The 64,257-nt window shown below is 45.0% G+C and overlaps 1 protein-coding gene across 1 annotated transcript; it reads left to right on the top strand.

Moving 5' to 3' along the window:
- Positions 1-18,683: 18,683 nt before the first annotated feature.
- Positions 18,684-55,729, top strand: LOC144278295 (complement receptor type 2-like). The gene is made up of 10 exons (XM_077839564.1): positions 18,684-18,762; positions 21,207-21,392; positions 26,883-26,976; positions 30,695-30,780; positions 31,643-31,837; positions 40,904-40,933; positions 50,648-51,036; positions 52,780-52,786; positions 55,141-55,237; positions 55,648-55,729. Exons 1-10 carry the CDS (start codon positions 18,687-18,689, stop codon positions 55,727-55,729), a joined length of 1,242 nt encoding a protein of 413 aa, XP_077695690.1. The 5' UTR covers positions 18,684-18,686.
- The last annotated feature ends 8,528 nt before the right edge of the window (positions 55,730-64,257 follow it).

Raw genomic sequence — 64,257 nt, 5'->3', positions numbered from 1 at the left:
CCACCTGAAGAATAATGTGGCACTCACTGATCGGTGCGGTCTCTGCCAAGTAACGGGCTTTTGTTGGTCAGTCCTAGTGTCTTGAAGCAGTGCTGGGATTGTGAGGCAGAATATTGCCCATAAAAGGCAGGACCAGGTAGAAGCAGACTTCTTCGGACTCGTGAATAATTATCAGGGTAGTGTCAAGTTCAGTTGTTGCTTTTGTCCATATGGGTTATGTGGCTACCCTTGGGAAATCATAAATGGGTTGTGACCTCATTCCAATAAGCGGGTGTTTTCTGGGTGTTGAGATAACTGAATAGATTGCATTGGATGGGGACCAAAAACACAACCAACCAAGTGCAGGTGTTTTTTCACTGTGTCAAAACTTTAGCGGGCTTGACCTGTCAGCAGGGGTTAAGTCTTCTGGGAAGAAGAGTCAGATGTCTCTGGGTGGAAGCTGACCCCCAGTCTGAGGGAGGAGATATGGTGCGGGGGGCGGGAGGTGTAACTCCCTGCTGGTGGCTGGCTCGCCAACCCCCCTGCAAGTTAAATGCTTTTTTGTGTGGATTGGTTGTCAGCCTGGTTTCTGGGTGAAGTGGGTTGATCCACAGTTGAGGGATTTGTGGAGGTAGGGTTTCTTTGCACTAACCTACATGGACTGATGGCCTTGGATTTGTGCAGGCCCATGAGTTCCCTGGGTTTAGGATTAGGTTAGATCTTCGACAGTTAAGATGCTCAGATTTTGAATATGGAAGGGAGATGGGGTCAGGTGGGTGACAGCTCAGGGCAGCTGACTTCCCATCGCTTCTGTCAGGATGGGTTGTCTTTAGGTATGATTTTTATTTTACAAAACGTTGCTGGGGACGAAAGGTAAGGTGAGCTGCTTAAGCCGAGTCATTGACAACTGGGGTAACACAACTGGGCATTCAGAGAAGAGGTATCTAGTACTGCTGCAGATAAATCATAGTAATTCTAAGGTGTAAAATGGTGGCAGCTCGCATTTCAAACACTCTTCTACGTCTTAGAAACATAAGAGGAGGCACAGCCTCCTATCCAGCAAGTCCAAACCCTTTTTCCATGTGACAGCACCGTGAGCAGACCAGTGTCTAAAATAACATGGTTTCCTGGGCATTTATTAAGTTCTATAGTAGGGGTGATTAGAGCCCTCTTCCACCTGTTAGAGATATTTGCACTCCTTACTACTTGTATCTCCAATTTAGAAGAAGGATCACTTGTTCCCCTTTGCAGAGAATTAACCAGCATTCCCAAGCATCTGACTAGTGTAGACAAGAAGTGAGAGCACTCTCTTGCTAAGAGTTTATAGCTCTAGATTGACTTTACTTACTCTAGTGTTCCTTGGTCCTGTGGTGTTAGACCTATCCTGTTTTATAGCAGAGATGACCCTGATCAATCCTTTGTCTCCACTTATTGGCATAAAGAAACCATGTTCCATCTTTCTGATCTGTAACCCAGTTCTTTGATTACTTCAGAAACAAACTTTCTTTCTTTCTTTAGTTGCAGATTAATTGGACCGACTTGTGCCCCATGTGCGCTTGTGGGAGATGGAGTTAATTGGGATAAGGAGATTGCACAATTCAATGGTTTTAAGAACAGTTCATGTCTGGAGATGATGCAGCATAGCTGCTGCTACAGAGGAGTCTGTTCTTACATCTTTTAATCCAAATAAGAGTAAAACTTGAGGATGTATGTTTGGTTGGGGAGAAAATGAAATCCTACTGTGGTTCACCATGGTGTTTGGATGACTCCTATAGAATCAAAGCTTAAAAACAAAGTCCCTTCTAGATTGTTCACCTGGCGCTGTTTAATATTCATAATCCAACAGGCCTCATGGCACCTCTTCGCTGGTGTATCGGTGTAATCCCTGCTGTTTGCGAAGTAAAAGGCATGATGATGACTTCAAGAAGTCTTGACCCTTCCCAAACCTGACTACCCACTTAAAATCTGAGGCTCTTTGGGAATGAATCACAATTAATTTGCTTGTACCTTACTTTGATCTCTTGGCTGCTTTCTGGGCTTGGTCTGTCAATATTCCTCCTGTGTCATCACTGACTAACCAAAGAGCCTTTTATTGCCCTGATAGAAAACTTTGAGGATGTTGGTGCTTAGTCATCATATTCATGTCAGTTTCTCATTCTTTGTTTCAATCTGCACTTATTGCCCAATCTCAGATGTGAAACCTAAGGGCTCAGTTTTTGCCCCTAGAGTAGGGTGACCAGACAGCAAATGTGAAAAATCGGGACGGGGGGGTGGGGTAATAAGAACCTATATAAGAAGAAGACCCCAACGTTGGGACTGTCCCTATAAAATCAGGATATCTGGTCACCCTACCCTAGAGCCGGAGCCACAAAGCGATGAAGTACCTGAGTGAGGGTGGCTGGAATCATGCAGCAGGGCCCAATTCATCTCTCTGCTTCTCAGCCAAACAGTCCATGGATCTGACAGCTCTGATGCATCCCTGCAGGGATTTCCAGTACAGTGTGTCTTTGGGGCATTTCCAGGGGCATGGACATGTGGCTGGACCTGTGCTGCACTACGCTTATTCCCAGCTTCTTGGTCACAAACACAGCCCTGCACAAGGTAGGGTAGCTAGCTTGCAGGCCTTTGGCAGAGACATGGAAAATGAAAGCCTTACACACTGTTCCCATCACAACCTTTTCTTGTTTGCGTCAGTGCTAAGGGTGGCTCTTTAAGTCATCTCCACGCAATGAGCTATGTACGTAACTAGTTTTGCATAGTTTAGAGTACAAGGTTACTATTTGCACAAATGAATCCTAGGGAGTGTTTGAATCTCTGCCTCCCCTTCATGTTTCACAATAGTTAAGACAATAGCCATCCCTCAAGCAAGGTTCCTGGAAATGAGTTGTTATACTGAGATTTCCCCCCCCCCCCCCCACCTTCAAAACGGTCATTTTTCAGATTGGACCATGACAAACCCCACTGCCTGAAATAAAGCATTCTTCCATGGTAACAGATGCTTTGCAGATCACAACTGTCAAGGCTGAATCCCCATTCTGGCACCTCGAGTGCAGGAGGTGGGGGCCTGCAAGGTTTTTAAAAACTACTACTTGCCCGTCCAGGCTTGTATTAAACTCCAACTTTTCTCTGACCTTGGCTTGGTAAATGCTGCCACCAGCCCAAAAAAACCCCTTTGGACCCATCCCCCTCCCGAGCTAGCAATTGTGTCCGCAGGTGCAGTCTGCGGTGATCTTCTCAGCTTTTCTTAGCTCATAGTAGGAAGGTGATATGGAAGGGGGGGGTTCAGCTGTTGTGACCTGCACTGGATGTGCCATGTTTGTCTTTCTTCCACAGGACAGAAGTGACTTTGTCTGTACAAAGTGCAAGCTGGTCTCCATATTGGAAGAGAAGATTGAAGGTCTGGAGCAGCAGATAACAACCCTGCGTTGCATACAAGAAACTGAGGATTTTCTGGACAAAACTCAGGATATGCTTCTAGGGGCACAAAGCTCTAAAGATATAGAGCAGGTTGCACAGAGGAGCCAAGAGGCCAGTGAAGAAGCTTGGCAACATGTGACCTCCAGAAGAGGTAAGCGGAATGTCCGGGTTCCAGTAACACAGACACAGGTAACTAACCGCTTTCATGTTCTCTCCACAGGTACCGTTGCGGAGAGTGGACCAGATGATATGTCTGGGGCGAGAAAGCAGAAGGAGACTCCGCTGGTTGGAAGGCATGAGATGCGATGTCCTGAGGTTGGGGGTTCCACGACCACCACTCCCAAGAGGAGAAGGCGGGTGGTGGTGGTCGGGGACTCTCTCCTCCGGGGGACTGAGTCATCTATCTGCTGCCCTGACCGGGAAAACCGAGAAGTCTGCTGCTTGCCAGGGGCTAGGATTCGCGACGTGACGGAGAGACTGCCGAGACTCATCAAGCCCTCGGATCGCTACCCCTTCCTGCTTCTCCACGTGGGCACCAATGATACTGCCAAGAATGACCTTGAGCGGATCACTGCGGACTACGTGGCTCTGGGAAGAAGGATAAAGGAGTTGGAGGCGCAAGAGAACACCACTTCCCGTGGAAGGAAAAGGCCTGGGTAGGGACCGTCGAATCATCGAAGTCAACGAATGGCTACGCAGGTGGTGTCGGAGAGAAGGCTTTGGATTCTTTGAGCATGGGATGGTGTTCCATGAAGGAGGAGTGCTGGGCAGAGACGGGCTCCATCTTACGAAGAGAGGGAAGAGCATCTTTGCCAGCAGGCTGGCTAACCTAGTGAGGAGGGCTTTAAACTAGGTTCACCGGGGGAAGGAGACCAAAGCCCTGAGGTAAGTGGGAAAGCGGGATACCGGGAGGAAGCACAGGCAGGAATGTCTGTGAGGGGAGGGCTCCTGCCTCATACTGGGAATGAGGGGCGATCAACAGGTTATCTCGAGTGCTTATATACGAATGCACAAAGCCTTGGAAACAAGCAGGGAGAACTGGAGGTCCTGGTGATGTCAAGGAACTATGACGTGATTGGAATAACAGAGACTTGGTGGGATAACTCACATGACTGGAATACTGTCATGGATGGTTATAAACTGTTCAGGAAGGACAGGCAGGGCAGAAAAGGTGGGGGAGTAGCACTGTATGTAAGGGAGCAGTATGACTGCTCAGAGCTCCGGTACGAAACTGTAGAAAAACCTGAGTGTCTCTGGATTAAGTTTAGAGGTGTGTGCAACAAGAGTGATGTAGTGGTGGGAGTCTGCTATAGACCACCGGACCAGGGGGATGAGGTAGATGAGGCTTTCTTCCGGCAGCTCACGGAAGCTACTAGATCGCATGCCCTGATTCTCATGGGTGACTTTAATTTTCCTGATATCTGCTGGGAGAGCAATACAGCGGTGCATAGACAATCCAGGAAGTTTTTGGAAAGCGTAGGGGACAATTTCCTGGTGCAAGTGCTAGAGGAGCCAACTGGGGGGGGCGCTTTTCTTGACCTGCTGCTCACAAACCGGGTAGAATTAGTGGGGGAAGCAAAAGTGGATGGGAATCTGGGAGGCAGTGACCATGAGTTGGTTGAGTTCAGGATCCTGACGCAGGGAAGAAGGTAAGCAGCAGGATACGGACCCTGGACTTCAGGAAAGCAGACTTCGACTCCCTCAGGGAACGGATGGCCAGGATCCCCTGGGGGACTAACATGAAGGGGAAAGGAGTCCAGGAGAGCTGGCTGTATTTCAAGGAATCCCTGTTGAGGTTACAGGGACAAACCATCCCGATGTGTCAAAAGAAGAGTAAATATGGCAGGCGACCAGCTTGGCTTAACGGTGAAATCCTAGCGGATCTTAAGCATAAAAAAGAAGCTTACAAGAAGTGGAAGGTTGGACATATGACCAGGGAAGAGTATAAAAATATTGCTCGGGCATGTAGGAATGATATCAGGAGGGCCAAATCGCACCTGGAGCTGCAGCTAGCAAGAGATGTCAAGAGTAACAAGAAGGGTTTCTTCAGGTATGTTGGCAACAAGAAGAAAGCCAAGGAAAGTGTGGGCCCCTTACTGAATGAGGGAGGCAACCTAGTGACAGAGGATGTGGAAAAAGCTAATGTACTCAATGCTTTTTTTGCCTCTGTCTTCACTAACAAGGTCAGCTCCCAGACTGCTGCACTGGGCATCACAAAATGGGGAAGAGATGGCCAGCCTTCTGTGGAGATAGAGGTGGTTAGGGACTATTTAGAAAAGCTGGACGTGCACAAGTCCATGGGGCTGGACGAGTTGCATCCGAGAGTGCTGAAGGAATTGGCGGCTGTGATTGCAGAGCCATTGGCCATTATCTTTGAAAACTCGTGGCGAACGGGGAAAGTCCCGGATGACTGGAAAAAGGCTAATGTAGTGCCAGTCTTTAAAAAAGGGAAGAAGGAGGATCCTGGGAACTACAGGCCAGTCAGCCTCACCTCAGTCCCTGGAAAAATCATGGAGCAGGTCCTCAAAGAATCAATCCTGAAGCACTTGCATGAGAGGAAAGTGATCAGGAACAGCCAGCATGGATTCACCAAGGGAAGGTCATGCCTGACTAATCTAATCGCCTTTTATGATGAGATTACTGGTTCTGTGGATGAAGGGAAAGCAGTGGATGTATTGTTTCTTGACTTTAGCAAAGCTTTTGACACGGTCTCCCACAGTATTCTTGTCAGCAAGTTAAGGAAGTATGGGCTGGATGAATGCACTATAAGGTGGGTAGAAAGCTGGCTACATTGTCGGGCTCAACGGGTAGCGATCAATGGCTCCATGTCTAGTTGGCAGCCGGTGTCAAGTGGAGTGCCCCAGGGGTCGGTCCTGGGGCCGGTTTTGTTCAATATCTTCATAAATGATCTGGAGGATGGTGTAGATTGCACTCTCAGCAAATTTGCGGATGATACTAAACTGGGAGGAGTGGTAGATACGCTGGAGGGGAGGGATAGGATACAGAAGGACCTAGACAAATTGGAGGATTGGGCCAAAAGAAATCTGATGAGGTTCAATCCGGATAAGTGCAGGGTCCTGCAGTTAGGACGGAAGAATCCAATGCACCGCTACAGACTAGGGACCGAATGGCTAGGCAGCAGTTCTGCGGAAAAGGACCTAGGGGTGACAGTGGATGAGAAGCTGGATATGAGTCAGCAGTGTGCCCTTGTTGCCAAGAAGGCCAATGGCATTTTGGGATGTATAAGTAGGGGTATAGCGAGCAGATCGAGGGACGTGATCGTTCCCCTCTATTCGACATTGGTGAGGCCTCATCTGGAGTACTGTGTCCAGTTTTGGGCCCCACACCACAAGAAGGATGTGGATAAATTGGAGAGAGTCCAGCGAAGGGCAACAAAAATGATTAGGGGTCTAGAACACATGACTTATGAGGAGAGGCTGAGGGAGCTGGGATTGTTTAGCCTGCAGAAGAGAAGAATGAGGGGGGATTTGATAGCTGCTTTCAACTACCTGAAAGGGGGTTCCAAAGAGGATGGATCTAGACTGTTTTCAGTGGTAGCTGATGACAGAACAAGGAGTAATGGTCTCAAGTTGCAGTGGGGGAGGTTTAGATTGGATATTAGGAAAAACTTTTTCACTATGAGGGTGGTGAAACACTGGAATGCGTTACCTAGGGAGGTGGTAGAATCTCCTTCCTTAGAGGTTTTTAAGGTCAGGCTTGACAAAGCCCTGGCTGGGATGATTTAACTGGGAATTGGTCCTGCTTCGAGCAGGGGGTTGGACTAGATGACCTTCTGGGGTCCCTTCCAACCCTGATATTCTATGATTCTTCCAGTTGGCACTTTTGCCAAATCAAACACTGTGTAGGAGGGCGGCTATTTGTCCATCACTGTCCCTTGCTAAATTAAATCATTCCGTTTCTGAGCATACAGAAAGATGAGGCAAGGCTTTCATTTTCCATGTCTCTGCCAAAGGTCTGCACGCTGCATAGCTAAAAGCTTTATCAAGAAGAGCTACTCTGAAAATTCATCACCACCCTTTAAAAGTCAGCCAGCCAGACTTTAAAATCTCAGCCCCTGCACTTGATTTTTTCAAAAGGATTTGGCTCCTGTTTAGGCACCAAAGCCAAGGGTCAAGTTTCCAAAAGAGCTCAGCATCTCATATATACCACTCCCATGCTGCACTCTTTTGGAAAATGCAGCCTGAAGATATTTGGTTTTGATATTTCAGTTCCTTTGCTGATGAGGGTGGGGCGAGGCCTCCTGCGTGGTGCATTGGTACCTACCCACATGCCTTGTGGCCCACTGAAAATCTATGTAGCCCCACCCAATGGCTGGCAGCGATGGCTTATCTGAGGCCCTGCTTCCATTCTGTGTATGCGACCTTATTTGGGTCAGGTGCAGTGGCTCCTGTCTGAGCTTGTCTTGACGGATCCCTTGTGAACCTTGACTGTGGTGGGCCCATGGGCGTTGCCTGTGTTGGGGGCTGGTGCAGGAGTAACGCCAATGGGAGAGAGCCCGGGGCAGGAGAGGCCAGAATTAACAGTGACCAAGTACCCAGGGGACGAAAACGTGCAAATCAGTGCTGCTGTGTTTTAAATGCACAACGGAGGAGCCGCGAAGAGCCAGCTCACGGTGCAACGTTAGCATGGCCAAGCCCTCAGGCAGTGGGGCTGGGGCAGTTGAACAGAATGTAAGGCAGCCTAGATGACTGGTGCTGGCGGAGAAGGCCTGCCATCCGAAGAGAACACAGCCAAGCACGGGAGGTGTCAGGGACCCTTTCTGAGAGGAGCTACCATAAAGCACATGCTGTTGGCTGCTGTGATCAAAGTGGGCTTTACCCACTTATAGTAGGGTAGGCTGCCTGTTGTTGGCTATGTGTGTGTTGTGCTATCCCAGCTCTGTGCAGCTAGGGGACACAGCAGACCTCGATCGAATTGCCCAATTAAACCACAGCCCCGTTTCAGTAGCAAAGGCACCTAGCCAGGTTTATTGTTGACAAAGCATGGTCCTAGCTCCCCAAATCAATGTCTACAGTTACGCTAGCACATGTATGCCTGTAACAATGGACCGGCTCAGTGAATGGCAGGACTTTAATAGGCAGCAGATTTAAAACAAACAAACGGAAGCATTTTTTTCACACAATGCACAGTCAACCTGTGGAACTCATTGCCAGAATATGTTGATTCAAAATAACTAGATAAGTTCATGGAGGATAGGTCTATCAATGGCTATGAAACAGGATGGATAGGGATGATGTCCCTAGCCTCTGTTTGCCAGAAGTTGGGAATGGGAGACAGGGTATAGATCACTCGATGATTACCCGTTGTGTTCATTCCCTCTGGGGCACCTGGCATTGGCCATTGTTGGAAGACTGGATAGTGGCCTAGATGGATCTTTGGTCTGACCCCTTACGGCCGTTCTTATGTTCTTACGACTTTCCGTTCCCTCCTCGGCCAGACAAAGACACTCCCTCTGAGACCCTTCTTTATACACCGATACAAACACATTACGTATTGCCCCTCTGACATGGTTAGTTACTACCCTTTACCTTGTACATGTTGGTTCAGTCAAACACCTCTTTCCACCAGTGTGATCCTGTCCTTATCTCTAGGAGGGGTCAACATGTTCCTTTTATCTTTGGGGAGTGCATTTGTAACTTACTTAATATGGGGGGTTCTGGTACCACCACCCTTCTGGAATGTGTTTCTGTGAGTGTCCTGTGCCTAGCACTTCTTAGGAATGTGTGTGGTTTTGCAATACCAGCCCTGTTCTTTCGGGTTCTGTGAACTTGCAAGCAGGCATGTTTTATAACAGGGCCAGATCACTTTTGCTAACTTTGCTTTATATCAGCAGGGCCTGACTACTACTTTAGTCCAGGGCTCTGATACCAGGCCTCATGTTTCAGGCTCTCCCTTTCTACTACACCTGTGATGGCCTGTCTTCCTATGCTGGGAATACAGGGCCAGATTCTCAGCTGGTGTAAATAGGCACAGCTCTAACTTCACTAGGGCAAGGCCAGTTTATATCGGCCGTGAATTTAGGCAACACTCTTTGCACTGTAGTTTCTGTCTCCTCCCAAATTCAGACTTCGGCATCTTCTTTGCACTTCCCCTCCCATTTTTCATCTTGCGTAAAAATCACAATTCTTTTGGCACTTCTCTGGACAAGTTTCACCCATCCCCATCTAAATTAAGCCATTCCATTTCTCGTCTCAGTCCAGAGACAAACGTGTAACGAACGTATGCATCTCTGCCAAATACCTGCATGCTCCAAAGCAAAAACCTTTTATCAGGAAGCAGTCAGCAAAGGAACAAAATCCAAAGTGCTGTATGGTTTTGGTATGTCAGTTCTTTTGTTGCTTTTCTGTTTTGCTGGAGGTGAGAGAGACTGTGGGTATGTCTTCACTCTACGTTAAAGCGCTGTCAGGCAGATCGGGAAGCTAAGGGCAGCTGAGCTTCTTTAGGCTGAAATCCCTGCAAAAGACTCTCTGGCCATGGCTGCTTTAAGAAAACTGCTCACCGCTGACAATGACCATGGTCTCTGAAATGGTACCAAAACCACAATTTGCCTAATTTATACTTAGTTAACTATGCTTAACACTGGTTCAGCTGCAACTACTGCTACCCCTATTGTCAGCAATGGATACACTAGGCCTCAAAGAGGGGAGAGAGAGAGAGAAGGTGGCTGTGCTGACCAGAACCAGGGCAGGGAGCTCAAGGGAATCATTTGAGCTACCAGGCTACGTGGTTTGTACATCTGGTTTGGTGGTTTTGCGTTAACTGCATAGCAGAAATGTGCCTCTATAGACCTTTGTCAGATCAGTGTCAGTTCAGATCAAACCCAACCTCGAGAGGGTGATTTCTATGTTCATACGTGCGTCTTGGGTGCACTTTCCCTAGCTGGCCCTGCAATAAATACTACCCAGTAAAACTGACTGTATTCCCTGGAAAGCAGATAAAGGTGCTGACGCACTATTAGTTTATAACCTGCAGTGGGGTTGGGCTCATTGCCGATGGCATTGAAACACAACACAAACATTAATAGACTTATCCCTGCACCTCCCCGGAAGGGAGGTACGTTGGTCTTATATCCAGGTTAGAGATTAGGAACCTGAGGCACAGAAAGATTCAGACTTACTCAAGTCCACATGGCGAGTCTGTTGGAGAACTGACAGCAGAGTGGAAAGAAACACTAATCTCCTGTCTCCCAGTCCGCTGCCTGAACCATAAAGCCATCCTTCTCCCCACGGCACTCCTGGGGTCTAGCTTGTGTCATCCTTCTCTTTGGGGAATCTGCATGTCTGTCTCCTAGGAGATAATTTGAAACATGTAACTAATTATTTAAATACCTCAAACAGTGCTTTAAATGAAGGGAAAACATTACTCCAGAGAAGAGGCTCTGAATTAGATAGGAGAGGGTACTGCTGGTAAGAATCCCATTCTTTGCCTAAAACAGGGAGTGGAAGGAGGGTTTAACTGTTAAATAGAAGGGCATGTTGTAGATAGAACTAAGGAGCACTGGCACAGCCCTGCGGGAGCTTCTGCCAGGGACAGCAGGGGATTGACGGTGCTGACAAAGCTGTGTGGGGGAAGATTGCACTGTGCCTACCTGTACTTGCCTCTGGTCAGTGCTATTCTTCCCTCCCTGTAACCAGCACTAAATTAACTAGCCAACGAAAAGTAAAAAGCCAGATGTTGCTTAAGCAGCAGGAGTGAAATTCTATCAAGCCTCTCCTGCTCTGAGTGGAAACAGCCTTTTGCCATGTTTTGCGCCAGTTGAAGCACATTTTCAAACTCTTGGTAAAAAGATACTGAAGACTTGAGTTACTTAGTACTTCTAAACTAGAGGTGCTATTTGGGTTGCCTGAAATACTCAGGAGTTGCTAAGCCTGATGTCACTTGTGGGCAACTCACTGAATGTGCAAAGACAGTTTTATATCTGAGCCTGAGCCACTAGTCTTGCAAGGTGGTTTACCTTGCGGAGAAGAAACTGATAGGAGCTGGATATATCCTTTAGTGAAGTCCTGTTTACAAAGAATGTATACCAAGTCTCTTTCCCTGAACACAGTACAAACAGAAGGATGTTTCTCATTATTGCCAAGTCTACCTCTCCAGGGAGTCCTCTGCCCAAGATGCTCTGTGTCTCAGCTCCTTCTCACCGCCCTTTCTGCTTCTAACACATACAGCTTACTAAACACAATCCCCTTCCCCTGCATTTGCAACCATTCCCAGGGGAACGCCTTAATTTTTTGAGGTTACATTTTGTTATATTTGATCTGGCCTTGCAATGTGGCCCATTGCCTTGGGTGGTAGTTTCTGTTGTTTCCAGCTACTTCACTACACAAAAGGAGCATTTAATTGTTCCTTCCATTTAGCCTGAGAAAAAGCTTTTAGTGCACGCGCACACGGTCTTTAACCAGATCTGTGATTATCTATAAATCAAAGACCCACTTGAGCACCAACACCACCTTCCAGCATGACAGCATCACCACACTGGTGAACATGCAGATCATCTCCTCCAGCAGAGTAAGTGCACCTGCTGACAAAGTGAACCCCATAGTTCTAAAAGCACCTCTTTGAAGCTGAATTTGTCTGTTATGAGGAACAAAGGTGGAGACTTGGGCCTTGTCTATACTGCCGCTTCACAGTGCTGAAACTTTCTCGCTCGGTGCTGGGAGTGGAGGACACTAAGCAGCTCCCATACGGTGCCCAGCGTCTTGCAGGACTGCGCCCTACGTCCCCCACTAAAAGACATGTCATCAAGATAGACAGACTTAAAAGGTTGTTAGTTGAGTTAACATTTCAGGAGTTCTGACCGGGTCCTGAAAAATCTCTGAAACAAAATCCCAGCTCCCTCGCTAGATGGAGTACTCACAAGGAGCATAGAAAGGCAGGTGTGCATGCTGTCACAGGTTTATCTCTGAGTGAGATGCTGCATGATTCCTTGCGCTGGCTCAGAAAGCAGAAATTACTGTTTCATAAATTCTTTCCTCTCGTCTCCATTCAAATTCCACTTTAAGTTGCTGAACTGCCCTGAAAGATCCCACCAGCCATTTAAAAGCTACCTCTCTATGCCTCCATTTCTCCATCTGTAAAATGGGGATAATGGTTCCTACCTCCTTTTTAAAGTGCTTAGCGATCTGATGTAAAATGCTATATAAAAGCTGGATATTGTGGAATTTGGAATATGTAAAGAGGGTATTTGATTAGTTACAAAGGGGCTGTTAATCTAGTCAGTTTTCTACAGTTTAAATGTTTCGACGCTTTGTAATCATTTATCTCAGTAGTAGGAAAAATAACATTTCTGGCATGTGTAACTTTGGAGTGGTATGAACTGTTAGTGTTTTCTGAGTGGTTGGGAGTAAGCCTGCAGTGAGACGCTTATAGCCTATATCGTTTAAACCACTGCAGTCCCCTATAAGTGCATCTTGGAGAGATTCAAACATGCTCCTTGTCTTCCTTTTAGAATTTGGGTCCTGCGGTCACACCCAGTGGTGTTGGAACAATTTTTATAGTGGGGGTGTTGAAAGCCATTGAACAAAACTGCAAACCCTGTATATGATGGAAACAACTTCAAGCCAGGGGGGTGCTGCCACACGCCTAGTTCCGGTGCCCCTGGTCCCACCATATCTATTTGCTGTGGTCTCATCAGATCCCACATGCTAGATAGGGTCAGGCCAATATAAATATGTGGACTGAAGACACAGGAGAAAACACTGAAGCTGCAGGAAATGTATGCTTTTAAATCATTATATGGCTTCTTTCCCTTCGCATCTGTAATGATGCAATCTCCCAATACAGCTGCAGATCTGAGTACCTGAATTCTCCTGTAGTTTTGGTTAGATACAGTATTCTTGTTGTCCTATCCTATACTGCTATGTAAGGTAGTTCACAACAGCCGCTGCCTTCCACTCTAGCGGTGTCAACGTGGTTAGAATCCTAAATGTGTTATATGGTAATGGTGTGTACATTTAATAAAATTTCTAAAGCATGTTAAGATCCTCGTGAAGAAAGGTGCTACATGTGACGAGTTTGTCTTTCTGCTATGAAGAAGAGAATGTTTGACTCTGAATTATCTTCATACCACCTTCCTTTCAAATTAAATCCTGTAATAGGATTTAACTCTACATGCTATTAGTTGATTGATTCCTTGAAGCCTTTACAATAGCAGCGGAATTCTTCCATTTGCCTAGAAATTACTGCACTGAAATTATAGCTAAAATTGTATCAGGGGATGCATTTATTCTCCATTTCCTTTTTGTTTTGTACCTGGAAGCCTTGCAGAAATACACGCATACAACTATATAGAATTTTCAGATTACCCAAACAATTATTTTTTGAATATCTTATGGTGCTGCAATTTTGTTTCCCTCTATCATATAATTTGTAATGCTCATGGCAGCTAATTCTCCCATGCTTAATAGGTCAAATAATTGGCCAGTGCTTGATCACAGGGTTTTTCTTTCAACAAGTATTTTGCCGTCTCAACTGATTTGTTTTGGCTTACGTTTTGCGATATAGTTCGTAATAGTGGTAACAGTCTGTAGTCGCTACGCTGCACTCTGTGTCTGGTGAAAATCTGACCTACAGGTATTGCTGCGTTTACTAGTGTGTGTGCTAGTTAGAGCACCTCACATCAAATTTTTCAACTAGATTTAGTTGAGATGTCCAGCTAGTGATACCACAACCAAGAAAGAAGTGTTTAAATAGTGGTTCATTCCTATGGCTGGCCCTCGGTGTTTCGTTTTCTGGTCCCCTGCAAATGGATGAGCAAAAAAAAAAGTCCAAGCAAAGAGCAAAATTAAAGCCTGTATTTGGTGCCTGCGCACAACCCAGATGTTGATTTGCATGTGCTGGAAATTGGCACCCAGGGCCACTGGCCTCCTCACCCATCCCTCGGTGTACATTGCATTACAGCGTGGTCCAAAGTTTGACTGGTAAATCTCTTTCCATTCGATGTGCGACGTTTTAGCAGAATAGTTACACTGGTAAAAGCGCGAATAGGGATGCAGTTATAGTGGCATAACTTATTCCCTTGCCCATACGAGATTTGCTCTGCTGCTGTAAGCACCTTTGCACTGAGAGAACCGAGTCTGCACTACGGGACTCAATCTAGGCTGATATAGCTAAAGTGGCACAACTTTCTAATATAGACAATCCCTCAGAGTCTGATCCTGAACACCCTCCATGCCTATGGAATTCCAGGTTCCCTAATAACACGAACTATAAATATGAAGAAAAAGTATCAACTACCCGGTGCTCAAAATGACTGATGGGTGAATGTTTTCAACCTGAAATTCTCTTTCATGAACTTGGCTGTGTTATTTTAAGGCCCGGACAGGAATGTGTGTGAGGGGAGGGAGCGGACTGCGTACATACCCTTGTGGAAAGCTGAAAGCCACTTTGGCACCTCAGTGTACATTTTCTCTTGCATGATGTAGAACAGTGGTTCTCAACCAGGGGTATGCATACGCAGAGGTCTTCCAGGCGGTACATCAACTCATCTAGAGATTTGCCTAATTTTACAACAGGCTAGATGAAAAGCACTGGCAAAGTCGGTACAAACTAAAATTTTATACAGACAATGACTTGTTTAATGTCAATAGAACACTTATTCTAATAGATTTATTTTACAATGAAGGTAAAAATGAGGAAGTCAGCAATTTTTCAGTAATAGTGTGCTGTGACACTCTTGTATTTTTATGTCTGATTTTGTAAGCCAGCAGTTAAGTGAGGTGAAACTTGGGTGTATGTAAGACCAAATCAGACTCCTGAAAGGGGTACGGTAGTCTGGAAAGGTTGAGAGCCATGAATCGAGTGGTACAAAGCAGCCTGGAATCTGGCCTAATATGTCCAGCCTTACCCATTTTCTGCCAAGAGACAGATTCTGATTATGTTTATGTTATTATGCCTCCCACTGACTTGTAGAAATAAGTGCTCTGCGTTCTGGGAAGGCATCCTGTGGTGCTTTGGTCCACTGCTAGGCTCTATGCATTTTGGGATTTTTCTCATGGCATCTTGTGGGACACCGTCCAGAAACCGCTGGCATTCTGGGTCTTGAGATAACAGCGGCAAAGTCCTATAATTCCTCTGCTCACATCCCATCATTCAGCTGTTTGGTGAGTCTGCACATGGAGTCAAAGAGCATGAAGGAGGCATAGCTGGGCACTGGGGGCCAGGCACTTGTTAATGCATAGAGGTGAATGCACATGGTGACTGAATGCACCCTGTATTCACACCCCACATGCTATTGTAATAATCTGCACAACAGATGCCTTGTAAGGTATCATTTGAGAACTAATTCTCAATAATAATTCACTGGTCAATATCACAGTAAAATATGTGTGGCATGATATGTAAAGTTATGAATTTTGCTGCCTGGCTCTCTCACGGAATCTCACGGAAGGTTGCTGATCTATTAGAGAGCACACTTGTTTTAAGTCATGCAATGTTCCGTTACAAAGTTGTTTGGCTCGCCCCACTCTGCCTGCCCAGTGTTCCTGCTGGGAAGCTGGGTCAGGGTGCGGGGGCTTGCCCCATTGCTTCAGCCTCTGCGCCCCAACCCTGCTTCCCGGGAGGAGGGCCAGGCAGGCGGAGCGGGACAAGCCCCCTGTGCCCCGACCCCGCTACACCCCTGCCTCAACCAAGCTTCACAATATCATTGGTGAGTACAGTAGTAAATTGTTTAAAATTATTTAAAACTTAGTGTATAATAATATAATCTCCTTTATCTAGTGAAAAAAAATTCCCTGGAACCTAACCCTCCATTTATATTCATTCTTAGGGGGAAGTTGAATTCGCTTAGCATCATTTCGCTGAAAGTAGCATTTTTCAGGAACATAACTGTAACGTTAAGTGAGAAGTTACAGTAGTTACAAAATACCCCCACTTTCTGTCACAGATGAAACCTTCACGTGCAGGTTCCGCAGTCAAAGCTGGCAAAAGGAAGGGGATGAAGAAAGGTCGTGTGCTTAAAGCACAGGACTAAGAGTCAGCAGCTATGTGGGTTCTGTTTTCAGCTCTGTTTTTGTCTCTCCCACAGATTCTTTGTACTGCTTCGAGTTAGTCACATAGGCCAGAATGCACAAAAGGAGTTAGGTGCCCAAGGCCCCATTGTACCTGCCTAAGTCCTGGTTTCAGCATCTCTGTGACGCCCAAAACGTTCCGCCTAACTCTCGGAAGGAGAAGGTGGTGGTGCCAGTGCCAGTGCCCCCCTTCTAACTTTCAGCTCAGTGGTCCACTCTGGTACGTACTTATACAGTCATAGAGCCAGAGACACTGTAGTTGGGTGGAGCAGTCAGCTGGGTGCTGGGAGACCCTGGCTCCAATCACTTTCCTTCTTTTTTCCCCACAGTGCAGCAGCTTCACTTGGATAGACCGAGGGAGCCCCCATCTGACTATCTCATATTCAGTGGTTACAGCACTCTGCTGAGAGACGTAGGAGACCTATGTTCAAATCCTTTCTCCCCCTGTGCCTGATGTAGGAATTGAACCTGTGTCTCCCCACATCCCAGGAGAGTGTGCTCACTATGGGGCTAAATGTTACCAGGTGGGTACAGCTAATGCCACCTCCAGCCGTTTTATATAGAGTGGGGCAGGCACCTAACTCATTCTGGTAAGAAACATAAGTTGCCTGACTCCAGAGGAGCAGTTCCCAAAGCTAGCTGCCTATCTCTGGTGGGGGCTGAAGGGCCATTTCTCCTCAGCATCTCCCATTGGCCAGCTTAGGTGGCTCCCTGCTTCTCGCACTGGCTTTGCTGGATCACAATCTAAGGCGCCTGTCTCCCTCTATTCCTTTGATAGATCCTCAGGTGCCTAACTCGGGCTTTGTGAATCACAGTGATTTTCAAGGGGCCCGAAAGTTTCTAGGTGCTCAGCATCACAATGCCTAACTCCTTTCATGCAGCCAGATTATACTCTTTCTGGGTCTCCAGTTCCTCATCTCTCAAATAGGGATAAAACCTTTGTCTCTCTCTCCGGAGCCTGTGAGGATAAATCCATTTCTGCAGGTGGAGTACGCATTATACTATTGCCTGTATCGATTCTGTAAGATGCAGTGAGGGAATAGCTGCAGGGTCAGCCCTGTAGATGTGTAGAATACCTCCTTTCTGACATACATGCCGACACAAAGGGAAACTGATAATTATGCAAAGGTTAGTGAATATACTGTATTTCATTATCTCAAATTGTTCACAGCAAAAGTGGAATCCCTTCAGAGAATAGGTGAAATGATGGATTAATGTGAATTTCTTTAAATGTAAATGTGTCTGTTTCCAAAAGTGTCTCTGGTCACTTAGTTAAAAACAGGCTTTCTCGGGGGAAATGATGTATTTCTTCTGTCTCCTCTGTGACTTGGCCACTGGTGCTATATACAGCCAGCCCTGTTAATAGGAAATATGAAAGGAACAGGTGTGTAGTAGAGGGAATATCAAGGACCTCAACATGCCCAACCCACTGCAGATTAGAAAGAGAGCATTCCTCAGCACATTAATCTGCATTCCAGTGAAGTCACCTGTTTGTTTTTCTTTTTTTTTTTTTACTGTATTGCACTTCCTGCCTCTAGAAGGACATTTACAGCATGCAAGCAAAGTCCTCACTGCAACTAATTTTCCTATTACCTGAAAAACACATGATTTATCGGTGCGTTGGTAAAGGGCTCAGTTACCTTTGAACCAGTTACTATTTTCTGGATTATACATTGCAATTATTTAATCTTCGTAGTAAGTCTGTAATAGCGACAGCAGTACCCACTGTCCAGTGAAAATCTAACTTTTGGGTCATTGTACGGCAGCACTTTCTGTTAATGCTAAGGTATTGGGTGTATGCTAGCTACAGTGCTCTTCACACACATTTTACAGCTGGATTTGGTTTAAATGGTCTCCTACCAACTTCACACTACTTAGCACCTTGCAGGATCAGATGGTACAAAAACCCTTCCCCTACAAGGTGAGGCACCGGCGTCCGCGCGGGATGAGCCAGGCCGCGCCCCGCCCGCCCGCTCATCGCTGCAGGGAAACCCACAGGAGCGCGGCCGCGCCGCCCGCCGCCTCCGACCGGGACCCGAAGCGAGCTGGAAGCGGGGCCTGCCCGCCAAGGGCCCCGGCCGGGCCCCGCGTGCCCGTGAGCGGCGGCGCCCGGCCCGCCCGGCCCCGCCCCCCGTTGGGTCGCCTGGCGGCCGGCGCCGGCGGCTGTGTCAGAGCCTGCGGTTGCGGCGCTGAGGCAGCATCGTCGTGAGTCCGCTCCGCCGCCGCCTTCGCCCCGCGACTCTTCCCGCCGCCGCCGCCGCCGCCATGGTCTCGGGTCCGCGCTGCCCGCCGGGCCTGTGGGGGCTCCTGGCGCTGCTGCTGCCGCTGCCCGGGGCTCGCGGTGAGTGTGGGCGGGGGGGCCCAGGCGGCCCCTGCCCGGGCACAGAGTCCTCCCGGTCTCTCCCCCCCTCCATCGGTGCACGGCGCCCCCGGGCCTCCCCGTCCGGCCCCTCAGCCCGGGCTGCGTCGAGCTCGGCCCGCGGGGGGAGGAGGGGGCGAGGGGGCCCGAGCCGCGCGGCAGCGACAGGTGCCCGCTGCCCCAGCCCGGCCCCTGGGGCGAGCCCCGCGCCTCTGCGAGCCTCGAGCCCCCGCGAGCGCTTCTGCCTGGGGGCTAAACTCTGTCCCGCTGGTGGGAGTGTTAAGGCCCGGGGGCGGCGGCTGGGGGTGTCTCCTGTCGGTGGTTGGAGGCGGGCGTGGGGCGGGGGGGAGAAAAAGCCCCTTCGAAGAGCGGGTAAAGGTGCTGTAGCTGGCCAGCTTCAGTAAAACGAAGTGTGGGGCATAAGACTCCTAAAGACTGTCAAATGAGCAAGTTCCCCTGTTATAGCCTTAGCTTTGTGACTGTACAGACAGAGATATAAAACCTTTGTTAAAGCTAATGTTAAAATGATGTAATACACAGGGTAAGACAAGTGTGTCTGTATATCTGGGTATAATGCTTAAATGATCCAAAAGTACAAAATTTGGTTTGAAAGTCATAAGGTACATATAGTAGACAATCTGCAGTATCCCAAATTAAGGTTAACGTACTCACATCCAGTTATTTGGGTACATCACTCCTAAAAGGTTATACTAAGAGGAGCTTGTGGAAAGCAAATATAGTAATGAGTGAAGATTGTCCCTCAGTCATTGAGAATTTAGGGTCAGTTGCCACTTAGAAAATACAATACAGTACATCAGGAAGTTTTTCAGTTACTTTCCCCACTTTGCAAAAAGAAAAGGAGTACCTGTGGCACCTTAGAGACTAACCAATTTATTCGAGTGCTCCTTTTTTTTTTTTGCGAAGACAGACTATCATGGCTGTTACTCTGAAACCTTTCCCCACTTTGCTTCTCATTAGCACTTGTCCTCATGATTATCATACAGTTTCCATGCATCACATGAGAAATATGAAAGTTACCTGTCTCAGAGATGGCTTTCCACCAGCTGTTCTCACTTGTTCTAATGCCAGACATGTTTCGTGTATTCTTCTGTAGATTGCTATCTTAGTCTCCTTTGCCTGCTTATTAAGGATCTATAATCTATCCTGAAGGATGACCCAACACTCTCACAAATCTTGGGAGACAGGCCAGTCCTTGCCTACAGACAGCCCCCCAACCTGAAGCGAATACTCACCAGCAACCACATACCACACAACAGAACCACTAACCCAGGAGCCCATCCTTGCAACAAAGCCCGTTGCCAACTGTGCCCACATATCTATTCAGGGGACACCATCACAGGGCCTAATCACGTCAGCCACACTATCAAAGGCTCGTTCACCTGCACATCTACCAATGTGATATATGCCATCATGTGCCAGCAATGCCCCTCTGCCATGTACATTGGTCAAACTGGACAGTCTCTACGTAAAAGAATAAAGGGACACAAATCAGATGTCAAGAATTATAACATTCATAAACCAGTCGGAGAACACTTCAGTCTCTCTGGTCACATGATTACAGACATGAAAGTTGCGATATTACAACAGAAAAACTTCAAAACCAGACTCCAGCGAGAGACTGTTGAATTGGAATTCATTTGCAAATTGGATACAATTAACTTAGGCTTGAACAGAGACTGGGAGTGGCTTAGTCATTATGCAAGGTAACTTGTTGTCCCGTTTCCCCCCCCTCCCCGTCCCCCTCCCCCCGACGTTCTTGTTAAACCCTGAATTTGTGCTGGAGATGGCCCACCTTGATTATCGTACACATTGTAAGGAGAGTGATCGCTTTAGATAAGCTATTACCAGCAGGAGAGTGGGGTGGGGGGAGAGAAAACCTTTTCTAGTGGTAAACACCCATTTTTTCATGGTTTGTATGTATAAGAACATCTTCTGTATTTTCCACGGTATGCATCCGACGAAATGAGCTGTAGCTCATGAAAGCTTATGCTCAAATAAATTGGTTAGTCTCTAAGGTGCCACAAGTACTCCTTTTCTTTATGCGAATACAGACTAACACTAACACAGGCTGTTACTCTGAAACCTTCTTTCATGTCACTCTGTATGGTTGCAACCCTCTCTCTAAAACCTGTGGGTTGAGCAGTGTCTTGTTTTGCACAATATACTTACCCTACGTTACTGGGTGCAGTAACGGTGATGTATACATGGTAAACTTTAATGTACTGCAGTTTTGTATCAAGCCCATTCAGTAAACTAGCTTCAAGGCTCTAACGAAAACACGTACCTCCAAATTGTCCCCAGTAAAATCATATGTGGCTTCTCAAAAACTAGTATTCTGTTACAACAGACTACTGAATATCTTTCGTAGTTAACTTTTTCCCTTCCTTGTCTGTCTCTCTTGCTAGGCACTTGTGATTCTCCTCCAAGGTTGCATTTTGCTGAGCTGCCTGGGGTCGTGAACAATTCCTATCCTGTTGGGACCAAACTGAAATACTCCTGTCGCCCAGGATACATTTTGAGCTCTGGAAAGTCTCCTTTTGTTACATGTCTTGAAAATTCAAAATGGTCAGTAGAAGCTGAGTTTTGTGAAGGTGAGTATCTTTGTTGCTTTTCCATTTCAATTGATGAGCAAGCCATCTTGACACAGTTAGGAATCTCTCTTCTGTTGGGTATCTCTCTTCTATTGGCATATGAAAAGAAGGCAACTCCCATCTTTTCCTGTGCTGTGTATTTATACCTCTCTACTGAATATTCCACTCCATGCATCTGATATAGTCAGTTTTAGCCCACAAAGGTTTATGCCCAAGTTAATTTGTTGGTCTCTAAGGTGCCACAAGGACTTCGAGTTGTTTTTGCTGATACAGATTAACACAGCTACTGCCCTGAAACCTATTACAATTAAGTAAAACGCTTTGGTGTGCTAAGTGTCTGTCCTTTTTGAAACATTGTAGTTGCTGTATCCCTGATAACGAAATATCCTGAATTCACTGTACTAAAAGTAAACCCAGTATTGAATAATGTCTCATAGAATATCAGAGTTGGAAGGGACCTGTGTTACAAACTTGGTCAAAATAGTAATTCGTAACAAAATTTAGAGAATTCTCCTCTTGGCTTCATTGCTAAGAGTACGATAAGATTTTTGCAAGTTTTCTCATCTCAAGACTATAGATGCTATATTCCATGTAACTAGTAAGGATATCTACAGTTGGATGCTAATGAAACTTAACTCTGCCTTCTTGTGCATATGTTTTAAATTATGACTGAATTTGTTGTATTGAATACTGATGAGACTTCCTTGATTAGCCTCAGACTCACCTACTCTGGCCTGCTGGCTAGAGAAAATACTTTAAATATAGGCCCTGATTCAGCAAAACACTTAGTGCATTCTTAAGTCCCACTGACTTCGGCGGGCCTTGTTTTACTGAATCGATCAGGCCTTAGTAGAGAGGTCGCAATTTTTACATGCCTTGTCTGCATTGAGAGATTTTTCCCAGTGGAGTCATAAAAAGTGCCAACGTTATCTTTGCATGGATTCAGGATATCTGTATCAAACTCCATATAGATATGGTGAATTTTTGAAACAGTTCATTTTTCGTGGGAATAAGTCTACTGCGGGAGAAAGCATCACAAATAACTCTTGTAGGGGCAGAGAAAAGCTCTTCCACTGAGCTTGACTGAGGAACATGAAGTTTTTAGCTGTCTAAAATCAGGATTCACATAGCAAGAAAACGACTAACAAATATTTACCAAACGCAAAACAAGCCTGTGGAACGTTCTGCTACAAAATGGAGGCGAAGAACGTGGCAGGATTCAAAAAAGGATGAGACACTTAGAACCTGGTCCGGCAAACACAACTGTGCTTAATATTGCTCGTGTGAATAGTCCGCTGCTTCGTAGAGTTTAATGCTAGAAGGGATTGTTACATCACAGGCGACTTACATTTCACCAAGTTATCCCTTTTCTGAGGCCAAAAACTTGTATTTGACGAAAGCATATCTTCGAGAAGGACATCCAGTCTTGATTTATAGACTTGCAGAGACTGAGAATCTGCCATTGCCTCTGGTAATTTGTTCCAGTGGTTAGTCACCCTCATATTAAACACTGCCGCCTTATTTCCATTTTGAATTTGTCTGGCTTGACTTTCCAGCTCTTGGTTCTTGTTCCGCTCTTCTCTGCTAGATTAAAGAGCCCTTTAGTAGCTGGTATCTTCTCCTTGTGAAGGTCCTCAGATGCTATAATCAGGTAGGCTCACAGTCTCTCGACAAGCTAAACAGACTGAGCTCTTTAAGTCTCTCACTATAAGGCATTTTCTCAGGCCAGTGAATAGCTTTTAGTGGCTCTTCTCTGCACCATCTGCAATTTTTCAACACCATTTTAAAAAAGGGGACACCACACCTGGGTACAGTATTCCCGTACGGGTCTCGGCAATGCTATATACAGCATTGCTATCATCTCCCTACTTCTTCTTCCCTGTTCATAGAATCCTAGAATATGAGGGTTGGAAGGGACCTCAGGAGGTCATCTAGTCCAACCCTCTGCTCAAAGCAGGACCAATCCCCAACTAAATCATCCCAGCCAGGGCTTTGTCAAGCCTGACCTTAAAAACGTCAAAGGAAGGAGGTTCCACCACCTCCCTCGGTAACGCATTCCAGTGTTTCACCACCCTCCTAGTGAAAAAGTTTTTCCTAATATCCAACCTAAACCTCCCCCACTGCAACTTGAGACCATTGCTCCTCGTTCTGTCATCTGCTACCACTGAAAACGGTCTAGATCCATCCTCTTTGGAACCCCCTTTCAGGTAGTTGAAAGCAGCTATCAAATCCCCCCTCATTCTTCTCTTCTGTAGACTAAACAATCCCAGTTCCCCCAGCCTCTCTTCCTAAGTCATGTGTTCCAGTCCCCTAATCATTTTGGTTGCCCTCCGCTGGACGTTTTCCAATTTTTCCACATCCTTCTTGTAGCGTGGGGCCCAAAACTGGACACAGTACTCCAGATGAGGCCCCACTAATGCCGAATAGAGGGGAACGATCACGTCCCTCGATCTGCTGGCAATGCCCCTACTTATACATCCCAAAATGCCATTGGCCTTCTTGGCAACAAGGGCACACTGTTGACTCATATCCAGTTTCTCGTCCACTTTAACCCCTAGGTCCTTTTCTGCAGAACTGCTGCCGAGCCATTCGGTCCCTAGTCTGTAGCGGTGCAAGGGATTCTTCAGTCCTAAGTGCAGGACTTTGCACTTGTCCTTGTTGAACCTCATCAAATTTCTTTTGGCCCAATCCTCTAATTTGTCTAGGGCCCTCTGTATCCTATCCCTACCCTCCAGCGTATCTACCTCTCCTCCCAGGTTAGTGTCATCTGCAAACTTGCTGAGGGTGCAATCCACCCCATCCTCCAGATCATTAATGAAGACATTGAACAAAACCGGCCTGAGGACCGACCCTTGGGGCACTCCACTTGATACTGGGTGCCAATTAGACATGGAGCCATTGATCGCTACCCGTTGAGCCCGACAATCTAGCCAGCTTTCTGTCCACCTTATAGTCCATTCATCCAGCCCATACTTCTTTAACTTCCTGGCAAGAATACTGTGGGAGACCGTGTCAAAAGCTTTGCCAAAGTCCAGGAACAACACGTCCACTGCTTTCCCCTCATCCACGGAGCCAGTTATCTCGTCATAGAAGGCAATTAGATTATTCAGGCATGACTTGCCCTTGGTGAATCCATGCTGACTGTTCCTGATCACTTTCCTCTCCTCTAAGTGCTTCAGAATTGATTCCTTGAGGACCTGCTCCAAGATTTTTCCAGGGACTGAGGTGAGGCTGACTGGCCTGTAGTTCCCAGGATCCTCCTCCTTCACATTTTTAAAGATGGCCACTATATTAGCCTTTTTCCAGTTGTCCGGGACCTCCCCCGATTGCCATGAGTTTTCAAAGATAATGGCCAGTGGCTCTGCAATCACATCTGTGAATACATCAAGGATTGTATTAACCCTTTTTTCTATAGGATTGCAGTGGGAGCTTCAGTTGATTGTCTGCTGTGATCTCAATCCTTTTCAGACTGGCTCCTTCCCAGAATATAGTTTCCCCGTTCTCTAGGAACAGCCTGCATTTCTTGTGCCTGGATGTATAATTTTGCGTTATACGGTACTAGAATGAATTGTGTTTGAACGGACAGAGGGAGTCCAGATTGCTTTGTAGGACTCCCCCAGTCTGTGTCACCTGCAAATTTTGTCAGGAGTGATTTTGGTTTACTTCCAGTCAACTGATTAAAATGTTGAATAACAGCAGGTCTAGGACCGATCCCTGCAGAATTCTACTAGAAACAGGTTTGTTTGATAATGATTCCCACTGATGTGACTGCTCCTGGAGATGTCAGTTAGCCAGTTCTTGTCTGCAGTGGTGTTGCAGCCGTGTCAATCCCAAGATATTAGTGAGACAAAGTGGGTGAGATAATATTTATTGGACCAACTTCTGTTGGTGAGAGAGACGAGCTTTCGAGCTTACACACCATGCTTCTTGGTCTCAGAAATGTATTCCAAACCTGAAGACTAGCTCTGTGTAGGGTCGAAAGTTTCTCACCCACAGAAGTTGGTTCAATAAAAGATATTGCCTCACCTTCTTAGCCAATTCTGGATTAGATCAAACAAGTTTATTAACTACAGAGATTTTAAGGGAATGCAGGTAATGAGGCATGAGTCCGAAAGGTGACAAGAGAGGTCAAGATAAAGCACAAGTGGTGCTCAAGTTAAAAAACGCTGTTAAATTCAAAATGAAGTTTTTCTTACCGTATGCTCTCAGCAGTCTTGCTGACCAAACTTCTTAAGTGAGGACCCCTTCTTCAGCTTAGTTGGTGCTTCCTTTGTCTCTTCTAGTGCAGTGAGTGGATGGATGGAGTGAGAGGGAGGAGGGGGTGCCTGGGAGTTTTTGTTGCTCCTTTTTTATAGTGTCAGTCCCGCCCCTGGGAAAACATTCCCAGCTGACAAAAAGTCTATCGGGAAAAGATCTTCCCTGCTGCTTTTCCTCTCTTTTTTGGAGGTTTTTTTCTTCCTGCTTGATGACTGCTTGTTGCTTAAATGCAAATTAAGCAGAGCACAGGTTCCTTTGAGACAGTCCTGTTTGCCAACTTGTGCTGTAGGTTTGCAATATGAGTTAACATTATACAGGGAAATCTTCTAACTTCAAAGACAATGTTACCATGCATTTTATCAGGGCAATATTGACCAGTAAACTATATGTTTTCAGGTTTCAGAGTAGCAGCCGTATTAGTCTGTATTCACAAAAAGAAAAGGAATACTTGAGGCACCTTAGAGACTAACAAATTTGAGCATAAATTTGTTAGTCTCTAAGGTGCCACAAGTACTCCTTTTCTTTTTATACATTTTCAGATGATGCTTCACAAGGCATGCTCGGTATAAAGATTATTACAGCAGTCTCTAGGGTTTGGACACAGGTACATTCTCTTACAGAAGGATTTCTTTTGTCCCTAACGAACTTCAAAATCTTCTCCTTATTGTCTGTAACCATGCCACTTGTGAGACTCTCACTGATGTCTTTAGTGCCCCATATAAATTTTTACATTTCGTAACTTACGCCATCTATCCTTTTTTTTTTTTTTTTCTTCTATGTCTTATGTTGCTTTTTATTTGTAATTGCTGCCAGTTGAGGTCAGTGGGTCTACCCACATGAATATGGTTCTGCATATGAGTTTTCAGGATCTGGGCGTTAACGTTTACAGTATGAATATTTGCGCTTATACTAAATCTGCAAGGGGATCTTAAATCTCTTGTTTCAGGATATAAGGCAACGACTATCTGTGTGGGATTAGGAAGCATCATCCCACTTCCACTTCTCCTCACTTCCCATGGGCATGTAACAAAATTATCCATAATGTGGGTTTTAAGCTTTCTTCTTTAGCCTTTGGTGCTGACTGCTGTCGTACAGGACAGATACTGGACTGCAAGACCATTGGCTTTGATCTGCCATGGTATTTGCTGTGTTAGAGGGTGCAAGTTAGGATATCCCCTTTTTCCTATTAAGGTAATCTGAGGTAACACTAATATTCGTCTTGTTCTCTTCTAGGAAGACGATGTAAACCACTCGAACTCGAAAATGGCAGGAGTGATATAACGGATCTCCGGTTTGGTGCAAGAGCAAACTTCTCCTGTGATGAAGGGTGAGTGGCAAATTGCTTCTTTGGACTAATTAATAGAACCTAGACTGGTGTAAAACTGCTGTTGAAGTCTGGCAAAATGAGGCAAGAAAGCCTGCTTAACTTCAAGAACATAAGTGAGTGGTGTGCTATAAATCTGTATCCATGGGCTGGGGCCCTTGTTAAGAATTACACCTGCGATTTTCAAAGGAGTTGAAGGAAGATAGCCACCCAGCTATGGTTGTCATTCAGTGGGAGATGGGCATCTAACTCGCTCAGGTGCTTTTGAAGATGGCAGCCTAGAGCCCTCAGGAGATCCTCCAGCAGGGGTTGGGTTATGATATTGAGAGTCCCACCTCAGGGGTCATGTGGCACTTACTGACCCGTGCCATCTCTCCCTTGTTACAGGGGTTTCTGTGAGGGTGCTGGGAGCTAGTGGCAGAATATTGCCCATAAAATGCAGCACCAGGTAGAGGCAGACCTCTTCCTGCTCTACAATAGCGAATATTTGTCTGTCCCTCCCTTAGAGATGTCGGTATTCCCCAGGATAGCATCAAGTGCAGTTGTTGCTTTTGTCCATATGGGTTATGTTGCCAGGCCTTGGGGAATCAAAAATAGCTTGTGACTTCCTTGCGCTGAGCAGGTGTGTTTTGGATTTTTGAGGTCTCAGAGTTGAAGGCCAGAAGGGACCACCCGATCCTCCAGTCTGACCTCCTGTATATCACAGACCACTAACACTTCCCAGAGACCCACATACTAAACTCAACCAAAATGTAATCTAAAATACTACAGCCCACAGGAGCTTAGACCATTATGTGCCATGGTCAGAGAACAGGAGGGCCTGAGGTGCACAAATTCCTCGGGTCCCTGTCATGGCAAGGAAATGTGGAAGTGAGATATATATTGAGATAATCCTGGCAATTGACTTGCACTCACATACTCCAGAGGAAGGCAAGAAAACCCCCAATGTCACTGCCAATGTGACCTGGGGGGAAATTTCTTAACAACCCCATATACTAGAGCCTGAGCATGTAAGTCAAGCACTGAGGTGAGAGTGGTTGATGCCACCTCAGAGTCCTGGCCTTCCCCATCCAGTGTCCCATTTTCAGCCATGGCTATCCCTGATGGTTCAAAGGAAGGAGATAAAAGAAAGCAACTCAGAATACGTTTGGTGTGGAATCCCTTCCTGACTGCTGCAGGTGCCTGGCTGAAATCCGGACGCGTGAGCCTTAGGAATGTAACACACACACTGGAAACAAACCCCAGGGTTGCTGAGCCCTGCCATCACAAGCAACCTCATCATATAATTGCACGCATAAACTTGTCTGGCTCTCTCTCAAACTAAGTTACCCCACAACTACTATTGGATGACTGTTCCTGAACCTTACCTTTCCTATGGTTAGAAACCCTCTAATTTCCAGCCTGAAGTTGTTCGTGGGCAGTTTTTACCCATTGTTCTTGTGGTAGCATTGTACGTAATTTAAATAGCTTGTGATACAGCATGGCCAGAGGGTAGTAGGAGAGTGTTAGAAGGGAGCCTTATTCCCTGTAGAAGGAAGAAAGTTCGCTGTAGATTAATTAGAACGCCTGAAGCCAGTCACCTGATAAACCATCCCCCCACCCCCCAGCTTCAATCAGACAAGGAAAGGAGTTGAAGCAGAGTGGATGAATGTTGGAGCAGAGAGCAGTTTGGAGGGAAGCAGAGGAGAGTTTGGAGAAGTGTTGCGGTGGGCTAAGAAGACCAAGACCCTAGGTAAAGGGACACCTGGTTTGTGCAGAGGGAGGGCAGGAAGCCCCACGAGCTGAAGGGCAGGAGAGGGAAGTAGCCCAGAAGAAGAAACCACTAGTTTTAGTGGTTTACTGCTTTCCCTAGGGCCCCTGGGCTGGGACCTGGAGTATAGGGCGGGTCCAGGTCCCTCCCTCTCCACTCCACTCCTCCTCTAGGACACTCGTGGGGCAGTTAATACCCCAGTTCAGGGGCGAGAAAGGGTGCCCTGAACCCTCCCGAAGAAGAGAGCGCGCGAGACCCATCAAAGTAGTGCCGGCAATTTTCCACAGGCTCTTCGCCCTCCCTGCTAGTTGAATGGATTGCATTGCGGGGGCACACAAATGACAGGAATGCAGGTGTTGTGTAGAGTTTTGTTTTTCTGTATCACAGCTTTAGGTGGCTTGTCCAAGCAGCAGAGATTGGACTCCCAAGGGATATTTGGGGTGGTGGGAGATGTCCAGGCCCAGTCTCAATTAGATGTATCTGGGCATGGGGAGGTAACTCCCTGGGGCAAGGCAGGCTCTCCGGCTGCACAGAGGTGGGAGTTAAATCCCTTGGTTTATCCTGTAGATTGGTCCATATCCTGCCTTCTGGATGAAGTAGGTTTGATCCACAGAAATTTCCAAGCTCTTGTTGAAGGAATTGGTGACTTTCTGTACAGTAGCCTATAGGGGCCTCATGCTTTGGAATTATGCAGGCCTATGAGGTCTGTGTGCTTAAAGACCACTGGTTAGATCTTGGACAGTTACGATGCTTGAATTTTGAATATGGAACAGGGAGATGGCAAGTGGGTGACCGCTCAGGGCAGCTGTCTTGTCTCCCATTACTGCTGTTTGCAGGTTGTCTTTGGGTGTAATTCTGTTTTACAAACTAGCAGCTGCTTGGGCCCATCTGTGCGCGCGCGTGCTCTCTCACTGTTCCCTGCCTTCACAGGAGATTGATTTCTTCAAGTTCTTTCACTTCAATTTAATCGAATGCTAAGTGTGTTCTGTAGTGAAGACCAAGTGTAAGCTTTGTCAGTATGTTGCAACTTTGTGTGCTGGGTTTAGCTGGACCGTCAGCTCAATGGACTTGGAAATGCAGTGCTTTTGGCTAAGCCCTCAAGGGTTAACACATTGTTATTAATGTAGCCTCACACTCTACAAGGCAGCACAAATGGAGAGAGGAGGCACATCATGGCAGAGAGAGACAGTCTCACACATACACACGCATGTGCGTGAGAGAGAGAGACACGTGTGTGCATTGCTCCTTTAAGTACGCTGACCCCAGTTTAAGTACATTGCCTTTTTAAGTAGATCAGCAAGTTGACAGCAGTTGCTGGCAGCAAGCTCCCTCTGTCCTGAGCCCTGTCGTGTTCTCCCCCATCTCTCTGAGGAGAAGGGGTACAGCGGGAGGGGGACACCCTGACATTAGCACCCTTCTTCCCCCTCCACCCCCGCACAGCAAGCAGGAGGCTTCCGGGAGCAACTCCAAGGCAGAGGACAGGAGCAGCACAGGGCAGTGGGGGGAGGGACGGCTGAACTGCCCGACAATTGATAGCCTGCTGGGCGGCTGCCACACAGGGAACTTAGGGGAGCTGATGGGGCGGGGCGGCTGCCGGTCCACCCTGGTTCGAAGCCCCCACCAGCTAGCTCCAACGGGCTGCTCTTTCTGCAAGCAGTGGACAAAGCAGGCGGCTGGCAAACAACGTTCTAAGGGAGCATTGCGCAGCTTTAAACAAGCATGTTCCCTAATTGATCAGCAACGAAACAATGTTAACTGGGACGATGTTAAGTGAGGCGTTACTGTAGCTGTACCGACGTAGATGTGTACTGGACCTGGCCTCCGTGTTCCTTGGTCCTGTGGTGTTAGATGTATCCCTTTTTCAATGGTTTGTCTCCACCTACTGGCAGAAAGAAACCATGTTCCATCTTTCTGGACGGGGGACTAGTTCTTTGCTTCCATGAGTCACAAACTTGAACCTTTTTTCTTTAGGTATAGATTAATTGGACCGACTTCTGCCCAGTGTGTGATTGTGGGAAATGGAGTTGATTGGGATACGGAGGTTCCACTTTGCCAAGGTAAAGCCATTTAATGGTTTTAAGAACAGTTCACGTCTGGAGATGATGCAGCATAGCTGGCGCTTCAGAGGAGTCTCTGTTCTTCCTTTGGCATTTAATCCAAATGACAGTTTTGTTGTGGGGAGGAATGAAATCGTACTGTGCTTCACCATGGTGTTTAGATGACTCCTACAGAATCTTTTTTTTTTTTTTTGGGTACCTTTTAGATTATTCACCTGGCACTGTTTTAATATGCACAATCCAACAGGCCTCATGGGTCCTCTTCACTATTGTATCTGTGTAATCCTCCTGTTCACTATGTAAAAGGCATGATAATGACTCCAAGAAGTTTTGATGCTTCCCAAATGTGACTATCCACTTAAAATCTGAGGCTCTTTTGGAGTGAATCACAATTAATTTGCCTCTACCTTAATTTGATCTCTTGAATGCTTTCTGGGCTTGGTCTATCAATGATGCTGCTGATGTCCAGTCTAGTATCAGCTGCTGCTAAAAGAACTTTTCTAGCTTAGTTTTCTTCTGGTGGAATAATACTACATCTCGAGATGCCAGGCAAGAGGTTCTGGCTCCTTGAGGCTAATGTTGGGAAGGAGTGCGCTCTGCTAAGGTCATCTTCCAGAGCTGGTGTGTTATGGAGCATCCTCCTTGAACAATGGACGTACTGGGTTGGGTCAAGCCTAAAAGCAGACAAACCTTCAGAATCTGAAAGGGGTGTTGCTTCAAATGTTAAAATGGAATGTTAAGTACGCTTCCAAATGAATAAATAGCTTTTTGGGGGGATCTGAGACAACTTTCTTAGTGAAAACTCTCTTTGGTTCACCTTCAGTGGAAACTTTAATTTTCATGTTGACATTCTTTGCTTCAGCAATACCTTGTCGTCCACCTCCTGATATCACCCAGGGATCCCATAATGGTCAGAGTGGAGAAGAGTTTTCCTTTGGCTCAGCAGTAACTTACAAATGTGACCCGGGCTTGTCTCTTATTGGAGAGGCCTCCATTCATTGTACAACGAAAGATCATTTCAATGGAGAGTGGAGTGGGCCTGCCCCTGAATGCAAAGGTTAGTAGCGTCTGTTTTTTATCCCCTTCTTATTCTACGATCACCTTCCAAGAAAAACTCTATTTTGATTGCTAAGTAAACCCATAAACCTGAGGAAATTCAGTTAGTGCTTTGTCCCCCTAAATACGTATCATGAAAACTAGTTACTGTTGAAAAACTAAAGAATGACTGACACTTCATGAATTATTCCTGGAAACAATTTTTGCCTCTAATACATCCTGTGTTTTTTGTCTCCCCTCAGTGTTCCAAGATTGAAGTTAATTCTCAGTTGATAAACTCTTAAACTAAAGTTTTGCTTTTATGCCAGTATCCTTCAACTCAAGTGCTAAAGGGGAGTGGGCAGAGAGAGAGGCTTACAAGCAGGATTGTTTGGCAAGCCTCTTTTTCAGAACTCTCTGGGAGGGCTCCTTGGCAGTGAAGGCTCAGGCTTCTGTGAATTCATATCACAGCCATAAAGTTCTTCGGAGGGGGAAATAAAGGTCATTGTACAATCTTCATTTTAGTGACGGCAGTGCTCCTGCACACTGTTCCATTTCGCTAACAATGCATTTATGTATTTGGTATTCAAGCAAGTGCCACAACTTGGTTTTATCCTTTCTGAGTTACCCAGCCTAACAGCTGGGATTGAGGCTTTTTCAGAGGCGTTAGGGCAGGTTGGTCATCTTGCTACTTAATATTAACTCCCCCAAAAGCAGGGAAGTTCAGTTCCAGAATGTCATTGTATGTACATCTCTTCTAGTGTGACCCAAATTCCGGATGACGTCGTACAACGATGATGTTTAACTCATGCAGTTTAGTGGAGGGTGGGGGAAGGGGTGGGATAGCCATACAGTTGGGTGCTGTGGTGTATGTAGACTAACATCTTTTTAAAGGAAAAGATCCAGAGTTGTATAACTTTATTTTGAAATACATTTTGGTACCTGCTGTAGTCAAGTATCAGGGTGTTTTCGTCTTTCCTTTAATTCTCCCCCACGCCCCCATATCCCAACACACACTACATGCTTCCTGTGCCAAACGTTCTTATGCTGGTACTTTTAATTTTCAGTGGTCAAGTGTCCAGAGCCAGAAGTTAAAAATGGAAGAAAGCAATCTGGGTTTGGACCGGACTATTCATATGGAAACGCCGTAATATTTGCATGTGATTCTGGCTACACTCTGCATGGTAGCAGTTCAGTTAGATGTGAAGCTAACAATTCTTGGGTTCCATCTTTGCCAACTTGTCTACGTAAGTATAAGCAGTTGTGTTGAACCTTTTATATGCTGATGTTTAGCAACGTTAAAATAATATAAAGTTTGAGTGTCTGTGTCCCCTTTTTGTCATCGGCATAACACATACTACACCTACAGCTTCCCCTCCAGGAGGAACAAAAGATACTTCTGGTGAGTTGGAAGAACTTTTGGCTATTTAAAGCTTCCAGTTTTTTAGCATGTAGTTTCTACAAGACTGAAAATGGCAGTGTGAAATTCACGAAGTACATTTCATCTCTAAGTTCTGGAGCAGCTTGCGTGTTGGCATGTGGCTGGGTGGCTGATGTGGAACCACACTTCTGCTAGCCTTCAGCCCCTGGGAGTGCTTTTGCCCGGGAGAAGGCTCATTGGAACGGCTTCTGCCTTGGAGGTTAAACTCTGTCCCGTATCGTGAGATAGCGTTAATACCCAGTGCCTGCTGCTGTAGGATGAGGAATGTCTCCTGTCGTAGTTGGAGGTAGGCTAGGGAAAAGAAAAAGCCACTTTGAACAGGAGGTAAAGGTGCAGCTTCTTTGCTGTACCAGTTTCAGTAAAACAAAGTTTAGGGTATAAGACTCCTAAAGATTATAAAATGAGCCAGATCCCCTGTTATAGCCTTAGGTTTGTGACTGTACAGAAATAGATTAAATTTTTTTTATTAAAGCTAACGTTACAAAGATCTAATGCACACGTTAAGAAGAGAGTGTCTGTACATCTGGGTATAATGCTTAAATTATCCAAAAGTACAAAATTTGTACCTTATGACTTTGAAACCATATAGTACATAATCGACAGTATCCGAAATTACGGTTGTTAAATTCAGTGATACGGTTAAGGTATTAGCATCCAATTATGCAGGTACATAACTCATAAAAGGTTATACTAAGAGTATCTTATGGAAAGCAAATATAGCAACGAGTTAATATTGTCCCTCGGTAATTGAGAATTTAGGATCGGTTGGCTGTTAGAAAATACAGTACAGTATGTCGGGAAGTATTTCAGTTACTTTCCCCACTTTGCTTCTCATTAGCACTTGTCCTCATGCCTGTCATGCAGTTTCCATGCATCACATGAGAAATATGAAAGTTACCTGTCTCAGAGATAATGCCAGACATGTTTCGTGTACTCTTCTATAGATTGCTCCCTTAGTCGTCTTTGCCTGTACGTCACCTTCTTTCATGTCAGTCTGTGTGGTAGCAACCCTCTCTCTGAGCCTGTGCTGCGTTAGATCATAAAACCTGTGAGGTGGAGCAATGTCTTGTTTTGCACAATGTACTTACCCTACGTTATCATACACGCTCAGGGTGATGTATACATGGTAAATGATGTAAAATTTTAATGTACTATAGTTTTGTATCAAGCCCATTCAATAAACTGGCTTCAGTGCTCTAATGAAAACAAGTACCTCCAAATTGTCCCCGATAAAATCATTTGTGGCTTCTCAAAAACTAGTATTCTGTTACAACAGACTACTGAATATCTTTCATAGTTAACTTTTTCCCTTCCTTGTCTGTGTCTCTTGCTAGGCACTTGTGATTCTCCTCCACGGTTGCATTTTGCTGAGCTGCCTGAGGGAGTGAAAAATTCCTATCCTGTTGGGACCAAACTGCAATACTCCTGTCGCCCAGGATACATTTTGAGCTCTGGAAAGTCTCGTTTTGTTACATGTCTTGAAAATTCAAAATGGTCAGTAGAAGCTGAGTTTTGTGAAGGTGAGTATCTTTGTTGCTTTTCCATTTCAATTGACGTGCAAGCCGTCTTTTATTGGGTAAGTGGTTCACAGTTCAACACTGGTATCCATAAAAACTTTCTAAATACATTTTGGACAGTTCTTTGTTATATTAGTGGTTGACTTCAGAAAAAAAAAATCAGAATGCTTCCATGTCTTTGTAGGCTTCTTTAAGAGCAGCTAAAATGCAAAATTCCAGTAACTTTAGCCTTCTGTGCTGCATACTCTCAAATAGGTTTCAGAGGAGGAATAGGTTTACCACATTTCTTCCTGGTTTTTAGGCCTTGTGCTGAATATCTGCCTTTCTAGAACATCAACATCTTGTGTAGTAGTAGATATAAACTTGAGAATAGTGCAGTTCTTCTCTCCCAGAAACCCCACTGTCCACATAATGTGCGTGTGACTAACTGGGAGACATTCAGTGCACACCAGTGAAGTTATTGGAATTTGATACTCTACCTATCGTAGAAATTTTACCTATCGTAAAATGATGTTTAACTCATGCAGTTTAGTGGAGGGTGGGGGAAGGGGCGGGATAGCCATACAGTTGGGTGCTGTGGTGTTTGTAGACTAACATCTTTTTAAAGGAAAAGATCCAGAGTTGTATAACTTTATTTTGAAATACATTTTGGTACCTGCTGCTGTTTAGGGAGCTTATTGCTTTTGAGTAGCCATGTTAGAATGATGTAAAGTTTGAGTATCTGTGTCCCATTTTTGTCATAAGCATAACACACACACAAATTTTATCAAAGCTAATGTTAAAATAAAATAAAATATATAGGTTGGTGTTATAAATATAAAGGGAAGGGTAAACCCCTTTGAAATCCCTCCTGGCCAGGGGAAAGCTCCTCTCACCTGTAAAGGGTTAAGAAACTAAAGGTAACCTCGCTGGCAGCTGACCAAAATGACCAATGAGGAGACAAGATACTTTCAAAAGCTGGGAGGAGGGAGAGAAACAAAGGGTCTGTGTGTCTGTCTATATTCTGTCTTTGTCGGGGATAGACCAGGAATGGAGTCTTAGAACTTTTAGTAAGTAATCTAGCTAGGTACGTGTTAGATTATGATTTCTTTAAATGGCTGAGAAAAGAACTGTGCTGAATAGAATAACTATTTCTGTCTGTGTATCTTTTTTTTTTTTTTTTTTTTTTTTTTTTGTAACTCTAGGTTTTGCCTAGAGGGGTTCTCTATGTTTTTGAATCTAATTACCCTGTAAGGTATCTACCATCCTGATTTTACAGGGGGGATTTCTTTATTTCTATTTACTACTATTTTTATTAAAAGTCTTCTTGTAAGAAAACTGAATGCTTTTTCATTGTTCTCAGATCCAAGGGTTTGGGTCTGTGGTCACCTATGCAAATTGGTGAGGCTTTTTATCCAACATTTCCCAGAAAAAGGGGGGTGCAAGTGTTGGGAGGATTGTTCATTGTTCTTAAGATCCAAGGGTCTGGGTCTGTAGTCACCTAGGCAAATTGGTGAGGCTTTTTACCCAACCTTGTCCAGGAAGTGGGGTGTAAGGCTTTGGGAAGTATTTTGGGGGGAAAGACTCGTCCAAACAGCTCTTCCCCAGTAACCAGTATTAGTTTGGTGGTGGTAGCGGCCAATCCAAGGACAAAGGGTAGAATATTTTGTACCTTGGGGAAGTTTTGACCTAAGCTGGTAAAGATAAGCTCAGGAGGTTTTTCATGCAGGTCCCCACATCTGTACCCTAGAGTTCAGAGTTGGGGAGGAACCTTGACAGTTGGTAAAAGAGTGTCTGTACATAGAATCATGGAACTGGAAGGGACCTCGAGAGGTCATCTAGTCCAGTCACCTGCACTCATGGCAGGACTAAGGATTATCTAGACCATCCCAGACAGATGTTTGTCCAACCTGCTCTTAAAAATCCCCAATGAAGGAGATTTCACAACCTCCTAGGCAATGTATTCCAGTGCTTAATCACCGTGACAGGAAGTTTTTCCTAATCTCCAACCTAAACCACCTTTGCTGCAATTTAGGCCCATTGCTTCCTGTCCTATCTTCAGAGGTTAAGAAGAAGAAGAAGATTTCTCCCTCCACCTTGTAACAACCTTCTATGAGCTTGAAAACTGTTATGTCTCCTGTCAGTCTTCTCTTCTCCAGACTAAACAAACCCCATTTTTTCAATCTTCCCTCTTAGGTCATGTTTTCTAGACCTTTAATAATTTTGTTTGCTCTTCTCTGGACTCTCTCCAGTTTGTCCACATCTTTCCTGAAATGTGGCGCCCAGAACTGGACACACTATTCCAGTTGAGGCCTAATCAGTGCGGAGTAGAGCGGAAGAATTGCTTCTCATGTCTTGCTTACAACACTCCTACTAATACATCCAAGAATGATGTTTGCTTGTTTTGCAACAGTGTTACGCTGTTGACTCATTTAGCTTGTGATCATCTGGGTATAGTGCTTAGCTTGTTTACAAATATAAAGTTTAGTTTTTAAAAGTCATATGATACATAGAGCACATAATCAGCAATAACCCCAATTTAGGTGAATCAATTTAACAATACAGTTTAGATATTAGAATCTGAATACTCAGGTACATCTCTCTCTTGAAAAGTTGTGCAGAGATTTGGTCGTGGAAAGCAAAATCTATCAATGAGTGGAGATTGTCCCTCAGTAATTGAGAATTAGGTCGGTTGTCCATTTAGAAAATACGATCCATGAGGAAAGTATTTGTTACTTTCCTGACTGCGCTTCTCAGCGGCACTCCAGCTCATCCCTCCTGGTATTGCCGATGTCCAGTGATGTGTTCTATGTAGATGTTCCTCGACCACCTGATGGCGTCGGACACCATGAGTTGCCACATCAGCCGAGTGTAGCGTTAACCGAATCCATATTATTTCAGCACTCGCTCCTTACTGGGGTCCCATGTGCCAAGGACTCTGACAATCAGTGCGTTTGTCTGGACCTGGTAACCCTTTGCTCTCAAGGTTTCGGCCAGAGGGGCGTATTTCTCTACCTTTCAAGCTCGGGCATTGTAGAAGGCCGGGATCCTGTTCTTGAAAGCCATTGTGATGTCCACCATGATCTTCTTCCGGTCCTTGCTGGTGATGACAACGTCTGGTTGCAGTTGGCTGTTGGTTCCGGGGATGGCGGAGTTTACGGCAACCTTCCCCACTGGTGGCGGGATGGCTCTGGCCAGGTGACCTTGGATGGCATTGTGTTGCAGCTGCCAAGCTCTTGAATGGGGCTTGCAGCTACACAGGACGTGGGGTAGCGTCTCGTTGGCGTAGCTGCACTTCCCGCATTGCTTGTCCCTAATCCCATGGTGTGGACGGCTCCGTTCAGTGGGACGCAGTTGAGCTGGGCCCTGTGGCTGCACTTCCAGTTGGCAAATTGGGTGAAGCTGCTCCCAGGGAGGAAGTGGTTGCTGGGTCCCACTTGCACGTCACCTCAAATGCCTTGCCCTGGTCCGGCTTCCGTTTCAGGTTTTCCACGTATTGGCAGCAGGTGGCATCCTTCAGGGTCCTCTCCGGCATGGTTCTAGCTCTCAGAGTGATGATAGCGTGATCTGTATTCTTCAGCTGTGGCACCAGGACTCCCAGCTCCTGGCGTTCCTCGCATCAGATCCAGTGGCAGCCGATATGTTTCTCCAGTCGTCGCGTAGTGTTCCGGGCATGAGTCCCGGAAGCCGAAGTCAAGAGGAAGACTCATAGACTTTAAGGTCAGAAGGGACCATTATGATCGTCTAGTCTTACCTCCTGCACAAAGCAGGCCACAGAATCTTATCCACCCATTGCTGTAACAAACCCCTAACCTATGTCTGAGCTATTGAAGTCCTCAACTCATGGTTTCAAGACTTCAAGGTGCAGAGAATCCTCCAGCAAGTGACCCATGCCCCACACGGCAGGGAAAGGTGAAAAAACCCCCAGAGCCTCTGCCAATCTGCCCTGGAGGAAAATTCCTTCCTGACCCCAGATATGGCGATCAGCTAAACCCTGAGCATGTGGACAAGACTCACCAGCCAGACACCCAGGAAAGACTTCTCTGTAGTAACTCAGATCCCACCCTATCCTAGAGGAGGAACCTGCAAGAGACTCTGCCGAGGAGCCAGAGGGGGAAAATAACCTGGGCATCTACAAGACTCTCATCCCTGGCTCAACAGTCTTGAGAGGATCAACTGGGTCCAACAGGAAGAGGGGGATGGAGCGGAGTACAGGCCTGCGACTGGTCTGGGAAGGAGCAGTTAAAAAGCTTGGTTAGAGAAGTTAGGGTGGAATGAAGAGGACAAACCAGGCTGGAGGGGGTGAAGGATGGTGTTGGAGAGAAGAAACATGAGGCAGGGGTGTGCTGGGAGAACTTACAAACGAAGGGAGGTAAGGGAACAGTTTGGAGGCATAGGTGGGATGAGACGACAGCTTTTGAGAATTGGGGAGACCATGTACCAAGCGAGGGAATAGACACTTACAAGCTCCTAGGGGGTGTGGCACTCAAGGCACTCCAGGAAAATGAAATGGGTAAAATAGCTTGTCTGTGTTGCTTAGTTGAATAGTGTGCTAGCAGGTAGTGCTTGATCCGTCGACGGGGGAGAGAGAAAAGGAGCAGTCTTGGGACTCAGTTTTAGCATGTTTTGTTGCAAACTAACTTTGTAAAATCGCTCTTTAGTTGTCTTGTCGCCTTTGAGGTCTTTCCCTGCATGGCGTGGCTTTGTTCAGGATATTCAGATAAGTGGGTTGCTTCTGTATCGTCTTGTAAATCTTCTTCTTTTTTTTTTTTTTTTTTTTTTTTGCAGAACCTACTCTGAACACAACCCCAAATGGCCCTAAAGAAAGCCCAGGTAAACCTGATGACGATAAAGGGAGCGAAGAAACCACTGTGCTCAGATACCTAGAATCCTCAAGGTGGATGGTGGAGGCGTTGGTTTAGACATTGAACTGGAGCATTCTGCACACTTACTTCAATTTGCGCTTCATAATATATAACAAAGTACAGTTGTGCTCACCTGAATGCCCCTTATGCCCAGGTGTGAATTATAAGACTGAGGCTGGAATTAAATTCCTATACCTAGGTAGTAGTCTTGTCTCCCACCCAGAACTACCTCTTCCTTAATTCCTTTTTCCCCCACTGGTCTGTATGATAATACCCACCTGCTGATGGCCACTCACTCAATATCTCTCTCTAAAATGCCAGCTCTATGAAACTGTCTGTCTGAATTCTGCACAATAATGGCACAGGCAGCTACAGGCTTAACTGGTAGTCAAGTGTCAATGATGAGAATTCAAAAATTCTCAGTGATGAATACAGATCCGAAGAGATGTCTACTCAGTTCACTTTTTGTTCTGTAAGTAACGGTTAGGCTTGAGTTGACTGATCCTCTGGTAATGACAGCAGGAGTATCAAAATAAAAATACCACTCTTCTCCTGTTTCTGCTCTGCTCCCAAATAAGTACAGGTTGGCAAAGAACCTGATGTCACTAATCCTGTGGTTACGTGTAGAGGCCTGTTTTGTGGTAGCTGATCCAAACACCGCACCTCTAGTGACTTTTGCTATAGGTAAAAATTTGGCTGACCAGTGCAGAATTTGTGTGCAGTGTTCTGTTGTAGCCATGTTGGTGCCAGGATATTAGAGAGACAAGGTGGGTGAGGTGATATCTTTCATTGGACCAACTTCTATTGGTGAGGAGAGACAAGCTTTCAAGCGTCCCCAGAGCTGTTCTTCAGGTCAGTGCAGAATTTGGCAGCTGAGATCCTGAAAGTGTCTGGAGGAGAGGGCCCTCTGGTCTCAGAAGGATGCATAAGAATTCTGCAAATGAGAGCATTCATTCATAATAGAAGAAATCTTTATAGAGGTTTTGCCCTGTCAATTCTCAGGTCTGTCATCATGTCTCTATTACAATGTACAAGTAATAGGCAGCTTTTCCAGGTATCCTTTCTTCTTTCAATATTGGATTATCTAGGGGTCAGATCCTGGTTTCCAGTATGCCTTATAAATTCTGTAATTTGCATGATGGTATTAATTTGAGTCTATTTGTTTAATTTAGCGTGTGGTTTAAGGTACTAAATGTTGCACCAATAGGAATCAATGGATTCCTATAGTTAGCTGGCATTCATGTAATGTGTCACTTCAGCTCACCTTGCACTTTTTTTCTTTCTAGGGCTGAACACTGGTACCGTGATTGCTATTGGTAAGTAATTTAAAATTTTAAAAAATAATTCAATGCACAGACTTTACATAGTAAGATGCAGTAATAGCGTAAGGTATTTAATGTTCCACTTTCTTCATCTCATACAATTTTTTTCCCTGCCGCTTCACTACGTGAGGAATCTACTCCTGACAGCTAGTTTTTCTGTTACTGTATTTTGTTCTGTTGAGTGGTGCCATGTAAAAGCTCATGAGGCAGATGCTTAAAGAATCAAAGGGCTGGAAGGGACCTCGAGAGGTCATCAAGTCCAGCCTCTGTGCTGAGGCAGGACCAAGTAAACCTAGATCATCCCGGACAGGGGTTTGTCCAATCTGTTCTTAAAATCCCCTGTGATAGGGATTCCACAGCCTCCTTTGGAAGCTTATTCAGTGCTTAACTGCCATTGGTTACAAAGTTTTTCCTAATATCTAACCTAAATCACCCCTCCTGCGGTTTAAGCCCACTACTACTTGTCCTGCCTTCCAGTGGACATTGGGAACAATTGATCACTGTCCTCTTTATTCAAAGATGTTAATGGCTGTTATACTCTGACCTGCTCCCCCCTCAGTTTTCTCAAGATTCACTCTACCATGAGTAAACTTCTGGTAAAAATCTATTTTATTTAGACTGTCTGTATAAACTTGTGACTTATTAATATGTACCTAAACAGAGTCGCCAGCTGTGATTCTATCTTAACTGTTATATTCAGGTTTATAGAATATGGAAGTGGGAATTAAGGACCTTTCCCCTAGAAGTTGCACTTCTGTAGGTCTGTTTTGGAGAAGGATACTACTGCAGACTGCATGTGTATGTCTGGTGTCCACCAGAAATGGGAATGGAAAAGGCAATGGAGAAGAAACTCTACATTGGGAGTTGACGGTGTCGGATAGCGTTTCACTGTTCTGCCTTTCTAGTTCCAGAGCTGGAACTTTCTCTCCGTTTTGAAGGGAGGTTTTAGTCCTGTAACTTTTTTTTTTTCCTAGTTGGATATTTTATTAATGTCTCTGTTCAGTTTTCTCTCAGAAGAATAACATTTTGGCTCAAATCTTTATATAAGATCTTCAGTAGGGAAACCATCATTAAAGCACCAATGGGAAACTCGCGTTTGAATAATCTTGCTGTTGAAGACTTCGGTGCAAGTGGATTCCAGAATTGTGAATTTTTGCTGGATTTCACCATAAATGTCATAGTTTAATGTTATCACCTGGTTATTGCTTTCCTTTTTTCCATCAAGGAGTCGTCATTGGTTTATTTGTGGCTGGTGGATTTGTTGCCATTGTGACATACAAAGCTTGCTTTGGGAAAAAAGGGTGAGTCAAACAAAACAAGATCCTGATGTCTCACTAATTCTTCAGAGTAGTTCACCATTTCTTTCCTGTAGTCCTTCAATTGCTGGACGAGCTAATATATTCTGAGGTTTTACCTGATTTTTATTTATTCTATCAGCCTGCATCTTTTCTTACATACCTGGATGTCAGGAGAAAGCAAAGGCATGGCTCTCCAAAACTGCACTCATGTGCAGCTCTGAAGCAATGACACTTCCTAACTATACATAGAGGCTTTTTCCCTTGGACCCCAAGAGATTCAAGCCCAGAATGTCTTCAGAAATGTCTGCAACACTTTCAGGCTTGTAAAATGTGAATATGGCAAACTAAAAACGTAATCCTATTGATCTGCTGTTGAAGTTCTGCTCGCTACAGCGTTCACAGTGAAGATTTTGTCTCGCTGGGAATTAATGCTGTGTAAAAGCTTTTTAAAATGGCTTTAAAATGTTACTATTTGAAAAACTGCCATTTAAATAAAGTTCCTTTGGGCTCCATTGATTCTGAAGTGCCTATGATTTGCACCCAAGATCTAGTTTCAATCTAAATTTCTTTGTGTTTATCCCTGACTTTGTTATAGACATCTGAGATGATGTAAAGCTTTTTACTGTATAACCATTCTTAGAAATGGTAATACTGCTTTTTACTTGTGTAGGCAGAGACTCAAATCTTCCCATTTGCATAAACATTCTTAGCTTACAGGACATATCAACAAAGCACCTGCCTAATATCTTTTGTAGGGTAAATGAGAATTCTGGTGCTGAGGCTTATTTTGTCCCTCATCTGTAAGCAACGGCCAATGATCATAAGCCTTTAACATGTCGTGTCTAAGCTAATGAGATGTGCAGCATCCTACAACTTTCAGAGTAGCAGCCGTGTTAGTCTGTATCCGCAAAAAGAAAAGGAGCACTTATGGCACCTTCGAGTCTAACACATTTATTTGTTAACTGTTATTTAGAACTGCCTCCAGCTACACAGCTAGCTGACTTGAGAGATCCTTTCTGCTTTGTTTTTTAGCTTTTAGCTTTCCTTTTATTTTCGATATCCTTTAATACTTTTTTACAGGAGGTACATTGACCAGATGTTGTGCTCAAACATAATATAATTCAAGTTGTGAGCTATTAGATACTATCCCTCTGAAGCAACACTTACGCTCATTGTGACGTGTTGCATTTTTGTCATCATCATCAAGCCTGGTGCTTGTTGAAGAGAATATTGTATTTGGAAGCCCAATTAGTAAAATCTTTTGAATAATATTTAGTGTTGAAGGTCCACAAGAAAAAGATACTTGCATTTAAAATGAGCTTTTACTGCTAGAATAAAACAAATCCAACATTAAGATGACTTGCAAGTAGCATGTTGCTATGTAGTCTTTCTCTGACTATGAAAAATACGGACTTGCTAGGATTTAACTGGGGACAGTTTTGAAAGAGAACTATCCTAAATGAGGTAACTCGTCCTCCAAGACATTTGAACCAGAGCTATCTATTAAATAGGAAAAGACATGCACATTAGAGAAGAAAATCAGTACATTGCTTTCTTGCATTCCACTGTGATTTTTACAATGCCCAGACTAGCCCACGTACAGCAATGACTTTGTGTGAGGAAACAGGATTCTGACCAACAGTTTCTGATTCAGGACATGGCACAATGTGGCTTGTTTTACTCAACCTTTGTCAAAACACATACACCTTTTTTTTGTGAGAAACAATGATCAAACACACAACTGAAATCTAAAACTCAGAAGTTTTAATGTTGTGTATTGTTTTTGTGTTAACTTAATCCCAGAGACAGTTTGCTGTCTGAAAATGTTAAGCCATAGATTTTTCCAGTGATTTAACTTCAGTTTTTAGGAAACACTTTTAAAAGCTTTATACTTGTCTTTAATTAAATTGCATACTGACCAATCTTTTGTCAAACTATTAATAGTTCTTTAGAATGTCTTCCAGAAGAGAAATATGCTTAAATAAATCTGAGACTTCACTCAGTAAAGGGGTACTAGCACATATGCTAATCATAAATTAGTCCTACATACCCAATCATGTGAACCTGAAGCTTGACACCTCTGTTTGCTGCAGTCCCTTGGGAATGTTTGATGGGCAGAAATATGAATATAAATATTGATAGGAAGCTTGAGTTAAAACTGTGCTTCCTTTAAAAGGGGCATAGCTGGGTAGATTGCGTATAGATTTTACCTTGTATGGGATTTCTTTCACAATTGAGTTTTAATAGAAAATTGTACATAAAATTTTATAACATTTTTGGATTTAAACATTCTCTTAGCGTTTACAACACTGCAATGCTTCATTGTACTAGTGCTTGGAAAGTAAATTTTCCCTATGTGCATTGAAAGAAATGCAAAAATAAATAAATAGCATGAGTGAAAAATCTTTCACTTTTTTTAAATCATCAAATGATATGGGAATAACACACAAGGATTTTTTTAAGCCAGTTAACCTCATGACTGTAGAATTCTAGAACTCTGAGAGGACCTGTCGAATCATCCTGTCCCTGCAAAGGCAGGATTGTTCTCTACAGTACTTTTTTCTACCATTTTAGTCCATGCTAGTTTTAAAAGTTCCAGGTAATAGGGCTTCCACTACTTCCCCTTCCCCTCCCTCCACCCCCCAAAAAAATCCATTGCCATCAAAAAAATTTCTAGTATTAAGCATCAGTTTTCTTTGGAGTTCTAATTATGTAAAAAGCCTCCTTTAAAGAAGCAAAAGCAACTTTGATTTTTACTCTTGAATTCTGGAGTCATATTTTATTGAATTAGTTTCTCTCCTTTCTTGCTGTTCAGCCCATATGAAGCAAATCAGCGCTTCAGTGATCTACAGGAACGTGGAAAAAAAACTAACTCGGGTCTTGAAAGGTATTTTTATAGAAAATATTTACTTCAATGTGAAAAGATGGTGTGGTTCTGATGAACCATTATCTGCAAGAACATAATACAACTGTGCAACATATCAATTAAATATAAATTACTTTGTTACCTTTGTCCTGAACAGATATGTTGAATGTGACACTTTTGTGAATATCCACTAAATTCTTCATTTCTATGTAACCATTTTGTCAACTACAGCAGTTATGAATGCATTGTGTGCCTTATGTCCTTGTGACGTAACTTGTCATTAACAGCTCTGTCTTAACATATAAAAACGTTACTTCAGTATATTACCATTTTGATAATATAAGAACAGATATTTTCTCCAGAAGAATATTAATGCTATAAAGCCCATGTTAGACTTTCATTTCTGGTGTAAGGTTGCAATTATATCCTTAAATCCAAGACTTCATTCAGTAGACTAGTAGTAACATACAGACTTTATATTTTAGCTGATACAATTTTGTATGCAGAGCTTTCCAGCAGGCAGGAGATGCTAAACAGATCTCTGCTGAAGAAGAGCTCAGGTGGTTTGGGTGTGTTTCATAGTGGGTTCACTGTGAAACCGTGGGCCCTGACAGTGTACAAAAGTACTGTTGACTCTTCAGTAGTGCTCTACGTGGTATTCTTGGGGTGTACAGTTGAATAAGATTCTTCTGTAATGTGATTAGTCAGTAAAAGAAACTAATATGTCCTAAAACAGTGTTATGTTATAGATGACCCCCCTCGCCTTTCCAGTGCTCTAAACAGTTGAGCGTTAGGGGAAGGGAGCATAGATAGTCCAGTTCTCTTGTATTTAGGATATGTAATAGCTAACTTATCACGGTTTGCCAACTCTGATTACAGATTAATCCTCCTCATGAATTTTTTTCTGCCTCTTTAGGATATGTAATAGCTAACTTATCACGGTTTGCCAACTCTGATTACAGATTAATCCTCCTCATGAATTTTTTTCTGCCTCTTTTCTGTTTTGGACATGGCCTCTGAGAAGAAACAGCATGAACGGTGCTAATTGGAAATTAGTTAATGTAACTCTAAAATTAACCAAACAAATCTTTCAGACAGAACATAAAATGAAAAAACTCATTAACCTAAACATCTGGAGTGAAGTCAAGATATACATTTTTACTTTGGTTATAACACTTCCTTTATTTTGGTTTTGCAGGAAAGATGCCTATCATTCTTGCAGTGCTGATTACTAACTTGTTCATCAGACAGTGAACATGATATTGGAAGAAAATAGAAAAATTGTGGGCAACGTCCTATGATGGTACTAAACTTATCTCATGATCCCAGAGTCCTCTCACTACCGTTGTATTCGGGGTTGTAGATTTTGCTATTGCGAGCAAGAGCCTGTTGAGATTTGTATTTGGAGGTTTCTATCTTTAAGTACTTATTATCCCTTTTAAAATACAGATTAATGATGCCAAATATACTCCTTGAACTGCTGTAGGCTTTTATTAATTCAAATATATCTTCAGTTTTTAAATCACATCTCCAGAATAATCAGTGTTCCTTTGCTATCATGTCCAGGAAACTCCAAAAACAACAATAACAAAAAACAACCCCAAAGCATTCTTACCCCAAGTTTTGTGTTCATTGTGTCCTCAGTGTAGCATCCCAGGGTGAAGTGCGCGGATGTGTGTACGACTCAAATGTTCAGAATCCACACAATCAAATTTTTTAAGTTTGTACCGAGAGCCAAAATAAATTATCTCTGTTTCCTTATGAGCACTTTCTGATGAGTAAGCAGTAAAATGGTTATACTTGTGGTTCTGTGCCTAAAGGAAATGTCTTTTATTTTTCTATTTCAGTAGCTGAAAATAAGTTTGGTAGCATTTAAAGCAAGCTTATTACATTCAGGAAATCTTTCTCTGCTGTGAGAAAGTATTCATAACCAAATGCTGTTTTGTCACTATCACTGAAAACATAAATTTGTATTTATATAAGTTATACAGAATTTTACTTGGCAATCTGCGTATTTATGAAATGAAAAAACTGGAATTTCTATGTTGTACTTAAGTCTTTTCGCTGAATAAAAGGAATACCGTACAAAGACGACAGCGTCCTGATTATTTTTTCCCTTGTGCATTAAAATAGAACTGTCTCAATAGCGATGTAAAAATGTGTTTGAAATCTACCCCTCTACTGTGATCTGGTCGCTGCTTTCTAGAGCAGATGAAACTAGTACTACCTTTTGCACGCACGCTCCCTCCTCCCCCCGCTTCCCCCAACACATACAAAAATCCATGATTTCCTATGGCATGGATCTTTCTAGCAAGGGGTAGCACTTTCTCAGCCTTGTAACAATGCACTGCCAGGAAACTACAGGGTGTATACCTTCTGTGGGATCACTTGTGCAGTAAGATACTATCCAAACCGAATAAGAGCATGATAGTGTAACCCACACACCTCCTGCGTGTGGTGTTCTGTCCCATTTAGTGGCACCAAGACCACTTAGAGAGAGACATGAATCTGCTCTACAGCCTTTGCTAACAGCCAGTTGGCTTTCAGTTCATGCGGTAGAGGCTCATGCACTAAGCTCCAGAGGTCCCCGACTGGGGTCTGTCGGTGTTACAATAGGATTAGGATCTATGTGAAAGAAACAGATTTCTGATACTCATTAGAAACTGCAAAGATGTTTAATCTAATGAAGCTTTGCCTTTGCTCAGATTACCTGAAGGATGTGTCTGGATTTAGATGTTGTAATTTGTCACTGTTGCTAAGGTCATAGCTACACTGGGGATATGTCCTGGTTTTCAGTTAGCAGTTCAAATCCCCAGCATAACATCAGGTTTGCCCTATCAAGCCTTGTTTTGCACAAGTGCGGTTTATGTTTTCAAGCCTGGGTAGGTGTAAGCAGTTTATAGCAGTTTTCCTGTCTACACTATGGCTGAGCACTGATGGAGTTATATTGGTGTCAGACCACTAGTGGCTGAAAGCAAGACAAAGGCTCAGGCCATGTCTACACTACTGGCTAGATGGGTGCTGCTGCAATTGATGCAGCAGTGTCTATTTTGGCAGGTCTGGTGAAGACGCTAAGTCGATGGGAGAATGGTCTCCTGTTGATGTCTGTACTCCATCTCCCTGAGAGGCAGAAGCTATGTTGACAGGAGAGTGTTTCCATTGGCACAGCTTGGTGTAGACACCACTGTAAGTCAACCCAAGTTATGTCAACTTCAGTTACGTAAATTGCATAACTCAGCTTTACTTACAGCGTTAGTGTAGACCAGCTCCCAGTGTACACAAGGCCACCAATGGCGGTAGCATTGGGAAGCTTAGAGTAGATGGGCCAGTGGGTGCTACTGGCATTTTAAACACACTTAATGGTATTTTCAAAAGAGCCTAAGTGAGTTAAGGCGGAAAAGTCTGATTGAAAGATTTTGGGAGCTGACTTGAGATGAAAGGGAGTTGATGTGAGTCACATTAGCTGCCTGTCTCTGTTCCGTAGCATAGTGATTCTGCTCATAACTTTCCATACAATGAGGTTATGAAATGGAAATTGTTGAAAAAACACTTTAAGGTGAAGTTGAGGCTTCTCAACTGCAGGAAAATAGTAAATGCTTTTTTCATAAAATGTGTAGAAATGCACCAAATTTGGTGCAGGTTAGTGAGGGGCTGGGATGGTAAAGTAAAACAGATTTAAATTTATTAAAGCTAACGTTAAAATTATATAATTGGGAAGAGTGTCTATACATCTGGGTATAGTGCTTAGATTATCCACAAATACAAAGTTTGTTTTTTAAAGTCATATGATACTTAGAGTACACAATCAACAATAACCCAAATTTAGGTGAATAGATTTAACAACATAGTTTAGATATTAGAATCCAAATGCTCAGGTACATCACTCATGAAAAGTTGTACAGAGATTTAGTTGTGAAAAGCAAAATATATCAATGAGTGGTGGTACTCGTTCAGCCTGGCAGTGTTGTGTGCTTAGACTAAAGTTTCTGCAGGCTGTAGATGCTGTATGTGGCTCTCCATCTCTCATCTTGCTGGTCACCCTGCGCTGTAGGTGGGGTGTGTGTGTGTGAGAGAGAGAGAGAGATGAGACCAGTTTTAACATGAATCTGTGGGAGGTTAAGGTCTAGCTAACCCAGTGCATGCGGTTTTAAATATGAGATAGAAACTTCAACCTTGTGCATGTAACTTGATAATTAACAGAATGGGTTTTCGATACCTGCCTCTTATGCTGACCTTCAGGAAGAAGAGATGCATGAAAGGAAATGCAACTGAAGCCGCAGATAGACAGCGTGCTCCTCTTGAGCTGGTTCCACAGCGCCATTACTAGTGCGGGACTTATGAGCATCACTTGCAAGTGCCGCATCCCTCCAGTTGCTCATGAACTGCACAATTCTCACTGACTTGCTCATAGATGAGGGAAAATCCTCCTAGCTATACTTTTACCTTAGTTTTGTTTTTCTGCCCTTTGCATTGTCTCAGCTTCCTGCCCTGTGCCACTGACTCCCTTGATGCCTTTGAGGAGCAGTGGGTGCTGTCCGGGGTCCTCAGCTCAGTGTCCCCGTCCGGTTCCCTTCATCTGACCCTTTGACCACACTCCTGTCCCTGTTGTTCATTAGTTGTCCCCCATAATTATTTGGTTTTCCAGGTCCTGTGGACCACCCCTCCTTAGGCTAGGGGGGGATCCCAATAAGGCTGTTTAAGGCTGGGATTACTTTTGACCATGCTAAAAGGGTGCTCTGGGAAGGAGGAACAAGTCCTTCTTCTTGATAAATTCACAGGTAACCACCCTCTTTGTTCTCTTGAACAATGCAATCACAGTAAACGCCTGTGCCCTTGCAACAGCTGAGCAACTTCTCTTTTTGCAAGATCACAGAGAATTCACTCTGCAAAAATTCCCTTCTTTAAACATAGCCCCCATCCAAGAAAGCACCATACAATAGTTTAGTGACACACACACACACACACACACACACACACACGCGCGCTAACAGGGCTGTTCCCTCAAAGTTTCCCAGCTTTTTTCAAACGTCAGTTGGCAAAGGTAAATGCCACCAGCAGTGGTAGAATTGCCAAGCCCAAGTCTTTGAAAACCTCAACTCAGGCCTCCAAAAACAGACTCTGCTGTTAGAAAGCCGGAGATGATGCTTTTTAAAGTACGCTTTTGGGGGTCTGGGTTTTTTGTTTTTGGCCTTTGGGTCACTCGAGCAACTTTCAGTATTTAAATTTTTAATGTCCTTTGTCCGCAGGAGCGGGGGGGTGGGGTGGTGGTGAATGGATTTGAGAACAAACACCCCCTCGTGTGAGACTGGGGATACAGCGGCCCATGAACGGAGGCTTGGACTTCGGGGCCAGGTTTGTCCAAAAGGGAAACGGTGAAATCCGCGCCCCACAGCAGTAAATGGCAGAGCTCCCCGCGACCCCTTGGCTTCCTCCCATGGTTTATGGCCCAGGCCCCCATCGGCACAGGGCAAAACACAAACCCTTGGGGCGAGCGGGGACTGCAGCGCCCGGGCGAAGCTCGCCCTGAGGCGTGACCCCCCTCAGGGCCCCTCTCGCCCGCCCGGCGACGGGCTGGGGACGCCCCGCGGCGAGGCGGGAACCCGCTGCGCACGCGGCTGCTCAGGGGACCGGCGAGTCTCCCCGCGCGGCTCGGTGGCTGGAGCTCGCGGCACCCCCGCCGCTGCCGGTTCCCCCGGAGGGAAGGGGGGGGGCAGCGCTTGTTCCTCTCACGCCGCCCGCGGAAAGACCCGCCGCCTCGCCCTGGTCCCTCCCCGGGGGCGGGGGCGGCTGCCGGGCGATATCTCCTGCCGGCCCCGGGGGGGCCCCTGCACTCGCTGCTGCCTCGCCGGGCGGGAGGATGCGCCGCGCTTCGCTCCTGCTCCGCCTTCTGGGCGGCCTCGCTGCGCTTCTGGCTGCCGCCGCCCGGGGTGCAGGTGAGGGGCCGATGCTGGAGCCCTGCGCGTCCCTCTGGTCCCCGCTCCCCCTTCTCCAGCCCGTTCCTCAACCCCCCCGGGCCCATTGCTCTCCCTCCCCTTCACTCTCTGCCCCCGGGCAGGTGCCTGCGGGTGAGCGGAGCCAGCCCTGGGTGTGTTATCACTCGGGGGTGGGGTGGGGTGGGGGGTTTCGGGACCCCCCCCCCGCAACACCAGAAAAAAGGGGGATTTGGTGCCTCTGAAGGTCGGCGCCCACTCTAAGGGGGCCGTGTCGGGGTCTAGAAGGACACGCCGGGGTTCAAGGCCATGTACTGACAGCAGCTCTCCCCTTGCATTATCCACACCCTCCTGGGGTCTTAAAGTGGAAAGGGTGGTCACAAAACCATCTCCTGTCTCTCTCTCCCCCTGTGTGCTGCTGGCTGACGTTTGGCCCTTAGCTCCCCTTGGGACAGTGGGACTAGGCTGGCCAGTCATTGTCACGTGGGCAAGTCCCTTCATTCTTCTGTGCTTTCCTTTTGCTCCTCCGGGAAATGGGTGTAAGTACTCTGCCATAGGCTCAATGAAGTGTTGTCAGATTCTAAGGTAAAAGGTGCTGCTCAGATGCTGGTTTGTTCTTTTAGGTCAGCAGACCAAATTCTGAATTCCCTGACTCAAGCGTAACTCCCCACTCACAACCACAGGGGTCTTGTTTAACTCGGGACTATGGAATTTCACCCAGTTGTGACTGGCTAACTAGCTAAAGACAGGTTTCAGAGCAGCAGCTGTGTTGGTCTGTATTCGCAAAAAGAAAAAGAGTACTTGTGGCACCTTAGAGACTAACCAATTTGTCTGAGCATAAGCTTTCGTGAAAGCTTATACTCAAATAAATTGGTTAGTCTCTAAGGTGCCACAAGTACTCCTTTTCTTTTAACTAGCTAAAGAAAGTCATCATTGCAATGGCATTTGTCATGAGGATGTGGGAAGTGAGACCTCAGGTTAAGCTTTGATGCACTGTATTTTTGAAATAGAAGACGTACTTTATACATGGATAAATATAGTAGGTCGATGAGCACTGTCAAACCACTACCGTTCATTTGCAGAAGTGAAAGATACGTGAAGAATTAAAATATTACATAGTTGTACCCCATTTCCTTTGTTCACTGCATTAAACTATAGGGTTTCTTAGCTACTGAATGAAATTTGATTCGGGAAGAATCCCTTTGTTTTATCAGGATAATGGTTGCTTCACATAGTCTCCTCCGAGAGTTTTGACTGTCTATCTTCTAAGACTCTTAATAGAGATGGGAGGCCAGATGTAATATTTCTTTTTTTATGGGAACTCTTTAGTGTAATCACTTCAACCCTGATCCTGCAACTAGTTAACAATCCTACAGGATTGTGATGACATAAAGTGCTGTTTAAGTGCTCAGTATTATTAAATTTGACTAGGAGACTGTAGCGGTGATTCTTGGTTCAGGGTAAGGCTTTTATGTCAGTGTTAAACTGTGAGTCTTCATAACTTTTTATTTTGTTGGTTTCCCACCAATTCTGAAACCAACTGATTTATAATTTTGCAGAGGTCATTGTGGTATTTCAGTGGCCTTCAGGCAGTTAAAATCTGACTGATAAAGGAGTTTGATATCTGCCTTGAATTCAGAAAGCTCAGAAATTTCATTTTTGTAGCTGCAAGCCTTTTATTTTGACTTCCATTTCTTTCCAATAATTGTACCTTGGGTTCTAAATAATGGCCCCTTTTTCTTGCAGTCTGCAGGTAAGCTGTTAATGATTTTAGGGAAGTGGAGAACCTTCAGGGTTGAGAGTAACAGCCGTGTTAGTCTGTATTCGCAAAAAGAAAAGGAGTACTTGTGGCACCTTAGAGACTAACCAATTTATTTGAGCATAAGCTTTCGAAGTGAGCTGTAGCTCACGAAAGCTTATGCTCAAATAAATTGGTTAGTCTCTAAGGTGCCACAAGTACTCCTTTTCTTCAGGGTTGGTGTAAGAACAGCAAAGCAAGCAGTAGCACTTGAGCGCTATTTAAACGGCTTTCCCTGGGCTAAGTAATGTAGCTTTGCACCATTTAGCAGAACGTTGCAAAACTTGACGCAGAAGAGTTCATGAAAAGCATTTAGAAGGCAGTAGTGTGGCCTCCTAACCCAAAAGAAGGAGGAAGACAAAATACACAAGGAGAAATCCCTCATAGTCACAATAATATTTACAGAAGTAATGAAAAACTCACTCTGCAAGCCATTTCCTATAACTGAACCTCTCCAAAAAAGCCCACTCTAAACAGCGTTTCCGATAACTGTGGAAAAGAGAAGCACAGGAGGTTCTATTATGTCTTCTAGCTGCCTCTTCTCTGCTGATCTGTCTAATATGGGAAGTGCTCAGGTACTACAGGCACAAATATAAAGCCCTAAGAAAGAAAGAAAACTGATAAGGGAATCTAATTTAAAAGGGAAACTTTAATAGACTAAAAGACAGAATTAAAGAAAATGTAATAGGACTGGTGTGAGTTTTTTAATCAGATATTAATTAATAAAAAGTATCAAAGTTTGTATGTAGAGAGGAACAGGCACAGACTGGGGCGTTTTAACCCCTGTTTAGTAAAGACTTTTTTGTTACTTTTATGTAATCTTGGGGGTTTTTTAAAGTTGGAAAGTGATGTCTCTGAAATATCAGTCCCTTGTTTTCTGAGTTTGCAGGGTAAGAGGTATTTCTGTGGGAATATATCCAAACATCCATCGAAAGGAATGGAAAGATTTGCAGAACATCGGTATAACAGGTGCTCCATGTACACAATCAAAACTGTCGGTGGGGAATAGTCATCAACCCCGCTAATAGAGACTGAAGAGCTCAGTCTGAATATTCATTTATTTTTAGGAATGCTTTAGTATAAACACTTACATCCTGCTCCTGCAATTAGCTGTCACGATGCTCAGGGGTCTGCTTGTTTGGGACCGTTGTAGGATTGAGGTCTAACATATACATATTAAACATTAGATGTTTTGTTCTAGCTTACCAGCCTGATTCAGAGGAAGGAGGCAGTGTGGTCTAGTGGAGAAAACACTAGACGGGGACTCAAGGGATCTGGTTACAATGGGAATTAATTCATATATTTTAAGGCCAGAAGGGATAATTAAAATAATTTAGTCTCCAGCTGATACTACCACTGAACAAGGGCATCATTTATGACATTGGGCTAAGGAAATCCAGTGATGAATCTTTATAACCAGATGGAAATGGGGTGTGTGTGTGTGTGTGTGTGTGTGTGTGTTAATCACTCGTGTAACATCTTGAAGAATGTTATAAGACAGATCCTCAGTTCGTTTTTTGGCCATGTCTACACTAGTGAGCTGACAGCAGCACAGCTGTACTGATGCAGCTGCACCACTGTTAGATTGCTCAGGTAGTTTCTCTATGCCGACGGGAGACAGCGCTCCCTTTGACAGAAAAAACCATCCCAGAGCGCGGTGGTAGGTATGTTGGCGGGACAAGCACATAGCCCTGTGCACCCTACCACTTATGCCAGTGAAATGTATGTCGCTCAGGGGGTGTTTTGCCAGCATACGTGGTAGCGTAGACATGGCCTTTGTAAAACTGTTGTTTTATCTGCCTGCACCTGCCATGTTTGCATTTTATGTACCATCACAGTAGATGTGGCTTTTCTTCTCATCTGTGTTTCCTTTCTTGCTAGTTGGCTGTGGAGTCCCAACGAGGTTAAGGTTTGCTGAGCTGAGGAATGAGTATAAAAATCAGAATAACTTTTCTGTTGAGGAGACTGCAAAATACACTTGTCGGCCTGGATATAGAAGAGACCCGCAGCTACAACCCGCTATTACATGCCTTGAAAATGGAAGCTGGTCAAAAGCACTCGAGTTCTGTAAAAGTGAATATTTTGTTTCCATTGTTAGAAAAAGGTCTTAAAGGCACTAGGTTGTGTCCATGCTGCAAAAATGTAACGTATCTTTAAATAGTTAATTGTGACTAGTAAAGCTCTCTAGCTGTGCCTATTCTGGGCCCTTCTAAAGGCCATCTTTTTGGGGAGTGTTAAATAGGACAGATCTTGGAGATAATTGTTGAATTGAAAGAGAGAAGCCTAATCCGAGCCTTGTTCTCCACCAGAAAAATCGTGTGGTCATCCAGGAGAGCCGGAGAACGGCAGAGTTATTGTAACAGATATCCATTTTGGGTCAACCGTCAACTTCACGTGTGAAGAAGGGTAAGTTTCAGACTGCCCGAGCTGACTACTTGTGCTTCGCTTACAGCTGTGGAACACAAATGGATATCCTCATATTCTCCCAGCTCCTGAAAGCAGTTTACTCTTCCATACTAAAGCAGCCCTCCATCTCCTTGGCTCAATCAATTTAATTTTTATACGCGAGGGAAGAGGGATTGGCATAAGTCTTCTTCTTTTCTTCATTCATGCTCTGCCATTGATTGTACAAACTTTAGTTATAATTTGGCCAGCTGAATGCTTTACCTGCAGGTGCTGGCTGAGCACAGATGTCTCCTGTGGGGAGTAGGATCCAAGTGACCAGGGCAAACCTTGGAATCTCTTGGACTTTACCCCTGCTTGGACACGGGAATAGTTCTTCTTCTGAATAATTGGAAATGGCTGCCTTTCCTCAGGGCCATGCAGAGAAGGGGCTCCTTGGCTAACTTCCCATCTATCTCCAAGGACAAACCCAGCTCGGAGAGCCGTCTGAGTTAGAGCTTTGGGGATATGGTGGCAGAAGAGCTGTTGCCTGCCCCCTCCTTTGAAAGATTAAGACTGTGCTTCAGTGGCCTGAAAAGCAGAGGTCTGCAGCTGCAGGATGGACTGGAACATTTGTAGGGAGTGTCATGTCTGTATTGAAAAAAGAACAATCTTTTCTTGCATAAATTCCCATGTCACGGAAAACAGCCATAGCAGCTGCTGGTGTTGAACTCTACACCCAGCTCTGCATTGGTTTATTCAACAATATCTGTGCATATGGACCTGTGTGATGTGGTGGCTTATATCACCTGCATGGGTTACGACTGGCATGACTGATTATCTCAAGCTAGCCAGACCCCAGGTGGGTCTACCTGGCCCACAAAAACCTATTCACTCCACCGCGAAAAATATAAAACCAAAATGGAGCAGGCACAATAATAACCCCCCAGCAGCCTGCCCAAAAGTGCAGATGTTACTAGTTTGCCTGTGGCTTGTGATTCCATGGCAGGGAATGACCCTGCTGATGTGGCGAGAAGGACTTGAGAGCACAGGAAGGACATTTGGATCCCCTGGCTCAAAGAATGCCACCTCATTGGGCCTACATAGGATTCTGTTCCATGGTTTAGTTCTTCAGGGGGCTGGGGAGTTCTGAGTTGGCAAGGAGCCTTTTCTCCTATGATCATCACTCAGTAGTCAGTGGTGTTGGTCCCCACCTGCTGTGGCTGGGGAGAAGAGCTTGCCAAGTAACTGAGCTTCACAAGAGAACTCCTACACCAAAGGACTAGGTAACAACTGATAATCCCCTCTGCCTAACTCCAGGCACCGGTTGGTTGGACAGCCTTACAGACGATGTGAGATTTCTGGCAGGCAAGTTGCATGGACTGGTGATGTTCCCATTTGTGAGCGTAAGTAAATTACAAACGTCCGTCCAGGTGCTTACGTGGGCGCTTCTGTCTCTTATCTGCTTGCCTCTTAAATGTTAAAAAACGGGTAGGGAAGCTTTATGATCACCACTTTAGAGAGGGAGAACTGAGAAATGGAGAGATTAAGTGATGTACCCCGGGTGATACAGGGAGGTGGTCAATAACAGAGCCAACATTTTAATCCAAATCTCCAAGTCTCAGGTATCTTAACCGCAAGAGCATCTTGGGTTGAATGGTGCGTGTGTGAAGGGGGTTTATCCTAGGAAGAAGTTTCTTGTTTCAAGGTCCTGACCATAAGAACTTAGTTTTTCTTTGACAACTGAGTAAATGAAAAAGGCACTGAGCTTGGTGTGACAACAATGTTCTACCAGGATGGTTACTGGCCATTCTGCATGTTTATTTAAAGTAAGAGGTGTGCCTGATAGGTATTTGTATTAATCCCAGATTAGACAAGAAGCTCATTACCTGCACTTCAAGGCATGCCTGTGCCCTGGTAGTGTGGCCACCAGCTTATTGTGCAGCAGGAAAATCATGCATTTTTCCATGCTTGATTGGGATGGAACACCTTGATCTTAAAACAGTACATATTGAAGTCCCTTCCTCAATAGAGTGTTAGATAAAACTCCTCCAGAAAGCGTGGAGATGCCACGCTTCCTGTATACTCGGCCAGCAGCTCTCAACCTTTTCAGACTATGGTACCCCTTTCAGCAGTCTGATTTGTCTTGCATATCCCCAAGTTACACCTCATTTAAAATCCGCTTGCTTGCAAAATGAGCCATAAAAGTACACAACACACTGCTACTGAAAAATTGCTTACTTTCTAATTTTTACCACATATAATTATAAAATAAATCAATTGGAATATAAATATTGTCCTGACATTTCAGTGTATAGTATATAGAGTAGTATACACGAGTCACTGTATGACATTTTAGTTTGCACTGACTTTGCTAGTGCTTTTTATGTAACCTGTTGTAAAACTAGGCAAATATCTAGATGAGTTGATTGATCATAGAATCGTAGGACTGGAAGGGACCTTGAGAGGTCATCTAGTCCAGTCCCCTACAGTCATGGGAGGACTAAATCTTATCTAGACCAGTTATTCTCAAACTTTTGTACTGGTAACCCCTTTCACATCACAAGCCTCTGAGTGCGACCCCCACCTTATAAGTCAAAAACACTTGAAAATATATTTAACACCATTATAAATGGTGGATGCAAAGCGGGGTCTGGGTGGGGGCTGACAGCTCGTGACCCCCCATGTAATAACCTCACGACCCCATGAGGGGTCCTGACCCCCAGTTTGAGAACCCCTGATCTAGACCATTCCTGACAGGTGTTTGCCTAACCTGCTCTTAAAAGTCTCCAATGATGGAGATTCCACAACCTCCCGAGGCAATTTATTCCAGTGCTTAACCACCCTGACAGGAAGTTTTTCTTAATGTCTAACCTAAACCTCCCTTGCTGCAGTGTAAGCCCATTGCTTCTTGTCCTGTGCTCAGAGGTTAACGAGAACAATTTTTCTCCATCCTGCTTCTAACAACCTTTTACATACTTGAAAACTGTTATCACGTCCCCTCTCAGTCTTCTCCTTTCCAGATTACACAAGCCCAATTTTTTCAATCTTCCCGCATAGGTTATGTTTTTTAGACGTTTAGTCATTTTTGTTGCTCTTCTCTGGACTCTCTCCAGTTTGTTCACATCTTTCCTGAAATGTGGCACCCAGAACTGAACACTGTACTCCAGTTGATACCTAATCACCGCAGGGTAGAGCGGAAGAATTACTTCTCGTGTCTTGCTTACAATACTCCTGCTAATACATCCCAGAATGATGTTCACTTTTATTTTTATTTTGCAACAGCGTTACACTGTTGACTCATATTTAGTTTGTGATCCACGATGACCCCCAGATCCCTTTCCACAGTACTCCTTCCTAGGCAGTCATTGCCCATTTTATATGTGTGCAACTGATTGTTCCTTCCTAAGTAGAGTACTTTGCATTTGTCCTTACTGAATTTCATCCTATTTACTTCAGACCATTTCTCCAGTTTGTCCAGATCATTTTGAATGTTAATCCTATCCTCCAAAGCACTTCCAACCCCTCTCAGCATGGTACTGTCCACAAACTTTATAAGTGTACTCTCTATGCCATTATCTAAATCATTGATGAAGATATTGAACAGAACGAGACCCAGAACTGATCCCTGCAGGACCCCACTCATTATGCCCTTCCAGAATGACTGTGAACCACTGATAACTACTCCCCTGGGAATGGTTTTCCAACCAGTTTTGCACCCACCTTATAGTCGCTCCATCTAGGTTGCATTTCCCTAGTTTGTTTAGGAGAAGGTCATGCGAGAGAGTGTCAAACGCTTTACTAAAGTCAAGATATCCCACGTCTACTACTTCCCCCCCATCCACAAGGCTTGTTACCCTGTCAAAGAAAGCTATCAATCAGCTTGGTCTGACAGGATTTGTTCGTGACAAATCCATGCTGCCTGTTACTCATCACCTTATTATTTTCTAGATGTTTGCAAATTGACTGCTTAATTATTTGCTCCATTATCCTTCCGGGTACAGAAGTTAAGCTGACTGGTCTGTAATTCCCCGGGTTGTCCTTATTTCCCTTTTTATAGATGGACACTGCATTTGCCCTTTTCCAGGCTTACTCATCAGTAAGCTACTACAGTTAGCACTTGTCTTAGTAAGTCAGCTTGGTGATTTACGGAACATCAGCGCCCAATCAAATCCGACATCCCTGGGCCCTTGCCTGTTGGGCTAGTACATTCTAGTGGTTTCATAGCTCACGCACCTAGTTTTCTTTAGCAGATCCAGTAACTGGAGATGCTTCTTTACCAGTATTGATTCTAAATATCTTGTGTCTCTCCAGGTATTCCGTGTCTTCCGCCTCCTGACATCCCCAATGGAAGGCACACTGGGGTGATAATGGAGGACTTCTCTTATGGCTCAGTTGTAACTTACAAATGTGACAATGGTTACCCACTCACTGGAGAGGCCTCTATTCACTGCACAACCAAGGACGGGCTAAACGGAGAGTGGAGTGCGCGTCCCCCTCGGTGTGGAGGTAGGGTTTGTGTAGGTGAAAAACTCCTGCCAGCTCTGCTGTTTCATGTGTAGAAAGTCCAGGTCCAGACAAACCCACAAAGGTGAGATTCCACTAACCTGCACTTAGTGTGCCTGCCCGTGGCAATATCTCCACAAGATTTGCATGATTCATGTTAGACAGAGAGTGAATAGCTCTGGAGCAGGGCTGAAGATTTGAGGTGGAGACTGATGCATTTGGATGCACCCATAGAGCAGCTCTGTTAGCAGAGCAGTTAGGGTCACAACTGTATAGGAATGCTGTTAAAGGTCTTTAACCCTTGCGGCAAAGGGATGACACTGGTGAATGTTAGGGAGGTGGTGGGTGTAAGTTTCTAGGTTGCATGACCAGGCAGCTCTCCTAGCTGCTCTGCACCCCAAGCAGATGGCTCTAAGAAGTCCTAATCCAGTGACGTGGGCGACCATGTATGGCACTGGGATAATTGTGTTAATTTGTGCAGGTTTCAAGAACTGAGGGACATATGCTGCATAGAGGGGCTGTGGGTGTCTAGGCTGACTGTGTGTGCTGGTTGTGTTGTGTGGGTGGTTGTTCTGATTTGTGTCTGTGGGTGGCGAGGGAGTGATGTGTGCTGCGGGGAGAGGCTGTTTTATGAGGGGTTATTGTGTGTGGCGGTTGTGGTGTTGTGGGGTGGTTTGGAAGAACTGCGGCAGTTGGGCCAAAGAATCTACTTTCTGTGCAATCTCCTTCACACCAATGATCTGTTCCAACAGCAAGGGTTAACTTATTTCTGATATCACAATGGTCTGGCGCTGTTGGTGTAGCTAGATACGTAGCTTACTGTTTTGTTATAGGTAGATAGATAATCTTGGGATATTTGTAAGCCGGACTTGTGCAGTTTTGTGTTTGAAGGAGTTTGGTAGGCAAGTTGAAAGACGCTGGCTCTTCTAATGCTAACGAAGAGAGGGTACGTTGCTGGGGCCAGCAGCCTCCTGAAGCATCTTGGGCCTGACTGTGCGGATTGCTGAGCTCCCTCGGTGTCTGATGTCAATGGGTGTTAAGGCCCCTTGGTCCTTTTAGGACTGAGCTCCTTGGCTTTACCTGGGGGAGCTCCCATGACTTGGAGATGGTGCACAGGACACTCCATGAGGAGAGAACCCTTGCGAAGTAGCTATGAAGGGACCTAAGCTGTTACCAGTGTATCTCCATCTCCCCCTCTCAGGGTGGCCCTCCACATTTCCCACAACAATCTGCAGTTTCAAGTAGGAATAATATAGGCTAGTGCAACAAGTTACAGGGAAAATGTTGAAAGTGTAAAAAAGGCTGGAGAGCAACGTAGGCTGCGGAGATGTTTTTCTTCCTCTCTGGCCCTGTGTTTCAGCTAAAGCGTTTCTTTTTCAGAGGTTAGATGCCCAGCCCCACAAATCCAGAATGGAAGAAGAGTATCTGGTGGTAAACGTGTCTATTTATATAATGACAGTGTTACCTTTGAGTGCGATCCCGGCTACACCATGAAGGGTCACAGTCTGAGTCAGTGCCAAACTGATGACACGTGGGATCCACCTCTGCCAGTCTGTGAGCCAGGCAAGTGTCAAAACTCTGATTTGTTTGTATTATGCATCTAGAAACAGGTTTCCCTTCTGTCTGATCCGTGAGCACCTCCAACGCTAACCCCGTCTGGATCTGTCCTGCCTGCTGCTCGCCTCAAATCCAGAGACTTTACAGACTGGTTTGAGGGGAGAGGTGGACGGTCCCAGTTGTTAGGAACAGACGTAGAGGATAAGAAATGAACCAGGTTGGGGGCAGTGCTGGCAGGGCTCCGAGAGCAGTGGGGATGACAGATGAGTAAATTTGTCCCTTCTGTTTTATTGCAAAGCTTGTGCTTTCCCACAATGCATTTGGGGGTCAGGATTCCTCCAACTGCAGCAGCTGCAAGAAGTGACCCAAGTTGGCAAGAGCCATGGGTCTGCTGAGGGGGAATTACTGTACCACAAAGGTGAAAGCAGAGCACTTTTATCTTCTTCTGCTCAGGATCCTCATGTCTGTCCCATCTTGAAATGGGAACTGGAAGTGATTTAGAAGATGATATTCAATAACTTCTTGGTCTACCGCAGCTTTTGCAGGTGGTACTTCTGCTTCCTCTGCTGACTTTCACTATTTTTATCAATTATGAGCAGTCCTTCCAGTAACTACGCACGCTTTTCACTCTTCCTTTGGAGGTGGAATATGTCCCTCTAGTTCCTGCCTGTGGAATAATCATGAACTCACTTCTGATTTTCCCTCTCACACTGATCTTTCAGTCAAGCTCTTTTCTGTAATGGGGTGGGGATGAGAGTGTTACAAATGAGTAAAAGATTCAGAAAAGCAATCGGCCGTTAGCTCTTGCAATGTAACATACTAAATAGTGAGCCTAAATTGTCCAATGATTTTTGGTTGCCCAAAATAAGATGCTTAAAGGGGCTTGATTTTAATTCTGGGTGATGAGTGTCCGTAAATTACCATTGTGATCCTGACTACTCCCTTCTTGGGGAGGCATCACTTCATTGTACGGCGTCTGAAGCTTGGAGCAACCCCCACGCTCAATGGGAAGGTGCGTTTCTGTTCTGCTTGCTGCTTCCCTTTATCTCGCTCGGTGCGTCAGACATGCAAAAGGATTTAAACAGATACCCCAAGAACTTTGAGACAAGCCACCAATTCAGCAAATTCCACAGTTGGGGACCAAACCTCCAGTGAGACTCACCTGGCCAAAGTCACTGCTGGCAAGAGGAGCTCCTTTTAACTTCAGCGGCATTGCATCCACTTGTACCAGCGGTGAATGATTCTGTGAGTGCAGCCGGGTAATGTTCATGCTGAAAGAATTGCTACAGGTGACAAGAGGACGTGAGAATGTAGAAATACTTATGAAACTGAAGTAAAAGACTTGTCAAAGGCAATGGCTCAGTGGGTAAACTGCCCATTTCATCCCACACGTGCGTTGGAGTCTAAAGGGTTTGTTATGCTTTCCTTTTCAGCCACGTGCGTAAGCCCAGAAGTGGAGAATGGAAGAACAAATGGGGTACAGCGTGCCCACAGACCCAGCTCCTGTGAGGGGCCCACAGTTTGGCGTCTACTCCTTGCACAAGCTCCTATCACAGGATTTAAGATGAAAGACAAGGTCACCAGTGCAACAGAATGAATAGCAGGGAATTAAAGCTCCATTTAATTAGACACATGGTGAAATAAATGCTTTTGAAAATAAAGGCATTGTATGTGCACTCTGCGCTTGTGCACACAGATCTACCCCCCACGAGGAAAATATTGAGGGGGCGGGAGGGGAAAAAGCATCTGTCTGAATCCCGAGGCACACTTGACATGAATCACAAAAACTGGAAACTAATATCTACGCTCCCCTCACACACACAGAGAGAAACACATAAACCTCTGCCGCCAATCCCTACCCCTTGCTACACACTGCGTCAACAGAAAAGATTTGCAGTGGGTACTGGAAAGGCCAACAAGCGTGAACTGTTTCAGACCCTGTGCAAGGAGTAGATGCCAAACTGTGGGCCCCTCACAGGAGCTCTCCTGCCAGCCCTGCTGTCTCTGTCACTGAGAGGGAGCCATCTGGGGCCTCTGCTCCCCACAAGAGGAGCAGTATGGAACCCCATGGGATGTGGTTTTAGGCAGGCTTGTATGATAGTGTTTGCAGTGGAGAGGTTAAAAGCAACACCATAAACTCTTCCCAGAAACTGGTAGGGAGTCTGTGCAGAGCACAGGCACCAAGGGCCCACTGAACAGCACTGCTTGCCGGGAAGGCTGACGCCTTCTGCACCTTTTCAATTTCAGAGGTTCTCTGCATCGCCCCAGCAATCCAGAATGGAAGAAAGGTAGCTGGACGTGGACCTGTCTACAGACCCAGGGACACGGTTAGGTTTGAATGTGATCCTGGCTACACCCTGAACGGCAGCCGTCAGATTCAATGCCGAGATGAAGGAATCTGGGATCCTCCTGTTCCAGCCTGCACACAGAGTGAGTGTGAATCAAGGTTGACTGCAGGGTAACTGAGACGATCAACATCTGGTAGGGATGTGCCTGGACGCAAAAAAAAAACCAACGTCCTTTGAATCCAGGTGTCACTTTTCAGCTGTGAATGGGGAACATACAAATATCCTCCCACCCCCAATCTCTTGAGTGTGCTCGTCCCTGTGATAGCTGATCCCTTGCGTCCTGCCCTGCCCTCCTGACAGGGAGAGATCTGGCAATGGGCTGTCTCACTGAGCATCCTAAAGCTGTGAATGGAAACACAAATCAGCAGAACTCATCCCGCTCTCCACAAATTATATTTGGATTTGCTTTCCCACAATGCATTTGGGGGTCAGGATTCCTCACACTGCAGCAACTGCGAAAAGTGACCAAGTTTGGCAAGAGGGGACCTGGTGAGGGGAATTTCTGTAACTTAAAGTTGAAAGCAAGCATTTTTATCTTCCTCTGCTCAGGATCCTCACGTCTGTCCCATCTTGAAATGGGAACTGGAAGTGATTTAGAAGATGATACTGAATAACTTCTTGGTCCACCGCAGC

Source organism: Eretmochelys imbricata, chromosome 21 (genome assembly GCF_965152235.1).
Source record: "Eretmochelys imbricata isolate rEreImb1 chromosome 21, rEreImb1.hap1, whole genome shotgun sequence".
NCBI classification, from domain to species: domain Eukaryota; kingdom Metazoa; phylum Chordata; order Testudines; family Cheloniidae; genus Eretmochelys; species Eretmochelys imbricata.
The sequence above is the reverse complement of the archived record's forward strand: the minus strand, read 5'-3'. Positions and strand labels throughout refer to the sequence as shown.

Coding starts and splice junctions, on each gene's coding strand:
- LOC144278295 (XM_077839564.1), top strand. CDS start 18,687: ATGGTCTCGGGTCCGCGCTGCCCGCCGGGCCTGTGGGGGCTCCTGGCG. Junction 30,781..31,642: donor GGAGGTTCCACTTTGCCAAG/GTAAAGCCATTT, acceptor TCTTTGCTTCAG/CAATACCTTGTCGTCCACCT. Junction 40,934..50,647: donor TGGTACCGTGATTGCTATTG/GTAAGTAATTTA, acceptor GACCCCCCTCAG/GGCCCCTCTCGCCCGCCCGG.